Source organism: Rana temporaria, chromosome 5 (genome assembly GCF_905171775.1).
Source record: "Rana temporaria chromosome 5, aRanTem1.1, whole genome shotgun sequence".
Lineage (NCBI taxonomy): Eukaryota > Metazoa > Chordata > Amphibia > Anura > Ranidae > Rana > Rana temporaria.
The window spans coordinates 123,575,844-123,647,932 of record NC_053493.1 but is presented as its reverse complement, the minus strand read 5'-3'; the positions used below and the strand labels follow the sequence as shown (position 1 = coordinate 123,647,932).

The 72,089-nt window shown below is 43.4% G+C and overlaps 1 long non-coding RNA gene across 1 annotated transcript; it reads right to left on the bottom strand.

Annotated features, from left to right (window-relative positions):
- Window positions 1-30,634: 30,634 nt before the first annotated feature.
- LOC120939585 lies at window positions 30,635-54,177 on the bottom strand. Its single transcript, XR_005749280.1, has 2 exons — window positions 53,976-54,177; window positions 30,635-30,888 (listed from the first exon to the last, which is right to left on the bottom strand). It is a non-coding gene; the product is annotated as an uncharacterized LOC120939585 (long non-coding RNA).
- Window positions 54,178-72,089: the final 17,912 nt, after the last annotated feature.

Sequence of the window (72,089 nt, the reverse complement as noted above, 5' to 3'; positions counted from 1 at the left end):
CGTTGCCAATGCGAGTGTCCGTCGGGCGCGATCACTGCCGGGCACCCGTGATTGCTTGTGACAGAGCGAGAACCAGGAGCTGTGTGTGTGTAAACACACAGCTCCCGGTTCTTTCAGGGGGAGAAATGACTGATCGTATTTTCACACAAAGTATGAACAGGGATCTGTCATTTCCCCTAGTCAGTCCCATCCCCCTGTTCAGTTAGAACACACTTTAGGGAACATAGTTAACCCCTAGTGTTAACTCCTTCCCTGCCAGTGACATTTTCACAGTAATCAGGGCATTTTTATAGCACCGATCGCTGTAAAAATGCCAATGGTACCATAAAAGTGTCAAAAGTGTCCGATGTGTCCACCATAATGTCGCAGTACCGATAAAAATCGCAAATCACCGCCATTACTAGTAAAAAAAAATATTAATACAAATGCCATAAAACTATCCCCTATTTTGTAGACACTATGGCCCGGATTCATGTAGGAGATACGACGGCTTATCTCCAGATATGCCATCGTATCTCTGAGTCTGAAGCGTTGTATCTTGGCGCCTGATTCAAAGAATCAGATACGCCAAAATTTCTCTAAGATACGACCAGCGTAAGTCTCCTACGCCGTCGTATCTTAACTGCATATTTACGCTGGCCGCTAGGGGCGTGTATGCTGATTTACCCCAAGAAATATGTAAATCAGCTAAATACGCCTATTCACGAACGTACGCCTGGCCGACGCAGTACAGATACGCCGTTTACGTTAGGCTTTTTCCGGCGTGAAGTTACCCCTGCTCTATGAGGCCTAGATGAGGCATACCAATGTTAGGTATGGACGTCGGAACAGCATAACATTTTTCACGTTTTACATCATTTGCGTAAGTCGTTCGCGAATAGGGCTTGGCGTCATTTACGTTCCCGTCGAAAGCATTGGCTTTTTGCGGGTTCATTTGGAGCATGCGCACTGGGATACTTTCACGGACGGCGCATGCGCCGTTCGGAGAAAGCGTAATTTACGTGGGGTCACAATACATTTACATAATACACGCCCACATCTTCCACATTTGAATTAGGCGGGCTTACGCCAGCCTATTTACGCTACGCCGCCGCAACTTTGCTTTGAGAATACTGCACTTGCCTGTCAAAGTTGTGGAGGCGTAACGTAAATAGGATACGTTACGCCCGCACAAAGATGCGCTCTCCTACGTGAATCTGGGCCTATAACTTTTGCGCAAACCAATCAATAAACGCTTATTGTGTTTTTTTTTTTTTTTACCAAAAATATGTAGAAGAATAAGTATCGGCCTTAACTGAGGAAAAAAATTGTTTTTTTTATATATTTTTGGGGGATATTTAATATAGTGCCTTATTTTTGTTTATAGCGCAAAAAATAAAAAATGCAGAGGTGATCAAATACCACCAAAAGAAAGCTCTATTTGTGGGAAAAAAGGACGTCAATTTTGTTTGGGAGCCACCTCGCACTTGTCCGTCCGTTGCAATTATCTGTTAAATCGACACAGTGCCGAATCGCAAAAAGTGGCCTGGCCATTGGCCAGCCAAATGGTCTAGGGGTTGAAGTGGTTAAACTTCTGTTTCAATATGTTTATTATTATTAAAAGGCATTTTCAATTTCCACATAACAAAATGGAACAAATAAAATCGTACAAACGATTCATATGAATAAAAGCAGTAGAAAATATACATAGAATGTATCTTCAACTATCGATAATATATGAGATGGTAATCTATGCATACAATGTAGAACTCCTAACACATTTTACTATTCAGTACACACATTAGCATACCAACCAATCAGGAGTCTGTGACTAAAACCTATGTCAAAGCCATCTAAGTCCAAGGCACTTTAAATCTCATCCAACAAATAAATACGTGGAAAGACATTATAGTATTGTCATCAATAAAAATGGACAACATAAAACACATTTCCAAAGGCCCAACATCACTCCCAACACATAGAATATCAGGCGTGGTATCGGGATAGCGTAAGAAAAATGTAGGTATCTCAAACTTATCATTACAAGTTAAGCAAGGCAAATAAACGTAACAAGAAAAAAAAAAAAACATAAAGGGTGTGTGGGGGGAAGTATCTCTGTGTCAGCCAATTTAATTTCCAATAGTTTAGATCAGAAGAGACCTAGGATCATTTGATATATAATTGACCCATGGATCCCAGATAGCCTTGAATAAATCCAGTTTGTCATGAAGGATAGCAGTCATATGTTCGTTGAGCATGATCCAGGAGAGCTTACTTTTAAGTTGTTAGAATGGAAGTATGGCCGACTTCCACGATCTAGCTATAACCATTCTAGCTGAGATAAATATAAATTTTATAAGGCATTTTTGGGGTCTAGAGGCGTTTTTCATTTTGTATCCCAGCAGCGATTGTTTCGGAGATTTAACTAAATTAATTTGAGTAAGAGTATATATAAATAAAATTATAAACTCTGATCCAATAACGTCTCACTCTGGGGCATTTCCACCATATGTGATACATCGTTCCCTCATATCCACATCCACGGAAGCAAAGAGAAGAAGCACTAGGTATAAAGGATGCCAGTCTAGAGGGAACCATGTACCACCTCAAAAGTATTTTGTAATTCGCCTTGATTATTGAAGTGTTCATAAGCGAACGTGATGCTCCCTGTGCCAATTTATGCCATTCCGAAAGCTCAATATTTTCCTGGATATCCTCTTCCCATTTTACCATATAATCTAACTTAACTGAAGAAACTGTCAAAATAGAGTAAATATTTGAAATAGGACCTTGCATCCAGTCGAATTTCCAACATAAACATTCAATTTTTGACAGTGACGTTAAATTAGAATCACATGGTAAGTCATACAAAAAACATTTTATTCGATTGTAATTACATTTTTCAGAAACCGGTATATGAAAACGTTCCTCTAGGAGTTTATAACGTAGCATTCCATTAGTATCACAGACGTCCGCTATGCGTATCAGGCCCTTATTTTCCACCATTCGAAATTACTGGGGACAAACAAATTTTTTATTTCCAAAAATAGGTGCCATCGGGGAGTGAAGAGATCTAAATTTGTACGTTCTGGATAATCTGTCCCAGATATCAAGAGATAGCGATAAAGTTGGGCATAAGATTGGTGCCCTTTCACTGGCCTTAAACTTCTAGGAGGATACCACAGGTATGGTATATGCATAGTTACATTGGTCCATAACTATGATAAAATATCCATACTTGGAATTCTTCTTTAGGAATAAAAAAAAAACACAATAGGTAATAATTGAAAGAAAAACATCACAATGAAAGGCCACTGCAGAAAAAATAAGCTACTCACCACCTGCTATTGTATATATAATAGTATTGTCACAGATGAACATAACAATGCTTCTTCAAAACGTATTCCATTGTTTTGCCATACAACAAAATCCCATTTATTTATCATACCATGGGAACTCCAAGCCCAGTGCACAGTTGTTTATGCTAGATAACATCCCCAATCCACCTCTGCTTTCTTCTGTCAGCTAAAAATGACCTTTATTATTCTACAAGGTCACAACTAAGCTGTGATGTTGAAGCAATTTGTATTTATCTATCTTTATATCTGTGCGCTTCTTTTGCTCCAGGATGGTCCTTTTCTCTCATCCTTGTGTCTCTTTCCATCATTGTCTCTCATTGCTCATAATACATATTTTTTAAACGAGGCAATGATACGAAAATGGTTTTCCACCAGCTCAGGCAGTTCATTGTTCTGTAAAGTATGTATTGATTACAGTGTGTCAAATACATTACTGTCCTTACAGCGTGGATTCATACTTGGTTTTCAGCCCAGAAAACTGAGCCATATCATGAACAATTGGCTGGAGATTCATTCCGGTATTATCAATCATATCAAGGATTAGACACCTATGCTGTCTTTAAATGTGATATTGTATTCATCTCTATAATACTGTATCCAGGGGGAAGACATCATAAATAAGACCTCTTCATTATAAATCACGAACCCACTGCTGGAGCCTGTAGTTTTGCATGAACCAGCAAATGTCATGGTACAAAGCTTTATGGAGTCAGCAAGTTCTGAAAATGTACACTTAGCAGTTATATTCAGTAGAATGCATGTTTAAAAAAAAAGTAAAATGAGATGATTAAAGTGGTTGTAAAGGAAGAAGGGTTTTTATCCTAATGCATTGTATGCATTAAGATAAAAAAAAACTTTAGTTTGCAGCAGCCCCACTCAGTCCCCTAATACTTACCTGAGCCCCATCTCGATCCAGCAAAATGTACGAGTGTCTTGGCCGTCCAGGACTCTCCCCCCTGATTGGCTGAGGCGAGAGAGGGGGTGGGGCTGAACCTCAGCTTCCTATCTGAATGAACACATAGAGCATGGCTGCTTGCTGTGGGAGCACTCAACGGGAGGGAGGGGCCAGGAGCGCCGACGAGGGACCCGAGAAGAGAAGGCTGCTGCTCTATGCAAAACCACTGCACAGAGTAGGCAAGTATAACAAAAAAAAAAGACTTTAACCCCTTCCCGACCGCCGCATGTACATATACGTCGGCAGAATGGCACGTACAGGCACATTGGCGTACCTGTACGTCCCTGCCTAGACGTGGGTCGGGGGTCCGATCGGGACCCCCCCCACGACTTGCGGCGGTCGGGTCCCCTCGGAGAGCGATCCGGGACGACGGCTCGGCTATTTGTTTATAGCCACTCCGTCGCGATCGCTCCCCGGAGCTGAAGAACGGGGAGAGCCGTGTGTAAACACGGCTTCCCCGTGCTTCACTATGGCGCTGCATCGATCGAGTGATCCCTTATATAGGGAGACTCGATCGATGACGTCATTCCTACAGCCACACCCCCCTACAGTTGTAAACACACACACAGTGTACACCAAATCCTACAGCGCCACCTGTGGTTAACTCCCAAACTGCAACTGTCATTTTCACAATAAAGAATGCAATTTAAATGCATTTTTTGCTGTGAAAATGACAAAAATCCCAAAAATGTGTCAAAATTGTCCGAAGTCTCCGCCATAATGTCGCAGTCACGAAAAAAATCGCTGATCGCCGCCATTAGTAGTAAAAAAAAAAAAAATAATAAAAATGCAATAAAACTATCCCCTATTTTGTAAACGCTATAAATTTTGCGCAAACCAATCGATAAACGCTTATTGCGATTTTTTTTACCAAAAATAGGTACAAGAATACGTATCGCCCTAAACTGAGGAAAAAAAAAATTATATATGTTTTTGGGGGATATTTATTATAGCAAAAAGTAAAAAATATTGAATTTTTTTCAAATATGTCGCTCTATTTTTGTTTATAGCGCAAAAAATAAAAACCGCTGAGGTGATCAAATACCACCAAAAGAAAGCTCTATTTGTGGGGAAAAAAGGACGCCAATTTTGTTTGGGAGCCACGTCGCACGACCGCGCAATTGTCTGTTAAAGCGACGCAGTCCCAAACTGTAAAAACACCTTGGGTCTTTAGGCAGCAATATGGTCCGGGGCTTAAGTGGTTAATATCACTTTTAATAGTATTATTATTATGATACAGGATTTATATAGCACCAACAGTTTGCACAACGCTTTACAATATTAAGAGAGACAGTACATTTACAATACAATAAAATACAAGAGGGTTATGAGGATCCTACTTATAAGACCTTACAATCTAATAGGGTGAGGCAAGTGGCACAAAAGGTAATAACTGTGAGGGATGAGCTGATGAATGAATTAACAATTCAGTTGTTAGGTGGAGGTTGGATAGGCTTCCCCGAAGAGATGAATTTTCAGGTATTGCTTAAAGGTAGCCAGAATAGGAGATTGCCAGATAAATTGAGTTAGAGTTCCAGAGGATTCGACACTATGCCTTGAGCTCGAAAGTGCCACTGGCCTTGGGCTGCTTGGTCCAGGTAATGTGCTCCCCATCCCCTCTGGCTGGCATCCGATGTTACTACTTCTGGACTTTGAGGAACTATCGGTCTGAATTTCTTGAGGTTGAACGGGTGCGTCCACCACCATACTGATTGCTTTACCCAGCTGGGGATGTGAATGGTTTGGAGCATTGATGTTCCGTTCCACTGAATTCTGTAAGACTTGCATGTGCCACTGATACCACTGTACCATGGGTATGGTCGCAGACATGGGCCCCAGGATACCGAGGGAGACTCTGGCCAGTAGGCGACTGGATGATAACTGGTTCTGCATCTTCCGGACTAAGGGCTTCAGCTTCTCTTGAGGGAGTTGTACACGGTTCAGTCTGGTATCCAACTCAACCCCTAGAAACACCATGACTTGCGTGGGCTGCAGACTGCTCTTTTTCCAGTGACTAGCCACCCGAAGTCCTGCAGGTTCATGAGCAATAGGTTCCGGCGACGATCATTTTTCTGCATGAAAAAAACAACGTTTTTCAGCATGTCCAAAAAACGACGTTTTTTTCCAACTTCATCAGTAAAAACAACGTTGCCCACACACCATCGTTTAAAAAAAATTATGAACAAAGCGCGGTGACGTACAACACGTATGACAGCACTCTATAGGGGAAGTTCTATTCGCCTTTGGGCTGCTTTAGCTGATTCTGTGTTAGTAATAGACGATTTGCGCTTTTCTGTCTGTTACAGCGTGATGAATGTGCTTACTCCATTATAAACGTTAGTTTTACCTGAACGAGCGCTCCAGTCTCATAACTTGCTTCTGAGCATGCGCGGGTTTAAAACTTTGTTTTAGCCCACACAACCCGAAAAACAACATTTTTTAAAACGACGTTAAAAAATGCAGCATGTTCAAATTTTTTTTTTGGTCATTTTTCAGAACATGAAAAACGATGTGAAGCCCACACACGATCATTTTAAATGTCGTTTTTAAAAACGCCGTTTTTTTTCATGCCGAAAAACGATCGTGTGTACGCTGCATGAGGGTTCTCAGAGCACCCTTACATCAGAGTTCCCCTTTACACCAAAGGCCACATTGTTTCCCCTTACATAAAAGTCCTCTCCATACATCAGAGTTCTCAGTGTTTCCCCTTAAATCAGGGTTCCCAGAGCATCCCTAATGTTAGAGTCCCCAGAGTTCTCCATTATATCAGAGTCTGCAGAGTCGTGCCATACAGTGAAAGGAAACTCTGCGAGTTCAGATGTAAAAGGGGAACTCTGTGGACTCTGATGTAAAGGGGGACTCTTGTTATTAACTTAATATGATTAGAAATGTTATTTAATAGCAAAATATATGTATAGTTTATACCATTAGCGGTGCATCCATAGAGGGCGCAGGAGCCCCCCCTCTCTCTCCTGCACCGCCACTGAATACAATACATAGATTCATGCATTGCATGAATCTATGTATTGTTGCTGCCGCCCACTATTCAGATGGCCGGCCCCCTGGTGAGCGCCGGCCATCTGAATAATGGCAGCTGGTTGGCTTTGGAAGTGTCTATCAGAGCCAGCGGCTCAGATATGCTTTCCGATTACAGGGCTGTAATCGGCTTCCAAATAGTTAACCAGGGGACACGCGAGCGGTGCGTTCCCTGGCTAACACTGACATGCGTCTCAGCCAATTGGGTTCACCGGTTCTGGTTACCAGTAACCTGATTGGCTGAAGCGTCATTGAGGGCGGGAGAAGAAATCGAGGGACCGTGGAAGGAGGATGGCTGACCTCAGAAAGGTAAGTGCCGGGCGGGGGGGCAATCTGGCAGCATTTTACAGGGCACAGTGGCTACAATTGATGGGCACAGTGGCGACAATTGATGGGCACAGTAGTGACAATTGATGGGCACAGTGGTGACAATTGATGGGTACAGTGGCGACAATTGATGGGCACAGTGGTGAAAATTGATGGGTACAGTGGGGACAATTGATGGACACAGTGGTAACAATTGATGGCACAGTGGCTGCGTTTAATGGCATGGCACAGTGGCTGCGTTTGATGGCACAGTGGCTGCGTTTGGCATGGCACAGTGTTGACAATTGATGGGCACAGTGGCGACAATTGATGACACAGTGGCAAAAAATGATGGCACAGTGGCTGCGTTTGATGGCATGGCACAGTGGCGACAATTGATGGCACAGTGGTGACAATTGATGGGATGGCGCAGTGGCTGCGTCTGATGGGCACAGTGGCTGCGTTTGATGGGCACAGTGGCTGCGTTTGATGGGCACAGTAGCTGCGTTTGATGGGCACAGTGAGATTGCAATTTTTATTTATTTTTTGTCTGCGCCCCCCCAACAATTTTGAGCACCAGCCGCCACTGGTTTATACTATAAAAAAATTGTCGTGCGCCGCTAAAGTGTTCGGGTTTGACTTGAAGAAAAGGTGGCAACCCTTACTCATTTGGATCTGGCCATGTCCCACGATATAACAAAAATATTGTCTCACAATTTTATAATATAATGTCAAAGCATGTCACAACATATTTTGCCACGCTGCTTCACTGTATTTTCCCACTAAATAAAAGTTCTGCAAGAATCCTTTTAAGTGTGAATGAAAGCTAAGCTGTCATTCACAGGTGAAGTACTTTATTGGATTATGGAGGACTCCTCAGCCACAACAGAAGATGAACTAAATGCACTTTTATGCTTTATTTAATGACTTGCAAGTTTTGGGAGGGCGTATATATTGATGTCCTCCCAGAACCCCGTACCATCAGGGTGCACATCGGATGTGCTCTCCAGCTCATCACAGATCGAGGTAAAGGGCTAATCACAACCTCATCACTTGTAAACTAATGTAGGTTATCGGAATTTCCTTTCCTCAGTGCTGTCACAGTGTGAGGAAAAAAAATTCAATAACTGGCTATCCTGTGACAGCGGACATTTACACTGATAATCAGTGCTGATTATCTGATTATCAGTGCAGCCCCATCCGTGCCAATCAATGCCACCCATCAGTGCAGCCTATCAGTGCCCATCAGTGCAGCCTATCAGTGCCCATCAGTGCAGCCTCTCAGCACGCATCAGTGTAGCCTCTTAACACCCATCAGTGCAGCCTCTGCAGCTCTGATCAGTGCAGACTCTCAGTGCCCATCAGTGCAGCTTCTGCAGCTCCCATCAGTGCAGCCTCTCCAGTTCCTATCAGTGCAGCCCCATTAGCACACATCAGTGCAGGCTCATCAGCACACATTAGTGAAGAAGAAAGGTGACTTGTTTCCAAAACAGAAATTAAGAATATATATTTTTTTCAAAATTGTCTGTCTTATTTCATTTGTTTAGTAAAGATAAATAACACAGTGGTGATTAAATACCACCAAAAGGAAGCTCTATCTGTTTCACAAAATTGATAAAAATGTCATATGGGTACAGTGTTGCATGCCGCTCAATAGGGATGAGCCGAACACCCCCCCTGTTCGGTTCGCACCAGAACTTGCGAACACACCAAATGTTCGTGTGAACTTTAGAACCCTATTAAAGTCTATGGGACTCGAACGTTTGAAATCTAAGGCCGGGTACTAACGAGCAAACATGTACGGTGAAACCGGTCCGTCGGACCGTTTTCACCGTACATGCCTGCCAGAGGGCTTCTGTACGATGGTTGTACTAACCATCGTACAGAAGTCCGGGCGTAAACATTACGCGGGCGTGTCCGCGTCGTCGCCGCGATGATGACGCGGCGATGACGCGGCGACGTGGGCGGGCCTGCCATTTAAAGGCTTCCACGCATGCGTCGAAGTCATTCGACGCATGCGAGGGAGAGCGGGCGCTCGGACATGTACGGTAGGTCTGTACTGACGACCGTACATGTCCGAGCGGGCAGGATTCCAGCGGACGGTTTTAAAACACGTCCAGGAATATTTGTCTGCTGGGAAAAGGCCCGGCGGGCAAATGTTTGCTGGAATTCGGCCCGCTCGCGCCTACACACGACCGAACATGTATGCTGAAACTGGTCCGCGGACCAGTTTCAGCATACATGTTTGGTCGTGTGTACAGGGCCTAAAGTGCTAATTTTAAAGGCTAATATTCAAGTTATTTTCCTAAAAAGTGTTTGGGGTCCTGGGTCCTGCCCCAGGGGACATGTATCAATGCAAAAAAAAGTTTTAAAAACGGCTGTTTTTTCGGGAGCAGTGATTTTAATAATGCTAAAAGTGAAACAATAAAAGTGAAATATTCCTTTAAATTTCATACCTAGGGGGGGTGTAAAGTTAGCATGTGAAATATCGCATTTTTCCCGTACTTAGAACTGTCTCTGCATAAAGTGTCATTTCTGAACGAAAAAAATACATTTAAACCGAACTTGCGGCTATAATGAATTGTCGGCTCTGGCAATTCAGAGCCAGATTTCGATTTCTCCCATAGACTTTAACAGGGTGTTCCGTGGCTTTTCGAATTTCCCGCGAACACCCCAAATTGTTCGTTGTTCGCCGAACAGGCAAACAGGCAATGTTCGAGTCAAACATGAGTTTGACTCAAACTCAAAGCTCACTCTACCACTCAATTGTCAACCAAAGTGCGACAGCTCTGAAAGCTGAAAATTGGCCTGGTCAGGAATGGAATGAAAGTGCCAAAGTGGTTAATCATTACCAAACTGTAGACACATGCCCATAATTATATATTTTACCCATTGAATTCTGCTGTAATTCAATGTCATAAATATTCCTCCTCTTGCAGCTGTGAGATCTTTCTAACAGCAATCAGTGCTTGTATGGTGTATATGAGCACATCCCTAGCCACAACACAGAAAGAAAGAGCTAGGACATGGTGCTTTACACCAGCATGTGATTAAAGCAAACATGTATGGCCCCACTTCTTTGTTTCTATTCAGTGGTGCCAAGGATGAGTCATTGGTTGCTAGGCTATCGGTGGCTGCCTGTATCATAGAAACTGATGACTCATCCCCACCTCCACTGAATAGAGAAAAAAAAGGAGGGTCAGACATGCTGGCTTTTCACATGCCAATATTTAATTGTGCCACATGCCGATCTTTAGTACAACAGCTAATTATCGCACTACTATTTACAATAAATTACTGGAGGTAAAATTTAAAAAAAGGCTTGCTGAGAAGCACTGTTATGTGTTCCCACATAAAAAAAAAAACTTTCACTGAGTGTTATCGTCAAAGTATATATTCCCAAATCTGGAAGTCAAATAGTAGCCACCATAAGAGTGTAAAGGGGAGGGTGATGTACTAAAATTGTAAAAATGTATTTTGGTAAACCTCAGTCCTGTTATGTAAAATCAGTTTCTAATATCTTAAAAAATATCAATTTTGATACATTTGAAAAAGTGTGAAGTACCCAACATCATTGAAGTCCTTTATTGTCCAGTTTCTGGAGGATATTACTGTATTTACTATTTTTTCTAGTTCAGAATCAATAGATTTTTTACAATGGCCATCTGGATTAATTATAAAAGCGCATATCTCCAGCATGAAGGCAGACAGTGACAAATCCTGGCAGATGGTCCAATGTTGCTTCTGTGTTATTTTAAAGCAGACCCAACACAACATTTTACATGCATTCATGTACATTCAGGTACGATTTTAATGCAACTTTTGAGGGTTAACATTGAAGTCTAAGGCCCTCAAGTTGCATGAAAGTCAGACCAAAGTAGTGCATTATATACTTTTAAGTTGTTGCAACTTTAATATATATATGCAAAAACAAGGGGAGCGACTTGTCATGTGACTTTGATGTCCAAAGTTACATGACAAGTCGCACAAGCGTGAAAGGAGCCTAAAGGCAGAAGTTTTTTTTTTATCTTAATGCATTCTCTGCATTAAGGTAAGACAATCTTCTGCATGCAGCACCCCCACCAGAGCCCATTCTCGATCAAAGGATGTGCACAAGAGCAGTGGCTTTCTCGGCTATCTCCCTTTTATTGGCTCCTACTGCTGTCAATCACAGTGCCCCCATAGCTAGCAGCTTGCTATGGGGGGATTTGCAGGGGGGGGGAGGAGAACCAGCAGGTGACCCAAGAAGAGGAGGAATGGGGGCTTCTCTGCGCAAAACCAAGCGGCAGAGAATTTGAGGCAACTATGAACTTTCATGGTATGGTACAGACTCACAATTTTCTTTAAAAAAAATATATAAATTTTTTAGGAAATATCAATAATAAAAAGACCCCATCAGGGGCAACAACAATACATAACTCTGAAGAGTTATTCAACTGTCATTATATGTATTGTTCTTGCCCATGATGTGGTCTTTTTAACATTAATATTTCCTAATATATATATATATATATATATATATATATATATATATATATATATATATATATATATATATATATATATATATATATATATATATATATTTTTTTTTTTTTTTTTTTTTTTAAATTGTCAGTCTTTACCGTACCATGAAAGTCCAATGTTGCCTCAAATTCTCTGCCCCTTGTTTTTGAACTGATAGGATGAAGGTACACTACATATATATATATATATTTTTTTTTTTTAATCAGTGGTGACAATTAATTTCATTAAGCAGAAAGGTAAGTTTGTTATTTAAAAAAAAGAAAAATAATTTACAATCACTTCAAGGTCTGCTTTTAATGATGTAATACAGCTTTTTTATTATTGTACAATTGTTATATATTTTACAATGTATCAAGAATAATTTCATGCAGACTACCAAAGTTACTGAAAGGTCCTCTTTCAAACAAAATAAATAAATAAAGCATCCTCTAGCTAAGGGATTTTGGTAAATACAGTAAGGCCGCATACACACGGCCGAGAAACTCGACAGGCAAAACACATCGTTTTGCTCGTCGAGTTCCTTGTGAAGCCGCCGAGGATCTCGGAGAGCCAAATTTTCCCATTGTCGTCAAGGAAATAGAGAACATGTTCTCTTTTTGGCCCGACGAGATCCTTGTTGGTTTCCTCGTCAAAAAGTGTACAAACGACCGGTTTCCTCTGCAAAAAAACCCCCAGCAAGCTTCTTGCTGGTTTTTGCAGAGAAACTCGGCCGTGTGTACGAGGCCTAAGGCTGCATTCACACCTGAGCGTTTTGTCGCCTGAATCGCGACGCTCAAAATCGCTAGAGGGGAAAAAATACATTATTCCCTATGGAGATGGTTCACATCTCCACTCTAAATCGCCTGACGCCGAACGCCTGAAGCTCAAACAAGTTCCGGACCCTTTTTTGTCGCGCGTATTGAGCGGTTTGGTCATTTTTGAGCGTTTCCATTTCCCATAGGAAGTAATGGAAACGCTCGATTCAAGCGACTAGCGCGACAACGAGCATTTGCTACGGGCGTTTTGTCGCTTTAATCAATAGAAAATTTCACCCAGGCAGAAGATTAAAAAAATCTACCAACATAGCAACAAGTGATGAAAAGATGATCATTTTTCCTATTGGCTAAAATAAAAAACGTTGAAGTACAAAAACGTCGGACGACGCTGTATGCAAACGCGCAAATAAGCATGAATATGCGCGTCAAAACGCCGGAAAAAAAAAGCCGGAAAAAACGACCGAACGACGGACGCTCAGGTGTGAATGCAGCCTTACAGTATATAATCTTCTACATGCAACTTTTAGTATCATAAAACATCTTTTATATAGAAGCAATCTGCATTTTAGATGTATCTTTTAATTTACATACATAGTTTCCAGTGTGTTAACTCTGTTCAAGAACTAGAAAGAGGCCGTTATAAAAAGGTACTCATTAAAATGATCCTGTTCTAAGGACCTCATTTGGAAGCCAAACTCCTAATAAAACATAGCAAGCCCATGAATAATAAATACTCCAAAGGCAATAGACATCACTTGAAAGTCATAGAATAATCAAAAGCTGTTTACAAAGGTCATAATTTTGTGTAAGCTAAATACGCATAGCATTGCTAATGTTAATGATGCATATTTGCATTTCTCCCCTGATCTCTTAAATGGAAATAAAAAGCCCTATTTATTTTATTGTGTTGAACTTCCTCCACCAGAGCTGAAATATATTATGCCGATACTCCTACTTACCTTATAATTGCAGGTAGGGCTCTGCTCCAGAATTACTCAAGTTCAGAAACGTTCTCCTGTTTCTCTGGTCTATCATAAACATTTGACTTATTATAGCAATAAAAATGTATATTACGTTGGTAATATCTATGATTGCCTATCACAGTTTAAAGACCACTTTAGCTAAAATACCAACTGCCTTACAAGGAGAAGTCGTTAACAACACTCATAGTTATATATTTGAGGGAGTTTGGCACTTGTGTTCATATCCTTGGTAGAAAACCGTTTCTAAAAGAAACCTGTACATGCAAAACATGTAGGCTACCATTGTTATCCTCCCCTTACACAAATTGCTAGTTGCTTTTCAAGATTTTTAACAAATCAGACTCATTGACAAAGCCCAAACCTGTTGATAGTGGTACAAATGCAGCAAGATCTTGTTCCTGCCCTGAGTTTTTCAATGGAAAGTGAAGAAGAAGCCGAAAACTGATTCGCTACTTTTACTCTGCTCCTTAGGTGTGCCCAGCCTATTGGATTAGGGTGTGCACCTCAAAGCTCAAACACATGTCTTTCTATGCAGCCTCTGGACAGGGAATGAATGGGAAGTGCTCTGTGCTGAGCGACTTCTTGTTCATTCACAAACTGAAGCACAGTAATCCAGTTTACTATGCTTCAGTTATGAATGAACACAGTGAGTTAGTGAGTGTGTTCACAGTGTTTATTTAGAAAAGGAGGGGTTGGTAAATTACATTTGCTATCTCCTTCCCCCACACTCAATCCTGACACATCCCCCACAGGAGCTGGGGGGAGAGGAGAGGAGGGAAGCCAGAATCAATGCGGGGCTGGGGGCCAACACAGGGAACACCCAGAGTAGTAGGGGGAATCAGCACTGCATATAGTGATTAAGGTGGGCACACCTTTGCGCTGATCAGCTCAGCATTGGCACATGAGAATTGAAGCACAGCTAATTGGATTTTTGTGCTGTATCTCCCTTTTCCAGTGTGGGCTCTACTGTACGGAGGAGATTAATATCAAGCCAGTTTCAGGTACTTTAACTGTGTCAGATAGAGTACTTTCCGAGGCCGAGAAATGCCGAGAGCAAGTTTCGCTCTTGCGACTAGGCACACTCAACCCCCTGGAGATGGTACAGAGGGTTTATGGCACAAAGAGCAGGAAACAGGAACTAACTCACAGGAAGCTGAAGACAAACCAGTGATTTGTTTGGGCGCATGAGCAGCTTTTATAGGCAGCCAGGAAGTCGCGTTATGCGTGCACAAGCGTGCATGTGCGCACGCCGTTCAAAAACAACATAGAATAACCAAGCTCAAACTTACCAATCAATCAGCAACCAACCAAATTTACCTGTCTAACAGTATGCGTTAAAAACGTTTAGTTGCACGCATTTGCAAATGCATGTGTAAGCTGCAGGCCCGTCAAGGCTCTCTATGCACTGCAGTCCTAACTCTTAAATGTAAAGTCTCCTCAGTGGAATCACATGCAGGTGACTGGAGGTAGCCCAGCCCTCCTTAAAGGGGCAGGAGCACACTAAACACTTTTCCAGTGCTTCTTACTGTATAGACCAATCATAGGCAGGGGCAGTGACATTTGTTTTTGTATTGACGCGCACGCCGTTCAGTTGGACTGCGAATGCGCATGCACCGAAGTGCCGCTCCGCAGCGCATGCGTGCAGGAACATGGCTAAGTCGGCCGGATTGAGATTACTTCTCTGACAGACTGTTTTTAAAAATACACTTGCTGATATTTATTTTTTTGTAATAAATACACAACTTGGTGATTTTTTTTTTATCTGCTTAAACCTCCCCTGGCGGTATGATTATGTCAGATTTTTGATGCTGAAAGCGGTACAATGTTTTGCATGGAAATTTATATATTATATTGTAGGCCTGTAGGGCCAGATCCACAAATAGCGGGCGTAACTTAACTTTTCCCATTTAAGTTACACTGCCGCAAATTGTCCAAAGCACTTACCTGGAAATTTGCAGCGGTGTAACTTAAATCTGTCCGGCGCAAGGCGGGCCAAATAGAATAGGGCGAGTCCCATATAAATTAGGTGCGCTCCCGTGCCAGACGTACTGCGCATGCTCCCAACGCTATTTTCCCGATGTGCTTTGCGCGAAGTTACGTTGCGCCGAGTTTTGAGAATCGCGACGGGTGTAAAAGAAAAAAAAGAGTTGCGGCGGGAAAGACAGAGGTTGCGGACATGACACAGGAGGGGGACAGAGGCTGCGTACATGGCACAGGAGGGGGACAAAGGCTGCGTACATGGCACAGGAGGAAGACAGAGGGTGCGGACATGGCACAGGAGGGGGACAGAGGCTGCGTACATTGCACAGGAGGGGGACAGAGGCTGCGGACATGGCACAGGAGGGGGACAGAGGCTGCGGACATGACACAGGAAGGGGACAGAGGCTGCAAATATAATATCATATTACTTCTCCACATCATCAGTATGCTGTGTTCTCCTCTTGTGCCCCTTTCACCTCTCCACAGGTCAGGGCAGATCTGACCTGTGGAGAGGTGAAAGGGGCACAGGAGGAGGACACTTGCCAAATTGACCCAATGTGAAGGTGGGCTAAAACCTAGAAGCTGATTGGTTACTTTGCACAGCTGCCCCAGATTCTGTGTTTGCCAGTTTTAGTAAATCTCCACTAGGCATGAAACTGATGATTTTAGAAGCTTACAAAGAATGTTTGACCCCAAAATAGACCTACTAATCAATATATAAGCTCAAAGCTAAAATCAGATAATATGTGTTAGTTGTTCCTTTGCACTGATACAATAATAATATGCCAAGAACTGTGCATCAATTTTATTTTATATACCGTATATGCTCAAGTATAAGGCCAACCCGAAGATAAGCCGAGGCCCCTAATTTTACCACAAAAAAAACTGGAAAACGTATTGACTCGAGTATAAGCATAGGGTGGCAAATGCAGCAGCTACCGTATGTGGAAAAAAGGCTCAACAATGCCCATCTACAGCCTCACTGTGCCCATTTGAAGCCTCCCTGTGCCCATTTTCAGCCTCACTGTGCCCTATCTGAGGCCTCACTGTGCCAATTTGCAGCCTCACTGTGCCAACCTGTCTCATCAGTGCCCATATGCAGCCTCACTGTGCCCACCTGTCTCAGTGCCCAACTGTAGTCGGCGGTGTTCTGTCAAAAGTTCCAACTTGTCAATTTATCCAAAAGGGTGTACTGCGCATGCGCAAGAGCGTCCACGGAAACGCCTTTCTGCTGGGTGTGCACACATGCGCAGTACACCAGGCAACAGACGCCGTAAGACAGCATGGCACAGCGGGAGACTCGAGCCGAGGGGGGCTTTTTCAGCATAAATAAATGTGCTGAATAAGTCAGCTTATACTGGAGTATATACGGTATATGAATGTTAAAGCCACAGAAGCATATATCCAGTCTGCTTAAAGTTGGCAAACAAATTGTAAATTTTCATTAAATGGGATTAGTTTGAGAAATACTTTCTATTGTGACGTGCTTTGAGATCTTTTAAATTAACTTGTATGCAAATGAGGCGATATATAATTAAAATGTTTCAGAGTAGAAATTATAAAAAGAACAGATGATTCTCAGCATGGCAGGAAGCAATTGTCTCACTCAGTAATGATTAGTTGTCCAAATAACTAGGACATTGCTTTAAATTAATATTGGTATATGATTATCTTTACACATACACTTCTGTGATAAGGTTTTTAATTATGTTAGACACATGGTTTGAATGATAAATCGAATACACATGAGAAAGGTGACCAAAAAAAAATATGCAGAAAAAGTTTAAATACCCCCAATTGGGACTTTAAATTGACAAAAACGTGAATGGAATAGTTTTATTGATACAAATAGAAACTATAAAATCATCATGCAATGTTTTTGCCAATTTAAAGTCCCAATTGGGGGTATTTAAACTTTTTCTATATATCCAGGGATGTGGCAAACTCACTAGTTTTTCTGGTATGGCAAAAACATTTATCTAAAAAAATATGCAGGTGCACATTATGCACCGTAAAAAAAATTGCAACTTCAACGTGCCTATAAATCACCACTGGGGCAGGAGGGCATTGATGGTAAAACACTGCTAGTTCTAGCAGCACTTTACCCTCATTTTAGTGGCGCTATTCGGTCACTAGCGGGGCACTTTTAACCCTCGCTAGTGGCCAAATAAAGGGTAAAATGCACCCATGTAGTGCCACTACCAAGACGCTTTGCAGGCGCTTCGGCAACGGTGCCCATTCATTTCAATGGGCAGGAGCGGTGGAGGAGCAGTGTATACATCGCTCCTTTGCCGCCCCAAAGATGCTGCTTGCAGGAAATTTTTTAACGCCCTGCCAGCGCATCTCCCCAGTGTGAAGGCACTCAGGCTTTCACACTGGGACTGCAGAGGAGGTGTTTTTCAGGCACTTTACAGCCGCTATTTTTAGCCCAAAAGCGCCTGAAAAACAACCCAGTGTGAAAGGGGTCTAAAAGCAACTGATTAAATTATGTAATTCATATAAAAAATTGAAAGAATGTTTGCAGTATGGCTCCCCATACAGTTTTCTGGTTATATTTGTGTTTTGCTAACTACCTTCGGCAAAGTTAGATATTTTTAGAAGCACATGGCCATTAAAATGACAATTGGTGTAGAGTCCAGAAACCTAAATGATTTTGGCCTTAACCACCCTGGCAGTATGATTATGTCAGTTTTTTGCATAGAAATTTTGCGTTTTATATTGTACTCCTGTAATTCTTAGTAATAACACGCTAAAATCTGTCCAAACAAGAGCCTAGTAGAAATCCTGGGTATGATAAAGTTTGAAACACGTAATCATAAATCAAAATATAATAAATAACTATAAATAATTATAAAAAATATTAATATAATAATAATAAAATGTATTTGCCCACAAATCACTAACACTCAATTTACAATTTCTGTTTTCTAGCTGGTCTGATGTAAAGGGACACTTCCTGGTTGCCATCTATAAGATTACAGTGTACTGTATGTGTTATGTTTTTTGTACTTTTTGAATTTTCCGCCAGGCCCCACCAGGCCCCGCCCCCATGAGTTGCTACGCTTGCAGGGAATGGAGCCAGGCAAAAAATGTGTTCGAACACGTGAACACCGTTAAAGTCTATGAGACTCAAACGTGAAAAATCAAAAGTGCTAATTTTAAAGGTTAATATGCAACTTATTGTTATAAACAGTGTTTGTGGACCTGGGTCCTGCCCCAGGGGACATGTATCAATGCAAAAAAAAGTTTTAAAAGTGACCACTTTTTAGGGAGCATTGATTTTAATAATGCTTAAAGTGAAACAATAAAAGTGAAATATTCCTTTAAATTTCGTATCTGGGGGGTGTCTATAGTATGCCTGTAAAGTGGTGCATTTTTTCCGTGTTTAGAACAGTCACTGCACAAAATGACATTTCTAAAGGAAAAAAAAGTCATTTAAAACTGCTTGCGGCTATAATGAATTGTCAAGTTCCGGCAATACAGATAAAAGTAATTTTAAAAAAATGGCATGGTTCCCCCCCAGTCCATAATCAGAACCCCAAACCAAAATTTAAAAAAAAATTACGTGGGGGTCCCCTCAAATTCCATACCAGGCCCTTCAAATCCCACCGAATGATGCTAGACCCACCGTGACAGATCTTAAATAGCTGAGGGGGGGGGCCTCCTGTGACGTGTGTGGGTGACCCCCCGCCCCTCTCTGATGCAACAGGGATTTCCGGCGGTTTCCATGTGGCGTCACGGGTGACCGGGTGATGAAATTTAAAGGAATATTTCACTTTTATTGTTTCACTTTAAGCTTTATTAAAATTACTGCTCCTGAAAAAAACGTTAGTTTTAAAAACAAAATTTGCATTGATATATGTCCCCTGGGGCAGGACCCAGGTCCCCATACACTTTTTATGACAATAACTTGCATATTAACCTTTAAAATTAGCACTTTTGTTTTCTCCCATAGACTTTTAAAGGGTGTTCCGCGACTTTCAAATTTGCCACGAACACCCCAAATTGTTTGATATTCGGCGAACAGGCGAACACCCGATGTTTGAGTTGAACTTACATTTGACTCGAACATTGGGCTCATCCCTATTTTTCTCCATGTACCAAAGAGCCCTTTACAGACCTTATAGGGGGCTCCACTTGCCCACGATTAAGCTTCCAGAGACTGACGATTCTTCAATTAAAAGGTGGTATAGGCCTTCCAGACATCCTGAAATACCACAGAGCATGCTAATTAGCAGAACATAATCAACTGGAATATTCACTCCGGCGTCAAGGCATGGGTCCAGTTAGAACATGCTATGTCCCAAATCCCACTTCGTCAACTTCCCTGGATTTCTCCCATACACATCCCACTGACTTTCAGGAATCACTCAATAATAAATCCCATGTTAGTAACTTTCCAGGAAGCCTGTCGCAAACAAAACATTTCCTCCACTCTAGGCCTCATGATACCAGTTTGTCAAAACGTAGACTTCTTCCCGGGTATAACCACAACCTTTCTAGTAGATACAAGGCCACATCCATATATACGTGCAGAACAATTTTATGAGAGAGGCCGCCTCATCCATCAACCATCATTGTCCTCCTGGATGCTCAACCAATCGTTCCCAGTATGGTCATATTTTTAATTGCGACACTTCCTCAAAAGATCTCATCCTCGACCATACTGGTCCCGTCAAACTACACCTTTTGAATCAATGTGCCTAAAAAACTGAAACCCACAGGCATCTGATCTCCGACACATATGCTCTGTTATTTGCGGATCAAATCAAATCTAGACCTGTCCATTGATCTCTGAGATAGAATGGAAAATATCTACACATACATTCATAAGGGGACAGTTAACGTCTTTGCACAAGTAAATGCATTCAACATATTCTCCAGATGGTACAAGACCCCACTCAGACTACATAAAATTGTGCCCAATCATCCTCCCCAACACTGGTGCTGTGCCAAGGACTTGGGATCACTTTTCTACATATGGTGATCATGCCCTCTCTTACAATCGTTTTGAAAAGAAGTACACAGACTCACAAATCAAATCACCACTCTCACCCTAGACTACTTGCCAGCCCAATTTCTTCTACAATTTTGAAAGTAGTATACTTACGCTCGCTGGCCATTTCCGATGGTAAAAATATGTGCATACCTGCCAAATGGCGCTGCTCAGACCCTCCGACCATATCAGAGTGGGTTAGACGTATACAGAAAACTTCAGAAATGGAAGGACTCATTCATCAAGCGAATGATACCCCTTCCAAATTCAGGAAAATATGTTCATGCTGGCAGCACTTTATCACTACTGATGAATATACCAAACTTATGGCTTAATCACCCACAAAAAGAGCTGACAGAAATGTAATTTAGAACTCTGGGCCTTATTTCTTTCCTTCTTCTAACCCCCTGTAAGGACCATTGAGGAAACCACTTACCCCTTTGAAACCTCTTATAACCACTATCACCACTATTACTGTTATTATAACCCTATTGAACAATACAAGCAAATATATATATACTTCGGGCACCTGTACTGAGAAGTGGAATGAGTTAAGGAAAAACCTAACATTAGGTATAATGTTTATACTTTAACTACACCAACATATTGAAAAGGGGGAGAGTGGGGGTAAGGGAATAGTGGCTGAGGCTAGACCCAAGGCCGCCACTCGAATTGGTTTGAGGGGACTATTTCGGTACTAATAAAATCTGATTGACAAAATAGTATAAAAAGTTTATTGATATAAAAAACATTATTGTCCATAAAATTGCAAAACAAACAATTAATTGTACACATCAAATGATTGGTCACGGTCGACTAGTTTCGCGGACATTGATATACCGCTTCATCAGGACAGCCAATCTATAAAATGATGCAAAGGACATTATACAGTAAACATAAATAATTACATGCAAATAATCAGCAATAAAACATAAATTCCAAAGGAAATTATAACATTAATTATAAAAGCTTACCCTATGAGTCAATTAAAAGTGAGCGGATGCCGGGCAGCCATAGGGTCTCCCGCCACGACGGACAAGGGGATAGTTGGCGTGGAGGTCTAGGTAAGAACAAAGGACATGTATATGTACATGTGTGTATACATATAATGGTGGGACCCCCCAAGGATACATAAACTAGCGAGAGAATGGGGGGAGTGGAAAGAAATAAGGAAGGGGAGGTATGGAAGGGGGGGAAGAAGGGGGGAGGGGGAGAAGGGGGGACCAGTCTATGTGCCGTTCTTTGAACCCCCACATGGTTGTATCAGCCTACAGTCTCTGTCGTGCCTAGTTGCCATCTGATCCCCTACTTGTGTAAGTCCTTTACCCTACCCCCTTCCGATACCCTTCTGGCGTTCCCTCTTCCCCTTCCCATTCCTCTTTTCCCTCTGTTTCTCCCCTTTTACCCTCCCCCCTCCCAACACACCTTCTAGCTACCTCACACTTTCCTTTCTCTGTCCTCTTCTCCCCTCTTCTCCCTCTTTCCTCCGCCCCTATTTCCTTCCCACCTTCTTCCCCTCTCCCTTGCCCACCTGTCCTTTCTCCAAACCCCCCCATTCTTTCCCCCCCTTCTCCCCCTCCCCCTCTTTCCCTTTCCCCTCCCCCCTTCTTCCCCCCTTCCATACCTCCCCTTCCTTATTTCTTTCCACTCCCCCCCTTCTCTCGCTAGTTTATGTATCCTTGGGGGGTCCCACCATTATATGTATACACACATGTACATATACATGTCCTTTGTTCTTACCTAGACCTCCACGCCAACTATCCCCTTGTCCGTCGTGGCGGGAGACCCTATTGCTGCCCGGCATTCGCTCACTTTTAATTGACTCATAGGGTAAGCTTTTTTAATTAATGTTATAATTTCCTTTGGAATTTATGTTTTATTGCCGATTATTTGCATGTAATTATTTATGTTTACTGTATAATGTCCTTTGCATAATTTTATAGATTGGCTGTCCTGATGAAGCGGTATATCAATGTCCGCGAAACTAGTCGACTGTGACCAATCATTTGATGTGTACAATTAATTGTTTGTTTTGCAATTTTATGGACAATAATGTTTTTTATATCCATACACTTTTTATACTATTTTGTCAATCAGATTTTATTAGCACCCTCAAACCAATTCGAGTGGCGGCCTTGGGTCTAGCCTCAGCCACTATTCCCTTACCCCCACTCTCCCACTTTTCACTATAACTGGGATGATGGTACAATTTTATTCTTTATTATTCATTTTTATATGAGGCTATACTCTCCCTTTTTGTACACCAACATATTGTTTTTTATGTTTGACAAGCTATGTCTTCTGCATTTCTCTCTCATGAGATTCAAATATTTTTGTTCCGTTCATTCTGTTACTGTAGCAGCTGCGTCCGCAACGCTGTATGGACCTTTTATATCTAAATAAACATATTCTATTAAAAAAAAGATGAACGTGCCACAAAATGCAAATTGTTTCAAATTGTGTTCATTTAAAGAGGAATCTCAGTCATCAATATTGTTTTATTATGAAGAGAAAATATGGTATACATATGTTTTGTCTCCAGTAGTCCAATTTGTAGACTCAATAATCCACAGGATTATCAGATCAACAGCTGTCCATGGGGCAGTCGAAAAATTGTCTAGCTACTTTACAGAACCAGCACTGTTTTAGAGAATTTTATAAAGTAGGTCATGCTGAGACAGAGATCATTAATTAGGGTCTGCACAAAATAAGGAACTGAATCCTTTTCTGAGTAGGTCACAACGTGGATAATACCAGGAAAGATCAACAACCCAATGTGCAAAGAAAGGAACTGATACTTTTTCAGAGTAGTTCACAAAGGGTATTGCCAAAGAGAGCAGAAAGCTAAATTAGTACTCTAGTTTACAAAGAAAGAAACTGACATATTTTCAGTGGAGCTCACAAAGCAGTTCATAGGAACAGACAGCAGCAAACCAGACCTCCCAGTGCACAAGAAAGAGCTAACAGGTTTCCAGTGGAGTTAAGAAATTATTTATGTCTGGAAAGAGCAACAAGACAAAACTCCAATGCACGGAGAAAAGAATTGATACTTTTTTCAGGGGAGTTCATTATTTTGGATCTTGCCAATAACAGCAGATAGCCAAATCAATGCATGCATGCTGAAGCCCAGTACACACTATTAGAAAATTGAATAAATGGTCATTTATATTTTTCCATGGCATTGATCCTTTTTTTTTTTAAATCAGTAAAATGGTTTATTGTGCCAAAAATATAAGTACGGTACATAGATATATATCAGCATACAAAAAACGTTGCAAAATAAAATTATCACAAAAAGACTTGCTTTGTACGCATGCTAGAACAGAGGCACCAGGAGGTGACCTAAACCAAATTCCGTCATTAAAGGAGTTTGAACTATGCCGGGCAGGTGAGAAACCGCCTCTCCCCCCAACACTAACACACACTCGGCCAACGGGCCAAAACTGAAAGTCTGCATTCCACCGTCTGCTTAAGCATTCAGAGTCCTTATCCATCCTTAAGTAGGTTCTCCCGACCATATTATGTAATCCCCACAGGCGCGTACCTCAACCATGGTCTAAGGTTTATACATTTTTTGACTGAGTCAGACATATTTTATAATTTTATGTTTTGTGCGTCAGGAAGATAGAATCGACTACATCTGGAACAGCCGGGTCATGACCAGTCTCGGAGGTGCCAGTCCAGGTGTTTCCAGCCAGGGTTGCCAGATGGAATTAAATTTCTTAGGGGCATTTCTATGCTGATATGTATAATGTTCCCTCACTATAATAAGATTTACCTGATCAATCCATTGTTTCTTAGTCGGGACATGCGGGGACAGCCAGAGTCTAGCTATCTGTTTCCTTGCTAGATATAGGAGCCTAATCACTGCTATATTAATAGGTGGGGGGTATACCTCTTCGTCCACGGCACCCAGTATACATACTATGGGGTCCAGTGGGACCCTAACTTGATACACCGAGGAGATAACCTCTGTGACACTCCTCCAGAACCGGTGTAACTTGGGGCACCTCCACATCAGGTGAATAAGCGACCCCTCCCCCTCGCATAGCTTGGGACACAGTGAAGAGTCCCTTCTTCCCCATCGAAACAGTTGAATAGGCGTACGATAAACCCTGTGTAACAGGAACAGGTGAGACAACCTGTGAGACTGCGAGACAGAAGTGAGAGGGCCAGCCTGTAAACAAATTTCCCAGGTCTCGCCATCAATGTCCCCCAAATCCTCTGTCCACCCTCTTCTGCATGGCAGATTTGCTGAGTTTTGCACAGACGACAATAGCGAGGAGTATACATGGGATATCATACCCTTTCTTTCCGTGCCAGAAAATACCTCAGTTAACAGCCTACTGCTAGATAGCTGGAGAACCGACACCTGCCCCTGTGCCCGAAGGGCATGCCTGAGTTGTAAATACCTATAAAATTGTTGTCTGGGTAGACCAAATTCATTTTGTAAATCCTGAAATGATTTAAGCACATTGTTACTGTAAATCTGGGCGATGTTCTTAATTCCAGCCAGTTTCCAAACCTGAAAGCCTTCAAGCCTGAAGACCTCCATTAGGTTTAGATTGTCCCACAAAGGAGTGTCCGCAAGAAATCCCGAGACACCCAAGGTGGATCTAACCATAGACCACAGCTTCCTAAGGAGGACCACGGTGGGTGCCGCCTGAGGCAGATGCGGAAAACCCGCCTCCAAATTTGCTAGGACCGACGCACTCCCCGAACCCGTTCGCAGTAGAGTATCAATTGAGTCATTATCATTGGCCCGCCCCATGCCACACAGATGCTGCATTTGAGAGGCTAAGAAGTAGAATTTAGGATTAGGGACAGCCGCTCCTCCCTGGTCTTTATCATATTGTAACGTGGACAATCTGATACGGGCCACTTTTTTTTTCCAAATCAGTGATCTAAACAAGGAATCTATCCGGGTGAACCAACGACGAGGTATCCACTGAGGGGAATTGTGCATAATGTATAGAAGTTGGGGGCCCCACACCATTTTTATTAGATTTATTCTACCTATTACTGAGAGCGGAAGTTTGCACCAGGTATTACAGGTCATTTGCAGTCGTTGGAAAAGGGGCAACAAATTCTCCTCCAAGTATTTCTGTGGGTTAGCTGACACCTGAACTCCTAAGTATTTAAAAGATTCCACCACCTTCAGTGACCCCGCCGCCTCCGGTAGGGAGGCAACCGGACCATCCACAGGCAAAATGACGGATTTACCCCAATTTATCGAGAACCCCGACAAGGAGCCAAACCGTTGGATCAATTCCATAGCTGCCGTAAGAGATGTATCCACATCTCCCAGATACAACAAGGTATCGTCTGCGTAAAGAGAAATCTTCTCTATCTGTTCACCTCTCTCAAAACCGATTATCTCAGGGGAGGACCTTATCCGCGCCGCTAACGGCTCGAGGGCTAGTGCAAAAAGCAGGGGCGATAAAGGGCACCCCTGCCTTGTGCCTCTGTAGAGCGGAAAGGGGTCCGTAAGGTCCCCGTTCACTCGAAGCCTGGCCGTGGGGGCAGCATAGAGTAACCGAACCCATCTAATAAAATTGTCACCCAGTCCAAAGCGTCCCAGGACCTCCCACAAATAGGGCCATTCGACGCTGTCAAAGGCTTTGGCAGCGTCTAATGACAGGATCGCCCTCTGTTTCTCGTTATCAACAGGTATCTGTAAATTAAGGAAGAGGCGCCTAATGTTGAGGGCAGTTGACCGGGAAGGAATAAAACCTGATTGGTCCGTATGGATTAGTTTAGTTATAACTTTAGCGAGCCTGGTGGCCAGTACCCTAGCCAGTAGTTTAACGTCTGTTGTCAGTAGTGATATAGGTCTATAGGAGTCAGCACTTTGGGCATCCTTACCAGGTTTCAATAGGAGAACTATAATGGCTTCATTCATGGATTGGGGCAGGGACCCCTGATCATACGCATCTATAAACACTTCTTTCAAAAGAGGTATCAGGCCTTCAGAGTAGCGCCCATATACCTCCGCCGGCAAGCCATCCGAGCCCGGAGACTTGCCAGGAGAGGAAAGCGCCAATGCCTCCAGTAGTTCATCAGTCGTGAGCGGCGCACTCAATTGCGCCACATCTGCGGCCGATAGACGCGGGAGGTGGCACTGATCCAAAAAGGAGGCAATCTCCTCAGTAGTAGGTGAGACTTTAGAGGAATACACATCAGCATAGAAATCTTTAAATGTGGATAGCACATCCGCATGAGATGAGACCAGTGACCCCGATACATTAGTTATTGACTCTATGTGTGGCGAGCCCCTTTGTGCTCTCACCATCATAGCCAGCATATGACCTGTGCCCTCCCCGTCCTCGAAGTACTTCTGCTGAAGGAAAAATCTTTTATTCTCCGCCCTGGTCATAGTCACATGCTTAACCATATTCTGAGCCTCATTCCATGCCCTTTCGGTATGCTCAGAGGGGGAGTCCACATAAGCCGACTCAGCCCTCCCAGCCTCCCGAAGAACGAATTGTTCCCAAGACTTCGTCCCCGTTTTAATGGAGTTGATAGACCTAATAAACTGGCCCCTCAAAAAGGCTTTAAGAGCATCCCAAAGGACACCCAGGCCCGTGGAATTCCTGTTAATCCTAACAAAGTTTACTAGTTCAGTATGAATAGGATCAGGGGCTGGGAACAGCGACATCCAGAAGGGATTAAGCCTCCAGCAAGTGCGCTTAGAGATTCCAGACGCCAGTATCTCAATACATAAAGGCGAGTGGTCAGAAACAGTCCTGGCCTCGTACTTTATGGACGAAACCAGGGGAAGCATCTCACTGTTGCCCAGGCCCAGATCAATTCTAGAAAGGCCCCTATGCGAGGCGGAGTGGCAAGAGTAACATCTCTCCTGTGGGTGAGCAAGCCTCCAGACATCTCTTAACCCCAGCTCCTGTAGAAGCCGAGCAAAAGGCGTCTGGCTCCTCCTTGGTGTGGCCGCCCGCGCCCCAGGAGAAAACTTGTCAAGGTCGGCACACAAAAAATTATTAAAGTCCCCCACTACAAGAGCGGGGACACCAGGGTGACGTGACAAGAAGGTGGCCAGGGTCTTAAGAACCTCCGCCGAAAAAGGTGGCGGTATATATATGTTGGCTATAATACATGGTATGCCATTTAGGGAACAATGCAAAAAAATAAAACGACCTCCCGGGTCTATTAGTGAGGAGATAAACGTATACGGTACATTTATGCCAATAAGTGTACTGACCCCTCTGGCATACGATGAAAAAGCAGAGTGGTACTGGTTGCTATACAGCCTAGAGGAAAATGGAGATTCCTGACCTGGTAGAATATGTGTCTCCTGCAGGCACACCACTGAGGAGCCCAGCCGTTTAAGCACATGACCTACTGCCATGCGTTTCACTTTATCTCCCAGCCCTCTAACATTCCAGCTAGTTAACACAATCTGTACTGCCATGTCTTAAGTATAGAATCATCTGCAGCGAACACCACATAAATGCATTTCAAGTCAATAGGCCAGGACCATCTTACAAATAATAAAATAAACACTATTCCATCTCGGTCGGGACAGAACACAAAAAAATAATAGTAGCGAGAGTGACCAGGTGGGGAGGAGAGAATCTCATTTCTAATGTTATGGGGAGCATAAAACACAGGGTGAGGTCTCCCCAATGTCTCAGTCCAGGCGCATTGGGCACAACCTGTGGAAACAAATGTCAAGCAGACTGTAGACATATCATTCAAGAGAACCATTATCAAGCTCAAAGGAACCAAAAATAATAAAAAACCGTCGATGAGACTTCTTGTCCACGAGGGACTCAGTTCTAGTGGGCAAAGTTCACTAGCCAGCTTAAGGGCATCCGCCTCCAGCGGATCTTTTTTCAGTGTAGAACAAAACATATTTAAACTGTGCGAACACCTCCTGTGGAAACAGTTCTCCGCCTTGGAAGGAGGTTGAAATAGGACATCATTCCTGTCCCGCTGTTAGGTAATAATGTTGGTGCTTGTGAGTGAAGCATGTGGCGGTCACTCATTCCTGCGTCTTCTCCCCAAATCTTCACGCAGAGAGCGCTCCTCTCTATCCATCCATTGCATGGCTTGGGCAGGTCTCTCAAAGAAGTGCACTTCATTTCTAGCTACCACACGGAGCTTAGCAGGGTAAAGCATGGCATACTGTAATTCCAGGAATCGCAACCGCTTCTTGACATCATTAAATTGGGCGCGCTGCTTTTGCACCTCTGCTGAAAAGTCCGGAAATAAGGATATCTTGGAGTTATCTATAACTAGAGCCTCCCCCAGGGTGCGTGCCTTAGACAGGATGACATCCCTGTCCCTGTAGTGTAACAGTTTAAACAGAAAGGCCCTGGGCGGGTTCCCCGGGGGTAAAGGCCTCAGGGGGACACGGTGTGCGCGTTCCACCGCGAACATTTGTGAAAAAGAGTCTTTTCCGAATTTCTCTGTCAGCCATTGCTCTATGAATGCTACCGGATTCTTTCCCTCCATTCTTTCTGGTATTCCAATGGCTCTAACATTATTGCGGCGCATTCTATTTTCGAGTTCGTCAATTTTTGCCGCATGTTTAGCGACCATCAGTTGTTGGGCATGTGCCTCCCTCTGCATAGGGGCTATATCATCCTCCAATACACTAACACGGCCCTCAACATCAGTAGTGCGGTCCCGCAGCTTCTGCATGTCCTGGCGCATATATGTCATTTCTGCCTTTACCCCCTTAAGTTCTGAAGCCAGGTGTGTCACTGAGGCATTACAGGCCGTAATTGCTGCAAAGATGTCCCTTAGTGTGGGCTCAGGCCCGTCCGGGCCTGAGGCCTCCACCGCATCCAGCCCATGGGACCCTGGTGATGTACTCACTGTGTTCCACGGCAGCACTGGTGCGGATGGGTCCTCCAGGGGCACAGTGTCGTCGGCATCGGATTGGGACCCGCTCCGGTTGTCTCCGCCATCCCCAGGGACCTCCAGGAGCTCGCGTGTGCTGATCGGGGAGAACAACTTCTGAGCCGCGGCTTTGTATTTCTCTTTCGCCGACTGCGCGGCGCCGCCATCTTGGATCGCGTGGTCCGGGGCCGTGCGGCCTTGTGCATTTCGCCGGGACATCTTATCTACGCCCGATCCGGTACCGTCGAGGGTCGCTGTAGCAGCCAGGGGAGTCCAGGTAAGTAGCGGGACCAAAGTAAAGCCACGAACGGCTTGTCAGCAGGATAATCGAGCGGATGATCGGCGGAGCTCACAGGACGTGCGACCGTCTACATCCCCAGCTAAGCCACGCCCCCATGGCATTGATCCTTAATGAAAACGAGAATGCCTAAAACGGTATGAAAATTCTTGAATTACAAAGGATAACTTCCACATAGCTGTCCAGTCAATGGTCATACTTTGTTTCCGATCATGTCTGGCCTTGTTAATTCGATTTCTATAGGATGTATACTGTACTAATTAAAACAGAAAATGGATGATATAATAACTAACAAGAACATTTTTCCACCATGTCCCTTCTAAATATTTTTTTTGTCTGAACAGTCCATATCAGCTCTCAAAAGCAGTGTACTAATGAACAGAAATTGAATGATCCTACAGAATATGGATATTTCCATCTGATTTTCTAGTTCTGTTCTAGGTTTAACTAACATGTTTTTTTTCCCATGTCCTATGTATGAAAACATAGGAACGTGGGTGCAGCAGGTGCTTTGGACTGATGAATCATAAACAGTGTGGTGTGGTGGCACAGGTGACCAATGTGGCGAATGAAAAAAAAGAGTCGGCACTACCGGAAGTTCCATCTGCGATCTTTATTTCATATCCAGGTTAAAATTGACAACTAACACGTTTCGGCACAAGTCTTGTTCACAGCATTGCGAAAAATGACAGTCACAACACATTGGATAAAAAGATAATAGAGTCCACTACCACCAATCAAGTTATGTTAAATATTGGAATAAATGAAAAACACCAGTGTAGGTGTGTGATTCCTGGGAAGTGCAACTCATGTCATCACATTTTTCTTTTGATATACTGGATAAAAATGGATCTAAAGAAATGGAGATATGATAGATTTGTAATAAACATAATGTAAGAACAAATATACATTGTTTAGTATAAATAATCAAACATATTTTTTCTACCGTAAGAAAAGGTCCACATCATATTTAAAATTCATACCCATTGGTATTCTGGTATGAAGGCTAAAGATCCACCAGACTTCTCATTTAAGAAGCCTACTGTGTAAATCACTTTACACTTTACAGCAGACTTTTAAAATTTTCTAACACATAAAACACAAAGGTTGACATATTAGCTGAATGTTGATATTTGAAATGTTTGGAAACATTGGATAACCCTTTGTCGGATACGTATAATGCACCGTGATAGTGCTCACTAATTCTTGTCCTCAAGGATCTCATGGTACACCCTACATACTGTAAATTGCAGGAAGGACATTCTATTAAATACACTACATTATTGGCCCTGCAGTTAATATAATCGAGTATGGCAAAACTTTTGCCAGTGGAGCAAGATTTCGCTCCATTCGTCTTTTTGGAATGCTTACTGCAAAAACGACAAGTATTGATGACAGTGGTATATTTAACCATGTCCTTTTTTTTTTGTTTACAAACTTTTTTATTTGGTACAAAATGGTGGTACAAAAAGCAAAATGGCATACAAAAAAAAGAGTACACATAAGAAAATGTCCAGGAGCCAAAAAACAGACAATAGTAATCTAACCATGTCATTTTTTGAACCTTCTGATTGATATAAACTTGGAGAAAAAATATCTCCTAGAGTGTTGGCTCGTCGGCTGGAAAACCTGCAACCTGCTTTAATAACTGATGTCAGGTCCTTGTCAGTTGATAGAATGGGGAGATGGTTTAAGCACTTCAGCTCCGGAAGAATTGACTGCTAAATGATCGGGCCATTTTTTGCGATTCGGCACTGCATCGCTTTAACTGACAATTGCGCGGTCATGCAACGGTGTACCAAAACAAAATTGACGTCCTTTTTTTCCACAAATAGAGCTTTTTTTTGGTGGTACTTTGCGATTTCAATTTTTTGCGCTATAAACAAAAAAAGAGCGTCAATTTTGAAAAAATATATATTTTGTACTTTTTGCTATAATAAATATCCCACATTTTTTTAAGTGTTTGTTTTTTTCAGTTTAGGCCAAAATGTATTCTTCTACATATTTTTGGTAATAAAAATTGCAATAAGCGTATATTGATTGTTTTTTGCGCAAAAGTTATAGCATCTACAAAATAGGGAATGGATTTATAGCATTTATTTTTACTAATAATGGCGGCGATCTGCGATTTTTATCGGGACTGCAACATTATGGCGAACACATTGGACACTTTGACACATTTTTGGGACCACTGGCATCTATACAGTGATCAGTACTATAAAAATGCACTAATTACTGTAAAAATGTCACTGTCAGGGAAGGGGTTAACACTAGGGGGCGATCAAGGGGTTAATTGTGTTCCCTAGTGTGTTTCTAACTGTAGGGGGATGGGACTGACCTCGAGGAAATTACAGATCGTGGTTCTTAGCTATTAGGAACTCACGATCTGTTTTTCCTCACAGAACAGGGACGTGTGTGTTTACACACACACAGTCCCTGTTCTGCCTCCGGCGGCACGCGCGTGCCTGCTATCCCGATTAAAGGGACCGACGTACAGCCACGACGGTTCGCGGGATCGTGCCGGCCTGCTGCCGTATAACGATGGCGGCTGGTCAGCAAGTGGTTAATATAATGTTTTTAACTGAGTTATGCCGTGTACACCCGACCGTTTTTCACGACGAGAAAACTGCCATTTTTGGTATTGGTACAAATTTACAGATCTTCAATTATATACTATTGGCTGTTTATCATGTATACAATATTTTATGAACAGTCACCATGCAGTTGATTTAGTAAAGGATTGACTTATAAAAGTGAATTTTAGTGACTAAAGTGATGCTGTGTTCACTTTAAATACCCAATCATATTTTACAAATGTCCTGTTTTTTTTACTTTTCCTCTCACATGATTGGATATTCAAAGTGTTTCACCTTATTCACTAACATTCACTCTGGAAAGTGAGAATTCACTTTGCTAAGTAAATAGTATTACAATACAATACTCTGGCAAGTGACATGGGTCCTCCTATGGTGCTTAATCTTCACCAGATCTCTCTTTGGTGGAAATAGTCTCAAACCCCTAGTGATCCCTGGAACACATTGCTGCTACTGGCACCAGATCTTGGCCTCTGGAAATGCCCTTTTAAGGAGTAACAAAGAAGGAGGCATACCAAAAAAAGACAAGAGACAAGAGTACAGTCAGGATCAAGCCGGGGTCTTGACAGTTTGCAAGCAGAGAGAAGCCAGACAGTCTTGGTAGGCAACAAGGAGGTGGAAACTAGACTGGTGATAAGAGTGTAGTTAGGTTCAGGCAGGAGTCTTGGCAGCCGGAAAGCAAAGGTTAGTCAGAAGTCTGTGTTGGCAACTATGAAGATAGAAAATCTAGTGGAAAACAAGAGAATAGTCAGGCAACTTGGGTCAACAACAGGTTCAGGCTTTAATATAAAAGCTCTCTCTCATGGGTAGCTGGTTTGAAGACACATCACTGGTTACTTCAGTGTAAATACCCTATTGGTCAGAGGACACACCCAATGTTGTTTTAGGGAACTCTGGGTGTCCTGGCAGAGACATTTGCAAAGTGTCATTGGAAGCACTAGTGGGAATTCTGCAAGTACTTTTAGAAGTACTGGCAGGGGTTCTGCATGTACCATTGGAATCACTGGCTTTGATTCTGGAAGTCCTGGAAGGATTCTGCAAGAAACACTGGAAGTACTGGCAAGAATTCCAGAGTTGTTGTAACAAATAGTCTCTGCTCCTTTACTAAATCAACATCTATGCATTTGTCATTTTATTATACTGTATGTTGATGCCACTCTCAATAGTCACTGCATATTATATATTCTTATTGTTTTGGAAGTGGGTTTGAAATTAAACCATAACATCCTAGAAGTAATAGGTGCGTTGTTCTTCAGCTGTGTGCCTAAAAGCTGCACCATGACGGCTGCTATAATACTTTGTCATAAACCTTTTAACAGGTCTTTAAAATAGACAATTTTTTGGTATTCTGAAAATGTGTATATTACAGCAGAAAATTTCCTTTCTCCTAGCCCTTGCTGCACTAATGATTGTACACAAATGATGCAATTCAAATACAGTATGTCAGCTCCAGAGAATAATTCTTCATAAACACTGCAGTGAAATTGTTGACTTGATGTACTTACCCTGTTCCCTTTTCTGTGCACAGTTAATATGCCTATTGACTGCTGCTTGAATGCGTCTTATATGTCCCCAAAATACTTTCTTTGGCTTCTGAATCATTGTTTAATAGAGTTGGGCCTAACACCCCCACCCCCCCCGCGCATCAGTTCGTGACAGAACTCTCGAACAGTCTAGTCACTATTCCAATCGCACACGTTCCTGGTAAAACAGCTCATAAAGAAAGGGTGGGTGCTGAAACGATCACCAGCTGGGCACTGGAACCATCAAACAAACAAACATATTCGCCAGCACACCGTGGATTGTCCGATTACGTCCAAAAATGTAATGCAATAGTGAAACGTTTCGAGGTCACACAGGACCTCTTCGTCAGGCGAGTGACGAACTCTCGAACAGTCCAAAAGTTCAGGGCCAAACTCCGAAACTTCATCTATGGGACCTATACTTGAAAAATCAAACGTGCTCATTTTGAAGGCTTATATGCAAGTTATTGGCCATAAAATGGTTATAGGGGCCCGGGTACTGCCCCGGAGGACATCAGTGCAATTTTTTTTTGCTTTTAAAGGAGCAGTGACTTTAATAATGCTTAAAGTGTAGCAATAAAAATGAAATAATCCTATAAATATAGTTCCTGTGGGATCCCCTTAGTCTGCCTGTAAAGTGGTGCATCTGTACCATGATTAGAACCTGCTGCAGCAAAACTGACACATATAAAGAAAAACAAATGACATTTAAATAGTTTTTCCCTGCAAGTTTTCTTTTGTAAACAACAACTTGGGGAGCCAGTCTGTATGATCAGGCTACAATTTAGTGCACTCAGAACAACATTAGACATTTTTGGGATAACTTTGAATGGAAATAACAAATTTTTGCACCACAGTGAATAAGCCTTATGTGAAGAAGCCAAATTATAGTACACTCAGGCCAAGATTAACAATTTATTTTTTACTCTTTGCTATAATAAATATCCCAATTTAAAAAAAAAACATGTTTCTTCATCAGTTTAGGCCGATATATATTCTTCTCCTTAAATAAGCAATTTGTAAGCAATTGATTGGTTTAGGCAAAAGTTATAGCTTCTACAAAATAGGGAATAGATTTATGGCATTTTTATTATTTTAATTTTTTTTACTAGTACTAGTAATGGAGGTGATCTGCGATTTTTATCGGGACTGTGACATTGCAGTGGACAGATAGGACACTTTTGACACATTTTTGGGACTATTGACATTTATACAATGATCAGTGCTATAAAAATGCACTGACTACTGTATAAATGTTACTGGTAGGGAAGGGGTTAACACTAGGGGCGATCAAGGGGTTAAATGTGTTCCCTCACTGTGTGTTCTAACTGTGGGGGGTGGGACTGACTTGGGGAGGAGACTCATCGGTGTTCCTATATACTAGGAACACACGATCTGTCTTCTCTCCCCTGACAGGACAGGGATTTGTGTGTTTACACATGCAAATCTCCATCCTCGCTCTGTCAGGAGCGATTGTGGGTGCCCAGAGGAGATAACAGCTGCCGGGCACGAGCATTGGCTCCTTAGGGAGCCTATACTCCTTAAAGCGCTCACCGTACAGCTACAGCAATTTGCACAGGAGTGCCATTCTGCCACCGTCAATCGACGGCGGGCAGTCGGCAAGTGTTTAAACACTGCACTACACTAACACACTATACTGTCACTACACTATACTGACACACTACACTATACTGACACACTATACTCACACTACTTTAACACTCTACACTCAGAGTTACAATCAGTGAACACGCTGACTCATTAGTAGTAAACTGAGACTTTCTCTATCTATCTCCACTCCAACAACACTGCAAAAAGGTTACTATGGGAAGGAACCTTTTATAGTGTGGGGTGGGACCGTGATTGTGGGCCACTCAGCTGACGAACACTCCACAAATTCGGGTGTTCGCCGAACAGGCGATGTTCGAGCCAAACTTTTGTTCGGCCCAAACCGTTAACCCAACACTATTGTTTAATGTGTTCTGCATATTGACTCTTGTGTTCACTCAGTGTACTTGCTTTGTGTTCTGTTTATTCTGATTTTCCTAACTTTGGAATAATGTCCTATGCTGTTTTATTACAGTTTTTCTCCATTGTTTTGGCTCATTTCTTGAAACAGAAATGATATTCTCAAAACAACATGGACAAATCTCCAAACCACTTCGCAATTGTTCACAACTGAATGGCATTTCTCATTCATTTCATCAAATGTCTCAGTACATGTCTCCATGTCTTAGTACATTTTTCAAATGATTTAGTACAAGTAGCCTACATTTAGCACAATTTCCAATTGAATAGATCTTGTTGATCTAAACTGATTGCCATTTCTTCAGTCTAATGGTCATTCTCTCCAAAACAGGTCAGCGTAATTTCATTGTTTAAGTCATCACATGCACAATAGTCTGTTCAATTGTCAAAATTATTCAGGAACATAATACCATGAATACCATATATGAATCTCTTGGAACATTTGATAAAATGATTACAGCAATTGACAGTCGGGTGCAACTAGAACTTGACTAACGAAGGAGGAGTTGGTCTCAGATGACCAATCAAACAGTATGTTTAGTTACTGTACCTGACAGGTGCTGTCCATGATTGTGAATGCTGCCAAACATGTACATATAGAGCTTGACCATGCAGGACCAGTACAATTTCTGAACATGGAGTCACCTGGCCAAGTAAATGAACAATGGCAACTGTCTGCTCGAGGAAGAAGAAGAGGAGGAGTAAGGGTGTGTGGTGGTGGAATAGGGGGAAGAGGCCGAGGAGCACGAAGACACCATGCTGTCTCTGATGAAATTCGGGCCACAATTATATAATTATATAATGTATAGGACAGGACACTGTGCATAGAGCAACAAATATGTTTATTCATTTACATATTCATTTAGTGTGTGTGATAGGCCTACAGTATAACAGTATCTTACCTCAGTGGGATGTTACGTATGATACTAACAATGACAAGAAAAATATTGTAGATGTAGCGCCTGTGTACTTCCAAGTACCGGTGCTATTACTGTAAAAGTTAAGGGATAATCAGAGTGTAGTTGACTCTGATTCCGATTGCAATTTTACAAAGGGTCTCTGTTTCAGCTGGGCTGTGCTGCGGGTCCATTCTGTGGTTGCTGGGGTGTCATACCACCCCGGGGCGACAGTGGAGTCCAGGCTGGGGTGCCTCTTGCCAGCAGCCAATCGGGAGGGAGTTTCTCTCGCGGGGCATGCTGGGGGAGGGTACTTCTGGAGCAGACGCCATTGAGGCGGGGTTCTTTTCCTGAGGTGGCACCCACCTTTAGGGTGACCACACATCACGGCCCCGGGGCGAGATGGCCTACCAGACAGGGGTGCGCGTGCCACGCGGTGTTCCTGGTTCCGGGACCATGTTGGCCCGGAACATTTAAAGCTGTGGCGGGGCCCCAGTATTCGACTGGGTCCCCAATTCTGAGAAGAACATGTACCCCAGGTTTGGAACCACTGGAATACTGGCCAGTAGTATATTGAACTTGTGGAACATAGAACATTCCTATGTAGCTCTCTGTAACTCTAGTGTATGACTCTTCTGTATGACTGATTTGATGTTTTCCTTTTTTACTCTATTGTAGAGAATAATGGCACTGGAAGAAAACGAGACCTCTCACAAACCCGTGTATGTGGATGAGGCTGGCTTCAACCTGGCCAAGGGCCAAAGACGTGGCCGTAATTCTATTGGCCACGGTGGATGTCCCAGGACAGCGAGGGGGCAATATAACTATGTGTGCTGCCATTTCTGAGAATGGTGTGGCCACTCACATCCCCAGTCTTGGCCCATACAATACACAGAAGCTCCTCATCTTCTTGGACCACCTTCATTTGGATTTGATCCCTGAAAATGAGAGAGGTCTCATAGGGCCTCACCTACCACAAAATATAATTGTATGGGGCAATGTGAATTTTCACCATGGCCCGCTTATCAGGGCCTGGTTCACTGCTCATCCAAGGATGGATATGGTGTTCCTACCACCCATCTCTCCTTTCCTCAATACTATTGAGGAGTTTTTCTCCGCTTGGAGGTGGAGAGTGTATGAGCATCGGGCTCAAGATCAGAGGTCCCTGCTCCATGCAATGGACGCTGCCTGTGAGGATATTACAGGAGATCAGTGTGGGGAATGGTTGCAACATGCACGCCATTTCTTCCCTCTTTGCATCACAAGGGAGGATATACGCTGTGATGTTGACGAAAATCTGTGGCCAGACAGACAGCAGCGTGTGGATGGGCAGGAGGGTGAGGACGGTGGACAGGAGAGGGAGGGTGAGGACAGCGACCAGTGAAGAGATGTTACAGTAGTTGTAAAACTCCAGCTTTATTTACAGCATTGTAGGCTAAATTTAATTTTCCTTGTTTCATGTTTGTGTTTTTATATTTCCGTATATATTATGCTGTATACATTTTCTTTTTACTCTGAAGTATCGAAGTTACCGTATTTATCGCAGTATAACGCGCTCCCGCATATACCGCGCACCCCTAAAGTTGCCGCGAATCCTGTGGAAAAAAGTTATTTTTTTTACTTACAGTTTTGGTGTCTTGCGCGGCGTCCATCGGCGGCCTCGTCGGGTCCGGCGTCCTTCTGCGGCATCCTCGCGTCCTCCCCTCTCGTTTCCCGCGCCAAGCTTGAATACTGCGCCGACATATACCGAGCGCAGTACACTCGTGTATCGTCGAGCAGGCTCGGCAACTCTCGCGCTGACGTCCTGTACGCTCAGGACGTCAGCGCGAGAGGCGCCGAGACTGCCCGAAGATACACGAGTGTACTGCGCTTGGTATATGCCGGCGCAGTATTCAAACTCGTGGCGGGAAAGCGGGTATCAGCGTATACCGCGCACCCACGATTTTGCCCTGATTTTCAGGGCAAAATAGTGCGCGGTATACGCCGATAAATACGGTACTTTGTGTGTGAATGATAATGGTTACAATACTGTAAAGTAATTTTTCCTTGGCAGTATGAGTGCAGTGTGTGATGTCAAACCTTGGAGGCGACTCTTACCCTAAAATCTTTTCTTTTTTTTTTCAGTTTTATACACAATTGTATTCAGTTAGCTAGACAAAAACTGTACAGTAACCATTATCAATGAAGGACTGGGCTAAGACTGAAAGGTGGACATGAGGGATATTTCAATGGTCCTCTGCCATAGAGAGAAAACATTGAAACATTTTGACTTGCAGTGCTTACACAATGCCAAAGGGATGAAGCATTTTGGGGGCACTGACTATTTGAATGAGAAAGAAATTTAGTTTTGACACATGAGTGAACTGTTTTGGGAAAGATATGAACTTTTGAAGGTGAACCATGGTGTTGTGCCGAACCATCCAGGTTATTTTGGCAAAAGTACCAAGAGAGCTGAGAACGTCCGGTCTGTATCAAGAAATGAGCCAAAGCAATTGAGAAGAATCTTTGCCATTTTGAGGGCACTGACTCTTTATATGGGAAATTAATATGGTTTTGAAGCATGAGTGAACAGTTTTGGGAGAGATATGAGCTTTTGCACGTGAGTTATAGTGTTGTGCTGAACTGTAAGACTGTTTTGCCAAATGATCTTAGAGTTTTGAGAATGTAATTTCTGTTTCAAGAAATGAGCCAAAACAATAGAGAAAAACTGTAAAATCCAGGGTGACCCTACCACTTAAAAGTGCTCGCAACTAGGGCAGGCGGGAGGGAGCTCCTGTCTTCTTTCTCTGGTCACTGGGAAGAGGGAAATCCCCTTCCCAGCCATTCTTATATAGCCTATCCTGGTAATTCCAGAACATTCTCAGCTTTCCCATTGGTTCCTGATAAATCCTATACTCCTGATCCTTAAAGGGGCAGTATTCCTAAACTCCCCATTAAAAATGTCATATGTCACGAAACGCGTCTGAGCAGGTAACACACTGAAGTCACCACGCCGTCTCCTTGAGAAGGACGAGAGCATGTATTGTAGCTGGCCTGCTTTTTAATTTTACGCAATTTTAAAAACTTCTAAAGTGTAAGTGCAACTACTTATATTGAACAATAAATGAAGAGTTAGACAGTATCACGCTGTGGTCTATCTTATCTCTTTTTGGGCTGATTGTTGAACATTGCTTAAGGAGTTTACAGAGCTTATGGTAATTAGCTTGTAAATCAGTATCATCACCCATACAGCATTCCTGCAATCTCTCACAAAGCAAAAGCCTGGGCTGGGCTATAGCCATTTGCTTACTTGGCTTGCTATCTGGCAAGCGTGTTCTCTATGAGGTGGTGGTGCACTTGTCTGTGAATCAATCACCGGGTGTCCTTTATTGAATGAATTCAACTACCTGTGCAATTATTGGAACGATCTTATGCCCTGCAACTCTCTATGGTCTGTAATTAGCGCAATTTTTCTCCTTCCCAGTATTCCTAAACACCTATTAACCCTGAAGCAAACTAATATAAACGTATCCTAACCTAGGGATGGGGTGGCCACAATCTCAGGAAAGTAGGCCCATAATGTGTCCCCTTTTTACATTCTTCCAAAAATTATTAAACCTAGTATTGTCATCCTTCAAGGTTTGAGAACATAAGAACATTCTAAAAAGATTATACTTATTGACAATTTCTATGAAAGCAAATAACAGCAGGAAATCTATGTTAAGGCTGATATAAGAGATGTAATATTTATGGATATATCAGGATAAAAATCATACAACATGTGGTTCTAGTATATGTCACTTTCCTGTACTCTTTTTACTTTTACCCATCACCTGACCTATTTACATTAGTAGATAGTATGTGAATTATGGTCAGACAACTGAAAGATGACCCAAAACCAGAAATGTATTACTGTATATTGTAGCTTACCAATTTTAAGATGTAATAGTAGAATTTTTTTTTTTAAGCTTTTTCCCATTATTTTCTTCTGTTGATCCAGTCAGTAAGGCCGTGTACACACGGTCGGACAAAACCGATGAGAATGGACCAAGGTTCAGTTTCATCGGTCCAAACCAACCGTGTGTATAGCCCATCGGTCTGTTGTCCTTCGGTCCAAAATTTTAAAACATGCTTTAAAATCAAACCGATGGCCCGCTGCCCGATCGGTCCAAACCGATGGTTAGTACAAAAAAGCATCGGTTCAAAACCCACGCATGCTCAGAATCAAGTCGACGCATGCTTGGAAGCATTGAACTTCGTTTTATCCAGCACGTCGTGTGTTTGACGTCACCGCGTTCTGACACGATCGGTTTTTGGAACGATGGTGTGTACGCACATCAGACCATCAGGCCACTTCAGCTGTGAACCGATGGAAATGGCCCGTCGGACCATTCTCATCGGTTTGGAACGACCGCGTGTGTACGCGGCCTAAGTCTTTTAATTTTTAACTTCCTTTAACAGACCAAGCCATCCAGCTATTGTGGCAGTTAGGAGGTTGAGACAAACCATTTAACACGGACAGGGGTGCTCACAATGATCAGCTTGTATTCATTTATGCAAAACCTATATTCCAGAAGAAGAAAAAAAACTGTTGCTGTACCTGCCTAGAAAGTGTTAGCTGGAGTTCGGCTTACATTTCTTAATTACTTCTAAATCTGCTAATGCATTTAACACTCCCCAAATTGACATAGTTGCTGTCCACAGGTGTCTCTATTACTCCTCCATCCAGAATAGTTAACTAGAACGTGTATTACTGGCTGAATCACCAGTTGATAATAAAGGGAAATGCTAAGAGATGAAAATGAAATCTACTACACATCTGTAAGCTGCAATATATTTCAATTCTGTCTAAAGTATTATTATTTTTTGCCTTTATTTATGTTCTTAGTCAGTAGTTGCCAATATTTGTTCATCTCTGCCCTAGAAATACAGAGGATTTTAATGTCTGCTAGTAATTGTCCATAGTGATAATGTGAAATGACTGATCTGCTGAGTTTCATTTAAAAGTAATTATTGGCAAGAAATATTGATACACTTCAGCTACTATTTTCATTAAATATTGCATACATCATAAACAAGTTGGCTCTCTTTGCTTGGCAAAATAAAAACATAATCATATTATATTAGTAATATGGAATTGCTATTGATTTTTCTTGTTTCATATGAATGTATAACGCATTAATTAAAAGTATGCTTTTCCTGTAAATAGAATCTAATATGTTTTAATGATTTATACACAAATAAAGCTGCCAGTGTTTAGTGATGTCCTTGAAGCCTCAAAAAAACATCCAGGGATGAACTTCTTGCTCACATTAGCCTACAGTAATCTTAACTTATTTTTACAAGCACATGACAGTTAAGTCTGAAATGCTTTGTACACGATTTATGAGAAAATAAACCTGCATATTAAGAGCTTATTGGTATTGTGTGAAATAGTTTCTAATAGCATAAGTAAACCATATGTAGCCAGATTCAGTAAGACCTGCCTAACGTTAGGCAGGCGTAGCGTATCTCATATACGCTACGCTGCCGTAAGTTAGAGAGACAAGTGCTGTATTGCACTTGCGTCCTAAGTTACGGCGGGGTAGTGTAAATGGGCCGGCGTAAGCCCGCCTAATTCAAATTGTGTTGAGGTGGGCGTGTTTTATGTAAATAAACCATGACCCCACGTAAATGACGTTTTGAACGATTGATGAATGCGCCGTCTGTGGACGTATCCCAGTGCGCATGCGTCGGATAGAATTCCTAAGATACATCGAACACTGCCTACCACGTGAACGTAACTTACGCACAGCCATATTCGCGTACGACGTAAAAAGATACGCTTGTTCCGACATCCATACTTTGCATGGGCTGCGCCACCTAGAGACCAACTTTATCTTTACGCCGGTGTATGTCTTCTGTAAACGGCGTAACTAATTGCGACGGACGTAGGTACGTTTGTGAATCGGCGTATCTTGCTCATTTGCATATTCAACGCGGAAAACAACGGAAGCGCCACCTAGCGGCCAGCGTAAATATGCACCCTAAGATACGACGGCGTAGGAGACTTACGCTGCTCGTATCTTAGCCTAATTTAAGCGTATCTGTTTCCAGAATATGCTTAAATTTACGATGGCGTAGATTCAGAGTTACGACGGCGTATCTACTGATACGCCGGCGTAAACCTCTCTGAATCCAGCTAATGGTGTGCAAGAGTGAGATTATACTATACAACAGTTATGGGAAAGGATGCCATTTTTCTACTTTTTTTCCCCCCTTATGCCACGTACACACGATCATTTTTCAGCATGTCCAAAAAAACAAAGTTTTTCCAACTTCATCATTAAAAACGATGTTGCCCACACACCATCGTTTTTGAAAAATGATGAACAAAGCACGTTGACGTACACCACGTACAACGGCACTCTAAAGGGAAAGTTCTATTCGCCTTTGGGCTGCTTTTAGCTGATTCCGTGCTAGTAAAAGACGATTTGCGCTTTTTTGTCTGTTACAGCGCGATGAATGTGCTTACTCCATTATGAACGGTAGTTTTACCTGAATGAGCGCTCCCGTATCATAACGTGCTTCTGGGCATGCACGGGTTTAAAGCGTTGTTTTAGCCCAAACACGATCATTTTAAATGACGTTGTTTTTTTTCATGCCAAAAAATGATCGTTTGTATGCGGCATTACACATTTCAGACATCAAAGAATGAGCAGATTGTAATTTGATATTTTCCGCTTTCTGCACTTTTCTTTCTACAATGGTTCTTTAAAATACACTATATTACCAAAAGTATTGGGACGCCTGCCTTTACACTCACATGAACTTTAATGGTATTCCAGTCTTGGTTCCGTAGAGTTCAATATTGAGTTGGCCCACCCTTTGCAGCTATAACAGCTTCTTCTTCAACTCTTCTGGGAAAGCTGTCCCCAAATTTAGGAGTGTGGCTATGGGAATGTTTGACCATTATTTCAGAAGCTCATTTGGTCAGGCACTGATATCGATGAAAAGACCTGGCTCGCAGTCTTCGCTCTAATTCATCCCAAAGGTGTTCCATCAGGTTGAGGTCAGGACTCGCTCACCCATGTCTTTATGGACCTTGTTTGTGCACTGGTGCGCAATTATGTTCGAACAGGACGAGGCAATCCCCAAACTGTTCCCACAAAGTTGGAAGCATGAAATTGTCCAAATGTCACCTTAAAACGCCTGAAGAGTTCTCTTCACTGGAACGAAGGGGCCAGACCCAACTCCTGAATAACGACCTCACACCATAATCCCCCCTCCACCAAATGATTTGGACCAGTGCACAAAGCAAGGTCCATAAAGACATAGATGAGTACGTTTGGGGTGGTGGAACTTGACTGACCTGCAAAGCGTCCTGACCTCAACCTGATAGAACACCTTTGGGATGAATTAGAGCAGAGACTGCGAGCCAGGCCTTCCCATTCGCATTAGTGCCTGACCTCACAAATGCGCTTTTGGACGAATGGTCAAACATTCCCATAGTCACACTCCTAAACTTTGTGGGCAGCCTCCCCAGAAGAGTTGAAACTGTTATACCTGCAAAGGGTGGGTCCACTCAATAATGAACCCTACAGACTAAGACTGGGATGCCATTAAAGTTCATGTGTGTGTAAAGGCAGGCATCTTAATACTTTTGGTAATATACTGTATGTGACCTGAAACATGATCTGTTTTTCAGATAAAGAGAAACCAATTTGACACAAACTTTCAAAAACATTGTACTTGTTAAATTATTTATTGAAGAAAATTTTTCAAAGTTTCATATTGTGTCTGGCTAAATTATGTAAATCATTAGGATTTTTGGTTCATTTGAATGGTAAATTATAGCTGGGTGTTTCAATTAAAATTATGATAATCAAAAGAATTCGTGTGAGTTCTGGCCTTTTTTAACCGCTTGACGCCCGCCGACCGTCAAATGACCGCTGGGCGGTGTGGCTCTTGTTCTGGCCAGGCGTCATATATGACGTCCTCGGCTTCTCGGGCCACTAGGGGGCATGTGCGCGCCGCGTCACTCGGGTGCAGGTGTGCGTGCCTGGCAGCCGCGATGTCCTCCATGGCTGGTGACACAGCCAAGGACACAGATCTGTGTGTGTAAACACACAGATCCATGTCCTGTCAGAGGAGAGGAGACTGATGGTGTGTTCCCGGTACAGAGGAACACTGACCGGTCTCCTCCCCTTGTGAGTCTCCTCATCCTACAGTTAGAATCACTCCCTAGGACACACATTTAACCCCTTGATCGCCCCTAGTGTCCACCCCCTCCCTGCCAGTCACATTTACATAGTTATCAATGAATTTGTATAGCACTGATCGCTGTATAAATGTGAATGGTCCCAAAATAGTGTCAAATGTGTCTGATATGTCGCAGTATGACAGTCACAATAAAAATCGCAGATCGCCGCCATTACTAGTAAAAAAATTTTTTTTTATAAAAATGCCATAATTATATCCCCTATTTTGTAGAGCTATAACTTTTGCGCAAACAAATCAATATACACTTATTGTGATTTTTTTAACCAAATATATGTAGAAAAATACATATCGGCCTAAACTGAAGAAAAATAAATTTTTTTAAAAAAATTGGGATACTTATTATAGCAAAAAGTAAAAATATTGTGTTTTTTTCAAACGTGTCACTCTTCTTTTGTTTATAGCGCAAGGTATAAAAACCACAAAGCTCTATTTGTGGGGGGAAAAAACATAAAAAATTTATTTGGGTACAGTGTTACATGACCACTCAATTGTCATCCCCCGAAAGCTGAAAAATGGCTTGGGCAGGAAGAGGGTTTAAGTGCCCTGTATTGAGGTGGTTAAAGAACACAAATATAGTGTAATGGTAATGATGTCTGAGGCACCCAAAACCTACATAAGAAAACAGGGGCAACGTTGTTTTAAAATTTGCAAGCCCTGGAGTTCACTAGTAACAGCATGTATCCCCTCCCCACCAAAACACAATCTATGAAAATACACAAACAGAGCTTTCCATTAGGATTCAAATGGCCAAATTGACATGGGCACTTACCCCCGTAGTCCATGAATGGGATGCAGAGGCGTTGCTAGGGGGGTGCGGGGGTGCGGGCCGCACCGGGTGACACCCACTAGAGGGGTGACACCATCCCGATTTAAAAAAGAAAAAATTTTTTTTTTAGCTGACATGTGCGGGGGGCGCACCCCCCGCCATGCCCCCCCCCCCCGCGACTGCAGCGATGAGCGCCGCGGAATTGGAGCACCACGGTACAAGAGGAGGGGGGTTTGCGGGGTGACACCGCAGCACCATCCATCCCCTCCTCTCACAGCCACGGGCTGTTAGCGGTGCTCGGCAGTCGGCACACAGGCACAGCCCCCTCCTCTCTGTTTGTGTGTACAGAGGGGGAGGGGCCGAGGGGACCTTCTGTCCATGTGCCGTGGCACTGCCTGCGATGATCTGAGGTACTGAATGGGAAGGGGGGTGTTTGCACCTGGGGGGATTTCACTGAAGGGGGGGTGTTTGCACTGAGGGGGGGGTTGTACCAAGGGGGTTTTCACTAAGGGGGGTTTGCAATGGGGGGTTGTACTAAGGGGGGGGTTTGCACTGGGGGTGTTTGCACTGGGGGGTTGCACCAAGGGGGTTTGCACTGAGGGGGGGGTTGCACAAAGGGGGGGTGTCTGCACTGAGGGGGTGTCTGCACTGAAGGGGGTCTGTGTAACATGCAGGGGTCCAGAGGTGCAGGTGGCTGTGTAATGTAAAAGGGGTGCAGTGATGCAGGCTGCTGTGTAATGTAAAATGGTCCAGAGATGCAGGGTGCTATGAGATGTAAAGGGGTCCAGTGATGCAGGGTGCTGTGTAATGTAAAGGGGTCCAGAGGTGCAGGGGGCTATGTGATGTAAAGGGGTGCGCAGAGGTGCAGGCGGCTGTGTAATGTAAAAGGGGTGCAGTGATGCAGGGTGCTGTGTAATGTAAAGGGGTCCAGACTAGGCTCCTGAGATGTGAATTCCGGTTCTGGAGAAAGAGAGGTGGGGGAGGGGACAAAGAAAAATGGAGAGAAAGAAGAAGGGATAGAACGAACAAGAAAGATGGATAGGGAGAGAGAGAAAATGGGAAGAAATGAGAACAGAGAGCAAACAGTAGGGTAAAAAATATTTGAAAAATGTTATTGGGGGGGGTGACACCATATTTTACCGCACCAGGTGACACCAACCCTAGTGACGCCACTGATGTATCTTTAAGTGACTGGACCCTCCAAGTGGGAAAGCAACGGCTATTCAGACACAGCTGCACAATTTGAAAGCCGTGCAGAGTGGACCCAAATGCAGACAGTGTGCATTCAGGGCCACCATACAGAGTCACCCACCTGCACGGCTGTCAAATAGGGATAAGCATCTGTTTAACACTGGATTCCAAATAAACCATGTTTTCATTAACTACACTCTGTCATGATATCTCTGACTTTATACTATATTTTAGCTACACAGGACACGGACTGAAAGGTTTATAGGAGCTTTATTGTTTTGTATTTGTACTTAAATATATATTTGTACTTAAGTATAAATTGAAAATCAATGAATAACATCTTTAAAAAAAATTATTAATAGACACGGCCCATTAAAGGACTGCGGGTGAAGCCATGTAAATGATGCCAAAATGGCTAATTCAATCTATAAGGGGGAAACTGGAAGACTTTTGTTTAGGTAGCTGTAAAGAATTAATGGCATTACACAAGCGGTTAGCAGAAGTTGGGAAAACAGACACTCTTTATAAAACTATTCTAAACACAATCCACCTTGGGTCTGACACTATCTGACCCTATACAGGTGGAGGTAATTAAAACCATTAAGCTACCATCTTCCAAACCAACATCCTCTTAAAAGAAGCTGTGTCCTCCGTGCTAGGTGCAGATGGACCGTCCACTCTCCATCACATGAAGAGAGGAAAGGAACTTTCTGCACACCGATGACATCACACAGATTACAATATATTTAAAGTCAACGATCACTATGGCGGTCCCCACCATTGGCACCTCCCCTCTAATGTGTTCAAAATGAAAGGGCCTACTCATAAGCCATCAATGCTTTGACCTGGGGGAGTTGATTTTGCACCTAGAGATCGTTCAAAATCTCTGTCAAAGGTGGGAGAAACCAGATGTGTGCATCCTGGGATCCTCTAGACTTCACAGTAGATGCTCTGGTGATTCCTCGGACTCAGTTTAAGCTGGTCTATGCCTTTGCTCTGATGAAGAACCTCCTTTAACTGCTGCATGAAAGGAAAGGGTTCAAGTGATTCACATAACATCAAATTGGCCCAAAAGGACACGGAATATAGAAATACTCAGACTTCTGGCAAACAAACCCTGCGCTCTTTTGAACAGACCAGACTCACTGGTAAAATGCCCCACCCCCTGTTCCGACCTGCTTCCCAGTCACTGACTTCATTGGCATGGCTGTTGAAACACAAGTCCTAAAGGACAGGGCTATTTCTGACTATTTTATCCCCACCTTACTTAGAGCAAGAAACTTCAACTCCTGCAAGATTAAGGCCGCGTACACACGGTTGTTCCAAACCGATGAGAATGGTCCGACGGCCATTTCCATCGGTTCACCGCTGAAGTGGCCTGATGGTCTGATGTGCGTACACACCATTATTCCAAAAACCGATCGGGTGAGAACGCGGTGACGTCAAACACACGATGTGCTGAATAAAACGAAGTTCAATGCTTCCAAGCATGCGTCAACTTGATTCTGAGCATGCGCTGGTTTTGAACCAATGCTTTTGTGTACTAACCATCGGTTTGGACCGATCGGTCAGTGGTTCATCGGTTCGATTTTGAAGCATGTTTTAAAATTTTAGACCGAAGGAAAACTGACCGATGGGCTATACACACCGTCGGTTTGGACAGATGAAACTGAACCTCGGTCCATTCTCATCGGTTTTGTCCGACCGTGTGTACGCAGCCTTACAGTTTCACATGGAAGGCTTACTGGTGTGAGGACAGGAGTCCCAGGGAGTACTCTATCACATCTATAATATTTCGCCCTTTCTTCAGCCTGGTCTTAACCAGCGTCTGACCCTAAGTACCCTTAGGGGACATGTTTTAAAACCCTGTGTTGTGTGTTTATTTTATTGACACTTTGCCTCCAGGTGAATGGGTAGGGGTACGATGTACCCCATATTCATTTGCCCCCCTGCCCCAGAGCACCAACCCCCCCATGTTGAGGGCATGCGGCCTAGTATGGCTCAGGAGGGGGTGGGGTGCTTGCTCGTCCCCAACTACTTTCCTGGCCGGGCAGCGTGCTTGGATACAGGTCTGGTATGGATTGTGAGGGGACCCCCACGCCTTTTTTTAAGCGTAGGGGGTTCTCCTTACAATCCATACCAGACCTAAGGGCCTGGTATGCCCCTGGGGGGGAACCCATGCCATTTTTTAATTTAAAAATTGGCGTGGAGTTTCCCCCTCATGATTCATACCAAACGCCGCGGCTAGAATTGGCGGGAATCCAAGTCGGATCCCCGTCGCTTCTATGACGGCTTTTTCCCATCGCGGCAAGCCGGCTCGACGCTGGCTCCCGCGTCGGGGCTCATAGGTCGTCAATCTCCCCAAGAAAGAGAGCGAGATTGACACAATATTGCGGTCACCTACAGTATATCTAAATTGCCAAGTTCTGGGTACGATGAACTGCTCCCGCAATTGTGCAAAGGAGGATAACCTGCCATCTTGGTAAATATGGTGTAGATATTTCACCCCATGTTTGGCCCATCTATACCCATCCTCTAGTTTGCTTAACTCTTTTAGGAACTTATTGTACCTCAAAGGTCATCCTTCAAGGGTTGTCCATCATTCTCTGCGCACATAGGTGAAACACCCTACCTGGGAGCGCCATTACCGACCCCACCTTCCTCCCTGGTATCCCCTTTCTGATGAACATATTCAATAGGGTTTCCAGTAGTGTTGTGGTGTTAGGAACCTGGGGGAAGCATCACCAATGTAAGAATGTCAATTGAGACGCAAAAAAATAGGATCTTAAGTCCGGCATGGACAAACCTCCCATTGTCACAGGTAACTTCAGAACTGCCAGAGATATCCTGGGGGCCCTGGATCCCCACAAAAATTCCACCACAATAGAGTCTATGTGCCTGAATACCTTCACCAAATCGTACACAGGCGAGTTTAAGAGAATGTACAGCAGCTTTGGAAGGAAGATCATTTTAAATTAGGTTTATGCGACCCATTACTGTCAGTGATATGTTAATTGAATTTGGGAGGACCACCACACATTTTTTTTTTTTATCAATGACTTTGTATTCCCGGGAGCCGACAATTCATTATAGCCATGAGTGGTTTTAAATTACATTTTTTTGCAGGGACAGTTCTAAGCACAGGAAACAAGCACTACTTTACAGGCATATACACCCTCCCCAGGTACAAAATGTAAATGAATATCTCACTTTTATTGTTTCACTTTAAGCATTATTAAAATCACTGCTCCTGAAAAACTGCAGTTTTTAAAACTTTTTTTTGAATTGATACATGTCCCCTGGGGAAGGACCCAGGTCCCCAAACACTTTTTATGACAATAACTTGCATATTAGTCTTTAAAATTAGCACTTTAGATTTCAAACATTCGAGTCCCATAGACTTTAACGGGGCTCTAAAGTTCACACAAACTTTTGGTCTGTTTGCAGGTTCTGGTGCGAACCGAATGGGGGGTGTTCGGCTCATCCCTACTCCTTTCGGTGGAGCTCTACCTGGGACTCTGTGTGCCTGTTCTATGGAAAACATAGCAGTAAAAGTACCAGGGGCCATATGCACTTTCAGCCACTCCTCCAAGAACTCCTCAGGATGGGTGCCTTACACCCCCTCAGCCTTATGTTGTTCCTTCTCATGTGATCCTCCATGTGGGCCATTTTTATAGTCTGTTCAGAGAGGGTTTTTTTAATCACCTGAACATCAGTGCTCATAGGTCTGACAGTGTCTTCCAGAGTAGCAATGCGGTGCTCAGTAGCCTGCACTTTTTCTCTAAGCTTCTTTACATCATGTTTCATGAAGAAGAATTCAACCTTCAGTTCCTCAAAACAATCTATTAGCTTTTTTTGGCACCCCTGTATGACTTCCATGATTTGTGTGAGGCAGGGCCCTGCCAGCACTAAGCCTGCTGTCATCCCCCATTCAAGGATCTTCCCCTGCGTGTGGTGTGAGCTCTCTGCCCTCTGGGACTCACCCAATTTGAGGTAGCAGGTACCAGTCGTGCTGTGTCCTCCCTTCTCTGCAACGGTGGCAATTCCTCCTCCTCCTGCGCTTCGGCACCATCTTGAGAGCCCCAGGGTGGCCCGGCCAGTACTTAACCATCCCCGGAGGCTCCCCTGAGGATCCCCCACTCATGCCCCAGCAGTCCAGGATGAAATTTGAGCATTTAACTCACAGGATCAGGAATCTGCAGACAGAGCTCTGTCCCTGCCATGCTCACATGCTGCACGCCGGCTCCGCCCCCTTTCTCAGACTTTTTACTTAGGTAATAGAGCATTTATAAAGATATAATACCGATCACTAAAATCTCATATAAGCTTTGGTTGACATGACTAGTCTATGCTGGGAAAGGATGCTGTTTAATTCCACTCCCATCTATACTCAGGAAAAACGACACATACTGCAGCATGCTGGCAGGGCAGATTTTGCTATAGGCAACAACATCTAAAAAACACTAGTCTGCAATTGTGAAACATTAAGATGCTTTCTACCTACTCTGCCTCCTCGATGCCTCACCCTTTCCTTCAGGAGCTTCCTAGGCCTCACATAGCACACATAAAAAATGGCATACATAATCCTACAATAAATCCCTGCATACAGCAAATTACTTTGACAAGATTGGAACACACTTATAAATTGCTGATAGGTGAAGGACAAAGAAGAATTAAAAAAACACCTAGGATTTACTGTGGGTTACAATGATATCATTATTGAGCACACAACCCTTATTCATCATCACTATTCCAGCAGGATGATTCTTAGAACAGAAACTGTAGAAACATTATTAGAATCAGAGGTCTACCTGAAGCCACAGAAAAAAAATACTTAGTGGTAAGCTCGTTATTCAACCAATTTTTTTAAGAAACCCAAAGATGACACTATCAAACTTTATAAAACGCACAAAGGTCTAGGCCCTAGGAACTTTAATCCACTAACTCAAGAGATATTATTTGTAGAATCCATTTCTACAGGTTGAAAGCGGAAATCATCCAGGCAGCTAAAACATAAGATAACATTTAGTTCAATGTAACAAAATTTCTATTGCTTTTTGAACTCTTCAACCAAACGTTTACTTTCAGACCTGCTCTAAAGCCATTACTGTAAGCCCTATTGCAAATAAAGTATAGATGGAGGATCCCCTTTCAACTTATAGATTAAATGACAAGAACCCCATTTTCCACAAATTTACTGAATTGCCTAACCTTTTGAGGAACAGTTGAGCTTTCTCACATCTCAAATCTCAGATCTCACAGTTGCAACCAGAATGTGACGTATTTGCACATTGATGTGTCTAGTTTGCAGGACAATGTTAGCAAAAGAATACTGAGACTGATCATCACTGTTAGTAAACTGAGAATTTAATCTTTACATACACACCTGGTAGAGGCAACTAACTTTTTTTTAACAAAAAATTAGGGCTGGTGCTACCGCTAGCTGAACTAGGCAGCTGCCTAGGGCGCACTGCCACCTAGGGTGCAACCACTGCTTCTGTGTACACAGCTCTCTGGTGTTGGGAGGACAACAGCCTTGTGGGTAGACCAGGGTGTCTCAGTCTGACAGGACAGTGGAAAATGTGGGCACATTTTTGGTAGAGCCTCTCCGATTGGGGCTAAACTGAGAACACTTTAACCCTAGGTGGACACAACTGAGCCCTAATTATACATTGAACAGAGATGTATTTGCTGGTGTGGATGAGAGGAGCCAGAGAAGTGCTCACTACACGTGTATGGGAGCGAGCCAACACTGCGCCCTCCTACAAAAAATACACGGACCTGCCTGGCCTGGAAGTGGCTTTCGCCTAGTTCCACTCATCCTGGGCACTGACACACACACTGATAAATTCCTAGTCGCAGGGCCTATGTATAGGGAGACATCAGAGGCTCATTTCCCTCCCTCCTCCAGACACCTGCAATCCGACATCCCGGTGATGGAAGAGGTGACCGCAGATAAGGACCGAAACACTGATGATCATCCCAGAAAGGCCCTTTCTGGTAAACGTCAGATGATGGCTGATGAGTCCCTGCGCTCAATCTATTGATTGCTGTCTATTGATCCCATTGTGTTCCAACACATCTCTGTTTGTTTGCACACTTCTGGGTTCCCTACAGCACAGGGGAGCTGTCCAATGTGCAGCCTGCCAGAGATTGCTCCAAAAACGTCACTCCGCCCTCTGCAACTTTGGATGAGGGAGGGCTCTGCTGTCATCACAGTGATCAGAATGACAGCAGAGTCCTTGTGTATTCCAGGGACACGGTGTGTACAATTTTTTTGGGGGGTGCAAATAGCTGGTCTTGCCCAGGACACAAGATAGTCTAGCACCAGCCCTGCAAAAAAAGCACCAATCATAGCATCTGCTGTTGCAATTCTGACCTTTAAAGAAAATGCCAGTATCACTCGCTGTCACATCTACAGTTTACAGTTTTGTAACTTTCATCTCTGCAAGGCTCATCTGCTGCCAGATTTATCACTTTCTTACAATCCTTCCAATGGCTTCTGCTCATCCAACTCATAAAACTCTAAATACTAATTTACCAAGCAATCCACAAATCTGCCCAAGCTACATCACCAGTCTCATCTCAAAATATTACCTAAACATACCTCTTTGTTCCTCCCAATACTTATTTTAATACTTTTTTATTTAGCAACATTACAATAAAAGGCATTAAGAGCAAAAAATAATTAAGTTAATACTTAAGTAATGTTTTTCTGGTCTGTGGTTCCATGCAGAGTCCAATTTGCTTGCAGAGTGAGTCCAATCTGATATTTCAGAGTCACTGGCCCTTTTGCATGACCCTTAGCATTCCTTCATAGTTTCAATGGTAAGATGAAAGCTCAGATCTGCAAATGCAAAGATCTTTTATTGTTCCTGGAGAAGATGTTACACAATTAACACATGTTAGAGAGCATTTGTTATGCTCAGCAGATAAACTCTTATGCCCCGTACACACCATCACTTTATGTGATGAAAAAAAACGACACTTTCTGTGAAGTAAAAAATGACGTTTTTGAAACTTCAATTTTCTAAGACGAAGTTGCATACACACCATCGTTTTCTCACAATGATCTTGCAAAGTGAGGTTACGTTCCACCACGTTTTACCATTGAAGCTTGCTTCTGGGCATGCGTGGATGAAAAAACGTCTTAGAAAACGACGTTTTTTGCTACACACGGTCAATTTCTGTGAAGTAAAAAGTGCACTTTTGAAAAACGACACATAAAATTGAAGCATGCTTCAATTTTTTTCTGTCGTTTTTTACAAGACATAAAACGACGTTTTCCCCCACACACGGTCAATTAAAGTGACGTTTTTAAAAACGTCATTTTTTTTCATCACATAAAGTGATGGTGTGTACGGGGCATAAGGCCCAGATTCTCGTAGGGCGGCGTAAATGTATGCGGGCGTAGCGTATCGTAGTTACACTACGCCGCTGCAACTTAGAGAGGCAAGTGCTGTATTCACAAAGCACTTGTGTCTAAAGTTACGGCGGCGTAGCGTAAATGTGCCGGCGTAAGCACGCCTAAATCAAATTAGGAGTAGGGGGGCGTGTTTTATGTAAACTAATCATGACCCAGCGTAAATTGCGCTTTTTTCGAACGGTGCATGCGCGCGCATGCTCAGTATCACGTTGAATTTTCAAATTAAATTACGCCCGCTCAATGCCTAGTCGACGTGAACGTAACTTACGTCCAGCCCCATTCACGGACGACTTAAAACACGACTCTGTTTGTACGTTTCTGACGTCCATACCTAACATGACTTACCCCTGCTTTATGAGGGGTAACTTCACGCCGGCGTATGTCTTACGTAAACGACGTATCTTGCTACGCCGGGCGCACGTACGTTCGTGAATCGGCGTATCAAGCTCATTAGCATATTCAACAAGGAAATCTACGGCTACGCCGTCGTAAGTCCTTTGAGAATCTGGGCCTTAATGTAACTATGCTAAATACACACATATTTCCATATGGCAAGGTTCCATAATCCAAAACTGGCATATAATTTAAAATGGAAAAAAAATACTTGTGCCCTCTACAAGCATGTTACCTATAATGATGACAATCCTTGGTTTGAATCACTGCTGTGGAGTTTCAAAATGTTACTTTGATTGTTGCTGGAAAGTATAACCAGCACTGTACTTCTATAATACATTTCTGAAGGAAAAAAAGTAATTGAAAAATGACTCGCGGCTATAATGAATTGTCGGCTCCCGGCAATTCAGAGAGAATTCATTCATTAAAAAAAAGTGTGGGGGTCCCCCCAAATTGAATTACCAGGCACTTCAGGTCTGGTATGGATATTAAGGGGAACCCCGCCGTCAATTTAAAAAAAAATGACGTGGGGTTTCCCCCCAAATATCCATTCCAGACCCTTCAGGTCTGGTGTGGATTTTAAGGGGAACTCCGCCCCAAATAAAAAAAAATGGCGTGGAGTTCCCCCAAAAATCCACACCAGACCCCTTATCCGAGCATGTAACCTGGCCGGCCGCAGACGGCCGCAGACGCCCGCAGACTCCCACAACCACCGGCCAGGGTTGTGGGGATGAGGCCCTTGTCCCCATCAACATGGGGACATCCTTCCCACGTTGAGGGCATGTGGCCTGGTACGCTTCAGGTCTGGTGTGGATTTTAAGGGGAACTCCACGCCAATTTTTTTTTTTAAATGACGTGGAGTTCCCCCAAAAATTCACACCAGGCCCCTTATCCGAGCACGTAACCTGGCCGGCCACAGAAAAGATGGGGGGATGAGAGAGCGCCCCCCCTCCTGAACCGTACCAGGCCACATGCCCTCAACATGGGGAGGAGGTCCCCATGTTGATGAGGGCAAGGGCCTCATCCCCACAACCCTGGCCGGTGGTTGTGGGGGTCTGTGGGCATCTGCGGCCGGCCAGGTTACGTGCTCGGATAGGGGGTCTGGTGTGGATTTTTGGGGGAACTCCACACCATTTTTTTTAAATTTGGGGTGGAGTTCCCCTTAAAATCCACACCAGACCTGGAATGGATATTTGGGGGGAACCCTACGTCATTTTTTTTTTTTTGAAGGCGGGTTCCTCTTAATATCCATACCAGACCTAAAGGGCCTGGTAATTAAATTTGGGGGGACCCCCACACTTTTTTTTATGGATAAATTCTCTCTGAATTGCCGAGTGCCGATAATTTATTATAGCCGCGAGTCATTTTTAAATGACTTTTTTTCCTTCAGAAATGTCACTTTGTGCAGAGACAGTTCTAAGTACGGGAGACATGCAGTATTTCACAGGCATACTTTACACCCCCCTAGGTATGACATTTTTAAGAATATTTCACTTTTATTGTTTCACTTTAAGCATTATTAAATTCACTGCTCCTAAAAAACGGCCGTTTTAAAAAAAAATTGCATTGATACATGTCCCCTGGGTCAGGACCCAGGTCCTCAATAACTTGCTTATTAGCCTTTAAAATTAGCACTTTAGATTTCTCCCATAGACTTTAACAGGGTGTTCCGCGGCTTTTCGAATTTGCCGCGAACACCCCAAATTGTTCAATGTTCGCCGAACAGGCAATGTTCAAGTCGAACATGAGTTTGACTCAAACTTGAAGCTCATTCCTACTCAAGAACCTCTTAACCACATTTCCAGAAATGGGCATGCATCGACAATAAAGTCTGAGGAACCACAGCTTGAGATGGAGTCTGTACTAATGGAAGGGGTTTGTACTAATGGAGGGGGGTCTGTACTAATGGATTGGGGTTTGTACTAATGGAGGGGGGTCTGTACTAATGGAGGGGAGTTTGTACTAATGGAGGGGAGTCTGTACTAATGGAGGGGGGTTTGTACTAATGGAGGGGGTCTGTACTAATGCAAAGGGGGTCTGTACTAATGGTGGGGGGTCTGTACTAATGGAGGGGGGTTTGTACTAATGGGGGGGGGGTTTGTACTAATGGATTGGGGTTTGTACTAATGGAGGGGGTTCTGTACTAATGGAGGGGAGTTTGTACTAATGGAGGGGAGTCTGTACTAATGGAGGGGGATTTGTACTAATGGAGGGGGTCTGTACTAATGCAAAGGGGGTCTGTACTAATGGTGGGGGGTCTGTACTAATGGAGGGGGGTTTGTACTAATGGAGGGGGGTTTGTACTAATGGAGAGGATATGTACTAATGCAAAGAGGATCTGTACTAATGGACGTGGTCTGTACTAATTGAAGGGGTCTGTACTAATGGAGGGGGGTTTCTACTAATGGAGGAGGACTGTACTAATGGAGGGGGGTCAAAAGGGGGCATCTGTACTAATGGAGGGGGTTTTTTACTAATGGAGGGGGGTCTGTACTAATGGAAGGGGGCCTGTACTAATGAGGGGGGTCTGTACTAATGGAAGGGGATCTGTACTAATTAGGGGGGTGGTCTGTACTAATGGAGGGGGGTCTGTACTAATGGAGGGGGTCTGTACTAATGGAGGGGTGGTTTGTGGGGTGGTCTGTACTAATAGCGGGGGATGGTTTGTGGGGGTCTGTACTAATGGAGGGGTGGCTTGTGGTGGTCTGTAATAATGGAGAAAGGTTCTGTACTAATGGGGGGTCTGTACTAATGGAAGGGGGTCTGTACTAATGAGGGGGGTCTGTACTAATGGAGGGGGTCTGTACTAATAAGAAGGAGGTCTGTACTAATGGAAGGGGGTCTGTACTAATGAGGGGGATCTGTACTAATGGAGGGGGGTTTGTACTAATGGAGGGAGGTCTGTACTAATGGAGGGGGGTTTGTACTAATGGAGGGGGTTTGTACTAATGCAAAGGGGGTCTGTACTAATGGAGGAGGGTCTGTACTAATGCAAAGGGGATCTGTACTAATGGATGGGGTATGTACTAATGGAAGGGGTCTGTATTAATGGAGGGGGGTTTGTACTAATGGAGGGGGTCTGTACTAATGGAGGGGGCGGTCAAGAGGGGGATCTGTACAAATGGAGGGGAGATTTTACTAATGGAGGAGGGTCTGTACTAATGGAAGGGGGCCTGTACTAATGAGGGGGGTGTGTACTAATGGAAGGGGGTCTGTACTAATGAGGGGGGGTCTGTACTAATGGAGGGGGGTCTGTACTAATGGAGGGGGTCTGTACTAATGGAGGGGTGGTTTGTGGGGTGGTCTGTACTAATGGAGGGGGTGGTTTGTGGGGGGTCTGTACTAATGGAGGGGTGGTTTGTGGGGGTCTGTACTAATGGAGAAATGTTCTGTACTAATGGGGGGTCTGTACTAATGGTGGGGGGTCTGTACTAATGAGGGGGGTCTGTACAAATGGAAGGGGGTTTGTACTAATGAGAGGGAGGTCTGTACTAATGGAAGGAGGTCTGTACTAATGAGGGGGGGTCTGTACTAATGGAGGGGGGTTTGTACTAATGGAGGGGGGTCTGTACTAATGGAGGGGGGTTTGTACGAATGGAGTTAGGTTTTTACTAATGCAAAAGGGGTCTGTACTAATGAAGGAGGTTCTGTACTAATGCAAAGGGGGTCTGTACTAATGGACGGGGTCTGTACTAATGGAAGGGGTCTGTATTGATGGAGGGGGGTTTGTACTAATGGAGGGGGTCTGTACTAATGGAGGAGGGGTCAAGAGGGGTTTTTTACTAATGAGGGGGGTCTGTACTAATGGAAGGGGGCCTGTACTAATGAGGGGGGTCTGTACTAATGGAAGGGGGTCTGTACTAATGAGGGGGGTCTGTACTAATGGAGGGGGGTCTGTACTAATGGAAGGGGTCTGTACTAATTGAGGGGGGTCAAGAGGGGGATCTGTACTAATGGAGGGGGGTTTGTACTAATGGAGGGGGGTCTGTACTAATGGAGGGGGGTCTGTACTAATGAGGGGGGTCTGTACTAATGGAAGGGGGTCTGTACTAATGGATAGTGTTGAACAGAATATGCCATATTCGATTTCGCGATATATCTCGAATATATATTCGAATATTCGAGATATATTCGCTAAATTCGAATATTCGTGATATTTTATCGAAATTAAATGATTGCGATTTTTCGCTATTGCGAATGCGAAAATAATTGCGATTTTTTGATAACTGAGGTAGGAGCACTCTGATTGACTCAGAATATTCGTGATATTTTATCGAAATATCGCAACATGCGAATGCGATATTTACTGCGCAATTTCGACAAATGCTGTAGGAGCACTCTGATTGGCTCAGAATATTCGTGATATTTTACAATACAAAATAATTGCGAATATTCGGCAAATGCGGAAGGAGCACTCTGATTGGCTCAAAATATTCTTGATATTTTACAATACAAAATAATTGCGAATATTCGGCAAATGCGGAAGGAGCACTCTGATTGGCTCAGAATATTCTTGATATTTTACAATACAAAATAATTGCGAATATTCGGCAAATGCGGAAGGAGCACTCTGATTGGCTCAGAATATTCTTGATATTTTACAATACAAAATAATTGCGAATATTCGGCAAATGCGGAAGGAGCACTCTGATTGGCTCAGAATATTCTTGATATTTTACAATACAAAATAATTGCGAATATTCGGCAAATGCGGAAGGAGCACTCTGATTGGCTCAGAATATTCTTGATATTTTACAATACAAAATAATTGCGAATATTCGGCAAATGCAGAAGGAGCACTCTGATTGGCTCAGAATATTCTTGATATTTTACAATAGAAAATAAAAAGTGTTTTGCATTGGTGGTGATTCTTTACTCTATCCATCTGTCACAGCCGTTTGTCAATCAAACACCTTGAAGATTGAACACGTTCATGCTGCATGCTTTGGACTTTTTTTCACTTCACATATCAAAGACATTTTTATGAAAGATTATTTTTCTATTATTGGGACTATATTTCTTTATATATTTGTTTCACTGTGTATTTCACAAGTTATTTGCGCTTGCTTATTTTATAATTTGCCCACATGTCTTGTCACTAGACATATTTTTTATTCTTGTAGAGCGACTCCATTTTCTGTCTTGTATTAAATTATGTTGTATAACATTTTTGAGTTGCTGCTGTATTCTCCCCTTTTTTTAAGGTATGCGCAATTTTTTCCTTCTTACAAAAAAAAATAATATCAAACATACAAATATTCATAACAGAAACATACACAAAGCCCCCCCCCTTTTGCATCAGAGACAATCAGAGTTCTCCTACCACAGTTATCGAAAATTCGCAATAATTTTCGCATTCGCAATAGCGAAAAATCGCAATTTTTTTTTTTCAATTTGGCAACATAAAAGGATCACCTCAGCTTAGCTACTCGGCCCAGGGTCTCTAATCATACCAGCAATGCTTTTAGACGTCGATAGGATGTGATCTGTTTTAAAAATCAAATTGAAAAAATGCGAATATTCGGAATTGCGAATATTCACCGCGAAATTCGAAATATATCGCGAATACTCGAATATGCCATATTCGAGCCGAATATTCGCAATACGAATATTCGTGAGCAACACTACTAATGGAAGGGGGTCTGTACTAATGAGGGGGGTCTGTACTAATGGAAGAGGTTCTGTACTAATGAGGGGGGTCTGTACTAATGGAAGGGGGTCTGTACTAATGAAGGGAGTCTGTACTAATGGAGGGGGTTCTGTACTAATGGAGGAATGGTTTGTGGGGTGGTCTGTACTAATGGAGGGGGTGGTTTGTGGGGGGGTCTGTACTAATGGAGGGGTGGTTTGTGGGTTGTCTGTACTAATGGAGGGGGGTCTGTACTAATGGTGGGGGGTGGTTTGTTTGGGGGTCTCTACTAATAGAGGGGGGTGGTTTGTCCTGAGGGGGGTCTGTACTAATGGGGGTTGTTTTTTTGGGGGGTCTGTACTAATGGAGGGGGGAGGTTTGTCCTGAGGGGGGTCTGTACTAATAGAGGGGGTCTGCACAGTTGAATGGGAGAGAGAGCCAGGAGCCCAGGAAAGCTTTCAGGGAAGTGCACCCAGGACTCCAGAGGGAGAGGACAGTGTTGAGAGAACCCCATCAGAGAGAGAGAACCCCGCTGCCCTGCGCCACCAATGGGAAAGCCACACAGCCTGGCGCCATCCCTGGCAGAGAAAGGAATGGAGTAATTGCCAAAATACAGATCTGGACTCTACCCAGCGGAGTATCCATGGGCAATTCAGAGTAATCGTTGTTGCTGTATCACTGGGTCAGGTGAGAGGGGCGATCTGCCATTATCTCCTGTAGTATGTCTGCAGTCTCTGACCATCTCCTGTATTATATTGCAGGCTCTAAACCATCTCCTGTAATATATCTGCACTCTCTGACCATCTCCTGTATTATATCTGCAGTTTCTGACCATACCCTGTAATATATCTGCAGCCTCTGACCATCTCCTGTGCCATGTCTGCTGTCTCTGACTATCTCCTGTATCATGTCTGCAGTCTCTGACCGTCTCTTGTATCATGTCTGCAGTCTCTAACCTTCTCCTGTAGTATGTCTGGGGGCACTTTGTAACAGACTCTCTAACATAAGCCCTCTCTGTGGGCATTAAAAAGATTCCCCTCCAGGCCTCATTAGTGTACGCTCTTCCTGTATTTTCGTTATTGTTAAAAGATCATGCGAGGATCTCAGGTTAACGAATACTTCTTAGGGGAGCATCTCTGTGTTTGAGTTGTTGCCAAAGAAACATGTGTAAAGGGGAGTAGTTGGTAAGATGACCACGCCCACGTGGGGGTGCCAGAAATATTTCTGCACCCAGGCGTCTATGACCCTAGAATCGGCCCTGATTTCACTGCAATCCTTTAGCAATCCCTTAACTGTCAATGACACTCTTTCCAGTATGCTCCATTTGTTGCTCCTGGTTGCTGGCATTGATGCTGGTATGCCCCACCTGTCACTCCTAGCTGCCGAAACTGTTGGTGCACTTTGTTTGGCAAACTTTACTCCTCTATGCTCTTGCAGCTGGGCACAGCTGCACCTGTATACTCCATTTGCCCAACTATGCTCATATGAGCTCTTACAGCTGGGCACAGTAACTCCTTGTGTGCTATGTTTGCCAAACTCTGCTTCTTCAAACCCTTGCAGCCAGACACAATTGAGCATTTCTTGTTGGTTCTCCCACCAGAACCCCACTAATACACCACACCACACTAATCTCATGGTGATAGTGGCAATATCACATCTTACTGCTACATCTGGCATATCTGGGGAAGGAACCTGATGGCAGAAGCAGCCTAATACAAACCCTAACCCCTGATGTACATTGGACTCTGCTCCTCAACAAACTCAGTCATAGCCAGGGTAGGGTCTGATTCACTCCATTTCATCCAGTTCCTGACAGTAGCCTTTTAAAATCAAATTAATTGTTGATCATTCAATTCCCTTAATAAACTATTCAATGCTTATAAAGTTTAATACAGCAGAAAAAAAAAACATGATCAATAAATAGAATGCCGATAACAACAATGTAATCATAGAAAAGCCCATACTATTAAATGATAATAAGAGTCACTTGAGTTCAGTGAATATCCCTTACAGTTTTATCAGCTTCATAATTATGGCCTCCACTGAGAGTGTTTCCAGCAGTAAATTAAAAAATAAGAATGAATTAGGAAACCAGTAAGCATAATTGAATCTACTGTTATCAATTACAGTAGAGAAAATTGCTGCATTTGCATTTGATTACGCTGCAATAAAAGAATATGCAGAGAAGTTTAACATGTTGCCAAGGCTGCAAAGTGTATACTTGCTAATACTACTTGAAGAATTTATCAATGCTTATCAAACCATTTAGTTATTATGCTTTGTAATCATCATTATCATTTCCTAATGACTAATAAAATATGCAGTTGATAAAGTATAGATTGATATACATATTACAAGAGAATTGTTTGGCCTAATTTGCATAATGAATATTGTTTGAAATAAGGGTAATTTATTCCTTATTTTCTCAAAGCGATATAAAGGGATGCACATACAGTAGGTGAACTTTCACTGCTCTTAAATCATGGCTTATATTCCCTAAGATGATTTACTAAATAAGTTATCCAATCATGGGAAAGGTAAATTCCCGATTACTTTGAATGCCCAATCAAGTGAAGATTAAAAAAGTTGGCTTCGGAAACTGAAGTGCACATTCACACAAGATTCTCAATTCATTTAGTAAATCAACTTCAATATATAATATAATATAATATAATATAATATTATATATATATATATATATATATATATATATATATATATATATATATATATATATATATATATATATATATATATATATATATATATATATATATATATACATATAAACAAAAAGGGAAAGAAAATTGGGACAAACACAACCCCACAAAAAAGGGGAACACACACACAATCTTAAATTTATGTGAATGAGATGGATTGTGGATTATTTCTTGGAATGTGTGCTGATTGAGGATATTAGTTATTATGGTCTGGACAATTTTTGGGTCGGCTTTATGCGGCTGATGATCATCTAGGAAGGGGGCCTACCCTTTTTGGTGTGTGACTTCTATATCTGTGATCCAGTTCATGCAAGTCTAGCACCCCCTTCTGGTTTACTAGTGGTTTGCCCTCATTTCCATCGCAACTCTTTACTATATTTCTTTGCTTATACTTTTGCAATATTAAGTATTGCTGTTTATAATTTTTTAGGCTTAAGGCCATCCATCAAGAGGCTCCTTTCCAATAACATTTTTTGCCTTCTTCCCTCTCTTTTGTGGTCCTGGGGATTCCATATTGATTGCTGTGCTAAACATATGGGGTTATACTGTATATACTGAACACGTATCTGTACACAACCCTTATACACCAGTCTCTGTTCAGAATGTATGGTCTATTGCAGAGGTCAGCAACCCGTCAATTGCGATCTACCTGTTGACCACCGGCAGGTGACAGGTAGATTGCCAATGAGTCCATGCCCTGCTGACCCACAAATATTCCTGCGATTTGTAATGCGTTTTATGGATGACTTTTGGGAACTGGTCGGTGGGGTGATATGTGTGGCTGATTTGCAGTGCCCGTCTAGTGCGTCTTTTGGACAGTGCAATGCAAATCGAATTTGTGCTCTATAGAGATCAATGGGGAACTATCAGAAGGCAATATTTCTGCTCTGCTATAGAGATGAATGCAGACTCCCTCTCACACTGTGTCACCGAGCAGAGCGTGCCTGTGTGTGGGCAGCGGGACAATGATATGAGAGGAATGTGACAGGACAGACCATGCCCTTCCACACAGGTGGGAGCTGCTGAGTGGAGGAGTGGAGGAGCAATGATGCATGACTACTGCACAGTAGCGAGCAAGGACAGTCTTTCCCGTCTGCCTCCCAACCCTGTGTCCTCCCTGTCCATGCTCCTCTGTGAGCTTGTCCCACACTCCTCTCTTGTTGTCGTCCCCGCAGATCACTTTCCTTTTCTCTTGTTACCCCCCCTCCCCCATCTGTTGTCAGTCACAGAAAAGACCCAGGTGGGGGTAATGCAGTCCAACTGGAGCCAGCCCATAAAAGCTACAACAGTGCAGCAAGAGAGAGGAAGTGAGAGCAGAACATGGGGGATGAGGAGGGGATGTGGAAGATGCTGAGAACATTCTACAGTCCGGGACACAGGGCTGGGGGACTGAGACCTCCCTCTGTACTAAGGACATCCCATATGTGAAAGAGTGGCATAAGCAAGCATGGGGAAGGGGGTGAGTCCTGGACATGCTGGGACTTGTAGTGTACAGAGGAACCCCTGTGTGACATGAATGGCCCCCAACACTGGCATAGTGGCAGTGATGGCCCTATGCATGCTCCAGTGCCCCATGCTGCCTCCCTGTCACATTTAGTTTTAAACCTGGTCAGGAAGGACAGCAGGGGTGGCATATACACACACCAATTTCCTGTATTTTCCTCCTGCAGCGGCTGAAAGCTGGCTTCTCCTCCTTTCCCACTTGCCAGAATTCAGTGGCTGTATAAGGAAAATACAGGAAATCGTAACTGTACATGCCTCCCCCACTGCCCTTCCTGTCCAGGCTCCTCTTATTTGTGCTGCCATGGCCCCCTGTGTGCTCCCCTGTGCTCCTACTCCCCCCACAACATTGCCAGATTCCCTCCTTTTCTCTCCCATCAGCTGATGATTTTAGGACTGAGAGTAGAGGTACCAATCACTCATGTATCCATTCAAAGCTGAAGCATAGTAAACTGTGTTTTCTATGCTTCAGTATGTGAATTACCAGGAAGCCTTAGGGCACTTCCCATTCATTCATTCTGTGCAGCTTAGGCTGCAGAGATGGAGGGTGAGATGCTCAGATTCTGGTGGAAAGCAAGAAGAGGAGTGACAGGAAATTGCATTTTCAAACCTGGATTACTCTATTTTGGAGGTCAAAAGGAAAAACGAGGTAAGTGATATTTAAATGCTCTAGCTTACAGCAATTAATTGATCTAATAAAAAATGAACCTTTAGTGTTCCTTTAACAAAGGCTCAGTGTCTGACCCTAACGTAGTGTGGAGTGCACACTAAACTTATATGAGAGGAATATAAATGAAAATTGGTTCTGTTCACAAAAGGAAGAGGACGCAGCACATTGATGAGATTACATCTCAGATAGCAATCCTAGAAACATGACACAAAGCCAACCCCCAGATCACACATGCTGACCAACTAATGTCCCTTCAACAAGAACTCCGAACACTACTCCTTCATTCCTACAAACACCTTCAAAAGAGGTTGAAAGACACCACTTATTCCACATCCAATAAGGCTGGGAAAAGACTAGCACAACGTCTTAGGCCGGGTACTCACGAACAAACATGTACGGTGAAAGCGGTCCGTCGGACCGTTTTCACCGTACATGTCTGCCAGAGGGCTTCTGTACGATGGTTGTACACACCATCGTACAGAAGTCCGCGCGTAAACAATACGCGGGGCGTGTCCGCGTCGTCGCCGTGACGATGACGCGGAGACGTGGGCGGGCCTGCCATTTAAAGGCTTCCAGGCATGCGTCAAAGTCATTCGACGCATGCGAGGGACGGCGGGCGCCTGGACATGTACGGTAGGTCTGTACTGACGACCGTACATGTCCGAGCGGGCAGGATTCCAGCGGACGGTTTTAAAACACGTCCAGGAATATTTGTCCGCTGGGAAAAGGCCCGGCGGGCAAATGTTTGCTGGAATTCGGCCCGCTCGCGCCCACACACGACCAAACATGTCTGCTGAAACTGGCCCGCGGACCAGTTTCAGCATACATGTTTGGTCGTGTGTACGGGGCCTAAAAGGTCAACGAACCAAGGCCAAAATCCCACAACTATACCACCCCCACACTAACAAATCATTGTCGAACCCCCAAGACATAGCCAACGCATTCAGCGACTACTATAGAGATTTATATAACTTAAAACAGGACCCTCAGACTCCACAACCTTCGTAAGCTGACATTAACCATTTTCTCCAAAACATTCAGCTACCTACCTTGACTGCCGAACAAATCTCATTCCTGAATGCCCCGTTCTTGGATCAACTCACTTCCCACGGGAATAGCGCCTAGGCCGGATGGCCTCTCGGGAGAATACTACAAACAATTCTCTGACCACTTACTTCCACACATGATTGAGGTGTTGAACAGCGCTGCCTCCTCTTCCCAATTCCAGTCTGAATCTTTAAATGCTCTAGTAATAACGATACTGAAGCCAGGGAAGGAGCCGACCGCACCCCAAAACTTTCGACGGATATCCCTACTCAATCTATATCTAAAAATCTATGCTAAAACAATAGCAGCGAGGCTACTAGATTTCATGCCCACCCTCATACACAGCGACCAGACTGGTTTCACTAAAGGCAGATAGGCATCGGATGCCACCAGAAGGTTGATCAACCTAATCCACAATGCAGAAATTAGTGAACCGCCTTCTCTGCTCCTCTCTTTGGATGCAGAGAAGGCGTTCAACACTTGTCCCATCCCAGATAAGTGCTTCAAAAATTCGGCTTCAGAGGCTATATTCTTAACGTCATCATGGCACTGTACTCTACCCCCTCAGCCCAAGTGTTCACGGCAGACCTGACTTCCCGTCCATTCCCCATAACTAATGGCACGCGACAAGGCTGCCCTCTATCCCCTTTTATCTTTAATCTTCTCATAAAAACCCCTAGCAGCACACATCAGAGCCCACCCTTCCATATCAGGCATACAAATTGGAAACTTTGCATGAAATTAGTCTGTTCACGGATGACATGATCCTAATTCTCACAAATCTCTCAAATAATTTGAGGATTACTACCTTGCAGCCATCCTTACCCAATTGCCAGAACGGTTCCGACCCCATCCTATCACTCCTTGGGGCCAAATAGAAAACTTTTCCCTTACACGTCCTACCCTCAAAAATTGGCTACTAAGCACTCCTCTGGGAGTGGCAATTCTGTCCTCTTTTTCTCCAACCATGAAAGCCTCCGCCCAACCCTCCGCTCCCACTAATCCTCCTCACCAAATACCCATAGAGTCCCTCCACTATCTCTCAGCAGACCTGACGTGGTTACATTGGACCCTTAAAGGGATCCGTTCCCTACAACACTTACTTCAAGGGAAACAACCTAAACCCTTCACCCAGTTACAACGGGAGTTCGATCTTCCCTCAACAGAATTCTTTACATGTCTAAGAATACACCACTGCCTGAAAACAATATCCCTTCCCCTGTACGCCATTCCTCCAAAGACCTGGGATCTTTTAACTAATCCTCTCTCAAATACCAAAGGTATCTCCCACTTCTATAATCTGCTTCATCAAAAAAAAAAAAACATTTCACTAAATCGCCCACGCACTTACAATGGGAAGCAGATTTAACACACTGCTACTCTGACGAACAATGGAAATATGCACTACAATCCGTATACAAGGCCACAAAATGCTCCGCCCTCTAGGAACTTACACAAAATATTATGCTACGGTGGCATCTGACGCCTGCTAAGTTAGCATCCTTTAATACCCAAACTTCTAACACATGTTGGCGATGTAAATCTTTTAAAGGTGACATGATCCATACATTCTGGACATGCCTGTAACACCTCAAATTCTGTTTTACTACTTTCTTGACCGAGCAATATGTGTGAGTCACTCACTTATAGTGTCTATAGAAATACATTATTGTCTGATTTACAACTATAGAGGTTCATACCCTCACCAACCCTTTCATTTGAGGTCTTCTCCCATCCTGGGTCACAAAAGTGCTCCCGTTTGGGGTAAACTGGCAGGAGAGGAGACTGTGGATTTTGAAATTGCATCTTAGGTTGAGTTTCAACAGTAAGTTAGATATCAATCTGTTTCTTTTTTACTATGTTATTACTGCATCAACATCGTTGCATGACATACAATGTTTAAATTGTTACTTGTATTTACATGTAAAATGTAATAAAAACCGATTGAAGAAAAAAAAAGTTTCTTCTGCTGCAGCATTCTTTACGTATTACAGTGGTTTCAGGATTACTCCAAAAGCCGATTCACAAGGAGATAAAGAAGAGACTTCATGGTGCAGTACTCAGTTTAAAGACTTTATTCAAACAATACTGACATTTAACACCAAACAAAGATTCAAAGACACAGCCGCGGCTCAAGCCAGACCAGCTGGTACGTGGTGACGTCAGAAACTGTAGCTCCATCTGACGCGTTTCCCCATTGAAGGCATCAACTGAGAAGGAGCATATATTTTTACAGTGATATTTATATTACTATATTTTTTCTAAGTTTTCATTACTATTTAGTTTATTTATTTAGTTTATTTAGGCCTTGGTAGTTACTTTCTTTGAAAAAAGAGGTCTCTGAACTCAGATGACCTTTGATCTTTTTAATGTTTGTTGGAGAAGCAAACATGGCTTAAAATCATAGGTCTGGACTTTACAGTCACAGCTTTGTAGCATATCAGAATTTGCATAACAAAAGGACTAGGACCAGGGCACCTGGTGTGGCTATAAGCTTCAAAGAGAGGAAAAGGAATAGCTTGGCGTTATCTGATTGGACAGGCAAGTGTGGGTGGTTTTGGGTGAGGGGGAATGAATGTTAAAAGCACATACCGAAGAGTAAGCCTTCCCTTTTGTCCACCTTTGGACCCTGGCATGCTTATCTGAGCTTTAGGCTTGTTGTTGGTTGCTGAACCAGCTGATGAAACCATGTGTGATAAGTATTTTTGAATTTCTCTTGTATACATATTCTGCTGTTTAATGTGTGAAGTTGGAATATCCCTATTTCCTTGGGAATAAATTAAAGATGTTAATTTTAACAGCAGCAGTGTGTGTGTCTTAACCACTTAAAGGGTCACTAAAGGAATTTTTTTTTTTAGCTAAATAGCTTCCTTTACCTTACTGCAGTCCTGGTTTCATGTCCTCATTGTTCGTTTTTGCTTTGATGTTGCTGTAAATCCTCTCTGTTCTGGACACTTCCTGGTTGCCTGTTTCCTGATAACCACAGTACTGGGAGATTTCTCACGGTGGTCACTAATCAAGGAGGTGTGATTATTGTGTGTAAAACTAAACTGGATTGGTGCTGAGGAGTTTTAAAAAAAGTATCACTGCTCTCTATTGGCTGACTGCCCTCTAGTGGCTCTCTGTACATCAGAGAACCAGCAAACAACAGCAAAAACGAAACTACACTGCAGGCACATTATATGATTGTTTTTTTATCTATTTTTAATCATTTTTAAAAGGAATCAGTTAACTATTATGTCTCTATGCCCTGTAAACAGTCATTTCAGCAAAAAAAAAAAATTCCTTTAGTGACCCTTTAAGGACCGCCACCTGCACATATACATCGGCAGAATGGCATGGCTGGGCACAAGCATGTACAGGTACGTCCTATTTAAGTGCCCAGTCGGGGTACCGTGACCGCGGGACCCGTGGACCCGAACGCAGCTGGAGTCCCGCGATCGGTCCCCAGAGCTGAAGAATGGGGAGAGCTGTGTGTAAACACAGCTTCCCCGTTCTTCACTGTGGCGCCGTCATTGATCGTGTGTTCCCTTTTATAGGGAAACACAATCAATGACGTCACACCTACAGCGACACCCCCCTACAGTTAGAAACACAAATTAGGTCACACTTAACCCCTTCAGCCCACCCTTGTGGTTAACTCTCAAACTGCAATTGTAATTTTCACAGTAAACAATGCGGGCCAAATTCTCAAAAGAGATACGCAGGCGGAACTGCTGTTCAGCCTGCTTATCTCTGTGCCTAACTTTGGAAACGATCCTCAAAAGGCTTTTTCCAAAGTTAGGCAGAAAATCTGACATGTGTAAGACACTTACACGGTCAGATTTTAGGATGCAGTACCGCATCCGCCTCTGGGGGCATTTCTCATTGAAATGCCGCTTTGAGTATGCAAATGAGGACTTAAGCAGATCCACAACGCTTTTCAGCATTGTGATTTCTGCGTAAGTTCCGATTTGCTTGCGCAAAACTAGGGCTGGTTTTACAATGTGGAAAGTTAGTCACACCATGTAAAAGCCCATTCAAGCGACGGCATTTGGTATGCATTCCCGAGGGAGAACTCCACGGCAATTTGTAAAATCAAAACTGGCATGGGTTCCCCCCCAGGAGCATACCAGGCCCTTAGGTCTGGTATGGGTTGTAAGGAGACCCCCCCTACGCCGAAAAATCGACGTAGGGGGTCCCCCTACAATCCATACCAGACCCGTATCCAAAGCACGCTACCCGGCCAGTCAGGAAAGGGAGTGGGGACGAGCGAGCGCCCCCCCCCCTCCTGAGCCGTGCCAGGCCGCATTCCCTAAACATGGGGGGGTTGGGTGCTCTGGGGCAGGGGGGCGCACTGCGGGCCCCCCCACCCCAGAGCACCCTGTCCCCATGTTGATGAGGACAGGACCTCTTCCCGACAACCCTTGCCGTTGGTTGTCGGGGTCTGCGGGCGGGGGCTTATCGGAATCTGGGAGTCCCCTCAAATAAGGGGGCCCCCAGATACCGGCCCCCACCCTAAGTGAATGGATATGGGGTACATCGTACCCCTACCCATTCACCTGGTGGCAAAAAGTTAAAGTTAATAAACACACAACACAAGGGTTTTTAAAATAATTTATTAGTCTGCTCCGGAGGCCCCCCCTGTCTTCTTTATTAGCTCTAATACCAGGGGGGCTTCTTCTTCCGCTCTCCGGGGGGGTCTTCTCCGCTCTCCGGGGGGGGGTTTCTTCTTCCGCTCTCCGGGGGGGGGTCTTCTCCGCTCTCCGGGGGTCTTCTTCTATCTTCGCCGCTCTCCGCTGTTGACTCGGCGCACCCCGGTTCTTCTGCAGCTGTCCGGTGCCTTCTTCTTCAGCGCTGGCTGCCTGCTATCTTCGTGTGTTAGCTCAATTACTAGCAGGCAGCCAGCGCGGTCTTCTGTGACGTCATGTTCTTCTTCTCCCTTCTTCCGATGTTGACACGTCGCCTCTTCTCACTGCAATGATGGAAGCGCGCCTTGCATCCCATTTATATAGGCATCACCGTCCCATCATGCTCCGGTAGGTACCCACGTGGTGGGTGCCTACCCACGTGGGTACTTTTAGAAGTTATTGTCGTAAAACGGGTTTGAGAACCCGGGTCTTGCCCCAGGGAACATGTATCAATGGGAAAAAAAAACGTTTTAAAAACGGTCGATATTTCTGGAGCAGTGATTTTAATGATGCTTAAAGTGAAAAAAAAAAATGAAAAATTCCTTTAAATATCGTACTTGCTGGGTGTCTATAGTATGCCTGTGAAGTGGCACGTGTTTAGGACTGTCCCTGCACAAAATGAGATTACTATAAGAAAAAAGTAATTTAAAACTGATTGCGGCTTTAATGTAATGTCTGGTCCCTACAATATGGATGAAAATCATTGAGAAAAATAGCATGGGTTTCCCCCCACTCCCCCCAGGTCATTACAAGACCCTT